A 72089-nucleotide genomic window follows, 5' to 3' on the forward strand; every position below is an offset into this window, starting at 1 on the left:
GGGCATGTTGTGATGTGATATGGTCAAGACGTGATGCTATATTTTATTGTATGAGATGATCATGTTTTGTAACCGAGTTATCGGCAACTGGCAGGAGCCATATGGTTGTCGCTTTATTGTATGAAATGCAAACGCCCTCTAATTGCTTTACTTTATCACTAAGCAGTAGCGATAGTCGTAGAAGCAATAGATGGCGTAACGACAACGATGCTATGATGGAGATCAAGGTGTCGCGCCGGTGATGATGGTGATCACGACGGTGCTTCGGAGATGGAGATCACAAGCACAAGATGTTGATGGCCATATCATATCACTTATATTGATTGCATGTGATGTTTATCCTTTATGCATCTTATCTTGCTTTGATTGACGGTAGCATTTTAAGATGATCTCTCACTAAATTATCAAGAAGTGTTCTCCCTGAGTATGCACCGTTGCGAAAGTTCTTCGTGCTGAGACACCACGTGATGATCGGGTGTGATAGGCTCTACGTTCAAATACAACGGGTGCAAAACAGTTGCACACGCGGAATACTCAGGTTAAACTTTACGAGCCTAGCATATAACAGATATGGCCTCGGAACACGGAGACCGAAAGGTCGAGCGTGAATCATATAGTAGATATGATCAACATATTGATGTTCACCGTTGAAACTACTCCATCTCACGTGACGATCGGACATGGTGTAGTTGATATGGATCACGTAATCACTTAGAAGATTAGAGGGATGTCTATCTAAGTGGGAGTTCTTTAGTAATATGATTAATTGAACTTTAATTTATCATGAACTTAGTCCTGGTAGTATTTTGCAAATTATGTTATAGATCAATAGCTCGCGTTGTTGCTTTCCTATGTTTATTTTGATATGTTCTTAGAGAAAACTGTGTTGAAAGATGTTAGTAGCAACGATGCGGATTGGATCCGTGATCTGAGGTTTATCCTCATTGCTGCACAGAAGAATTATGTTCTTGATGCACTGCTAGGTGACAAACCTATTGCAGGAGCAGATGCAGACGTTATGAACGTTTGGCTAGCTCAATATGATGACTACTTGATAGTTTAGTGCACCATGCTTAACGGCTTTAGAATCGGGACTTCAAAGATGTTTTGAACGTCATGGACCATATAAGATGTTCCAGGAATTGAAGTTAATATTTCAAGCAAATATCCGAGTTGAGAGATATGAAGTCTCCAACAAGTTCTATAGCTAAAAGATGGAGGAGAATCGCTCAACTAGTGAGCATGTGCTCAGATTGTCTGGGTACTTCAATCACTTGAATCAAGTGGGAGTTAATCTTCCAGATAAGATAGTGATTGGCAGAGTTCTCTAGTCACCATCACCAAGTTACTGGAACTTCGTGATGAACTATAATGCAAGGGATGACGAAAACGATTCCCGGGCTCTTCGTGATGCTGAAATCAACGAAGGTGGAAATCAAAAAAGAGCATCAAGTGTTGATGATTGACAAGACCACTAGTTTCAAGAAAAGGGCAAAGGGAAAGAAAGGGAACTTCAAGCAGAATGGCAAGCAAGTTGTCACTCCCGCAAAAAAGCCCAAAGCTGGACCAAAGCCTGAAACTGAGTGATTATACTGCAAAGGAAATGGTCACTGGAAACGAAAATACCCTGAATATTTGGTGGATAAGAAGGATGGCAGAGTGAACAAGGGTATATTTGATATACATGTTATTGATGTGTACCTTACTAGTGTTTATAGTAGCCCCTAAGTATTTGATACTGGTTCGGTTACTAAAAATTAGTAACTCGAAACAGGAGATACAGAATAAACAGAGACTAGTTGAGGGTGATGTGACGATGTATGTTGGAAGTTGTTCCAAGATTGATATGATCATCATCGCACACTCCCTATACTTTCGGGATTAGTGTTAAACCTAAATAAATGTTATTTGGCGTTTGCGTTGAGCATGAATATGATTTGATCATGTTTATTGCAATACGGTTATTAATTTAAAATCAGAGAATAATTGTTGTTCTGTTTACATGAATAAAACCTTCAATGGTCATACACCCAATGAAAATAGTTTGCTGGATCTCGATCGTAGTGATACACATATTCATAATATTGATGCCAAAAGATGCAAAGTTAATAATGATAGTGCAACTTATTTGTGGCACTGCCGTTTGGGTCATATCGGTGTAAAGCGCATGAAGAAACTCCATAAAGATGGATTTTCAGAATCACTTGGTTATGAATCATTTGATGCTTGCGAACCGTACCTTTTGGGCAAGATGACTAAAACTCCGTTCTCCGGAACAATAGAACGAGCTACTGACTTATCGAAAATAATACATACCGATGTATGCGATCCGATGAGTATTAAGGCTCGTGGCAAGTATCATTATTTTCTAACCTTCACAGATGATTTGAGCAGATATGGGTGTATCTACTTGATGAAACATAAGTCTGAAATAGTTGAAAAGTTCAAAGAATTTCAGAGTGAAGTGGAAAAATCATCGTAACAAGAAAAATAAAGTTTCTACGATCTGATCATGGAGACGAATATTTGAGTTATGAGTTTGGTCTTCATTTGAAACAATGTGAAATAGTTTCGCAACTCACGCCATCTGGAACACCACAATGTAATGGTGTGTCCGAACGTCGTAATCATACTTTACTAGATATGGTGTGATCTATGATGTCTCTTATCGATTTACCACTATCGTTTTGGGGTTATGCATTAGAGACAGCTGCATTCACGTTTAAAAGGGCACCATCTAAATCCGTTGAGACGACACCGTGGTTTAGCAGTAAACCTAAGCTGTCGTTTCTTAAAGTTTGGAGTTGCGATGCTTATATGAAAAAGGTTTTCAACCTGATAAGCTCGAACCCAAATCGGAGAAGTGCGTCTTCATAGAATACCCAAAGGAAACTATTGGGTACACCTTCTATCACAGATCCGAAGGCAAATCATTCGTTGCTAAGATGGATCCTTTCTAGAGAAGAAGTTTCTCTCGAAAGAAGTGAGTGGGAGGAAAGTAGAGCTTGATAAGGTAACTTGTACCTTCTCCAGAATTGGAAAGTAGATCATCACAGAAATCAGTTCCAGTGATTCCTACACCAATTAGTGAGGAAGCTAATGATGATGATCATAAAGCTTCAGATCAAGTTACTACCGAACTTTGTAGATCTTCCAGATTAAGATCCGCACCAGAGTGGTACGGTAATCCTATTCTGGAAGTCATGTTACTAGACCATGATGAACCTACGAACTATGAGGAAGCGATGATGAGCCCAGATTCCGCGAAATGGCTTAAGGCCATGAAATCTGAGATGGGATCCATGTAGGAGAACAAAGTGTGGACTTTAGTGGAGTTGCCCGATGATCGGCAAGCCATATTGTATAAATGGATCTTCAAGAGGAAGACAGATGCTGATAGTAGTGTTACTATCTATAAAGCTCGACTTGTCGCAAAAGGGTTTTCGACAAGTTCAAGGTGTTGACTACAATGAGATTTTCTCAACTGTAGCGATGCTTAAGTCTGTCTGAATCATGTTAGCAATTGCCACATTTTATGAAATCTGGCAAATGGATGTCAAAACTGCATTCCTTAACGGTTTTCTTAACGAAGAGTTGTATATGATGCAACCAGAAGGTTTTGTCAATCCTAAAGGTACTAACAAAATGTGCAAGCTCCAGCGATCCATCTATGAACTGGTGCAAGCATCTCAGAGTTGGAATATACGCTTTGATAAGTTGATCAAAGCATATAGTATTATACAGACTTGCGGTGAAGCCTGTATTTACAAGAAAGTGAGTGGGAGCTCTATAGCATTTCTGATACTATATCTAGATGACATATTGTTGATCAGAAATGATATAGAATTTCTGGATAGCATAAAGGGATACTTGAATAAAAGTTTTTAAATGAAAGACCTCGGTGAAGCTGCTTACACATTGAGCATCAAGATCTATATAGATAGATCAAGACACTTGATAAGATTTTTTCAATGAGTACATACCTTGATAAATTTTTGAAATAGTTCAAAATAGAACAGTCAAAGAAGGAGTTCTTGCCTGTGATGCAAAGGTGTGAAGTTGAGTAAGACTCAAGACCCGACCATGGCAGAAAATAGAAAGAGAATGAAAAGTCATTCCCTATGCCTCAGTCATAGGTTCTATAAAGTATGCTATGCTGTGAACCAGACCTATTGTATAGCTTGCTCTGAGTTTGACAAAGGAATACAATTTTGATCTAAAAGTAGATCACTGGATAGCAGTCAAGAATATCCTTAGTGAGGACTAAGGAGATGTTTCTCGATTATGGAGGTGATAAAAGAGCCCGTCGTAAAAAGTTACAACGATGCAAGCTTTTACACCAATCCAGATGACTCTAAGTCTCAATCTGGATACATATTGAAAGTGGGAGCAATTAGCTAGAGTAGCTCCGTGCAGAGCATTGTATACATAGAATATTTGCAAAATACATACGGCTCTGACTAAACTTCTCTCACAAGCAGAACATGATCATACCTTAGTACTCTTTGGGTGTTAATCACATAGCGATGTGAACAAACCTTTTGGGTGTTGATCACATGATGATGTGAACTATGGGTATTAATCACATACAGATGTGAATATTTGTGATAAATCACATGGCGATGTGAACTAGATTATTGACTCTAGTGCAAGTGGGAGACTGAAGGAAATATGCCCTAGAGGCAATAATAAAGTTATTATTTATTTCCTTATATCATGATAAATGTTTATTATTCATGCTAGAATTGTATTAACCGGAAACATAATACATGTGTGAATACATAGACAAACATAGTGTCACTAGTATGCCTCTACTTGACTAGCTCGTTTATCAAAGATGGTTATGTTTCCTAGCCATGGACAAAAGAGTTGTCATTTGATTAACGGGATCACATCATTAGGAGAATGATGTGATTGACATGACCCATTCTGTTAGCCTAGCACTTGATCGTTTAGTATATTGCTATTGCTTTCTTCATGACTTATACATGTTCCTGTAACTATGAGATTATGCAACTCCCGTTTACCGGAGGAACACTTTGGGTGCTACCAAACGTCACAACATAATTGAGTGATTATAAAGGAGTACTACAGGTGTCTCCAAAGGTACATGTTGGGTTGGCGTATTTCAAGATTAGGTTTTGTCACTCCGATTGTCGGAGAGATATCTCTGGGCCCTCTCGGTAATGCACATCACTATAAGCCTTGCAAGCAATGTAGCTAATGAGTTAGTTACGGAATGATGCATTACATAACGAGTAAAGAGACTTGCCGGTAACGAGATTGAACTAGATATTGGATACCGACGATCGAATCTCGGGCAAGTAACATACCGATGACAAAGGGAACAACGTATGTTGTTATGCGGTTTGACCGATAAAGATCTTCATAGAATATGTAGGAGCCAATATGAGCATCCAGGTTCCGCTATTGGTTATTGACCGAGAATAGTTCTTGGTCATGTCTACATAGTTCTCGAACCCGTAGGGTCCGCACGCTTAAGGTTTCGATGACAGTTTTATTATGAGTTTATGAGTTTTGATGTACCGAAGGAGTTCGGAGTCCCGGATGAGATCGGGGACATGACGAGGAGTCTCGAAATGGTCGAGACGTAAAGATCGATATATTGGACGACTACATTCGGAGTTCAGAAAGGTTCCGAGTGATTCAGGTATTTTTTGAAGTACCGGGGAGTTACGGGAATACGGGGAAGAGTATTGGGCCTTAGTGGAAAGGAGCCAGGAGGTGGCGCGCGCCCCTCCCAAGCCGAGTCCGAATTGGACAAAGGGTTTGGGGCGCGGCCCCCCTCTCCCTTCCTTCTCCATTTCCCTCCTTTCCCCCCTTCTCCTAGTTGGACTAGGAAAGAAGGAGTCCTACTCCCGGTGGGAGTAGGACTCCCCTTGGCGCGCCCTCCTCCTAGGGCCGGCCTCCTCCTCCCTTGCTCCTTTATATACGGGGGCAGGGGGCACCCCATGACACACAAGTTGATCTACGGATCGTTCCTTAGCCGTGTGCGGTGCCCCCCTTCACCATATTCCACCTCGGTCATATCGTGGCGGAGTTTAGGCGAAGCCCTGCGCCGGTAGAGCATCATCATCGTCACCACGCCGTCGTGTTGAAGGAACTCATCCCCGACACTTTGCTGGATCGGAGTCCGGGGATCATCATCGAGCTGAACGTGTGCTGAACTCGGAGGCGCCGTACGTTCGGTACTTGGATCGGTCGGATCGTGAAGACGTACGACTACATCAACCGCGTTGTCATAACGCTTCCGCTTACGGTCTACGAGGGTACGTGGACAACACTCTCCCCTCTCGTTGCTATGCCATCACCATGATCTTGCGTGTGCGTAGGAATTTTTTTGAATTTACTATGTTCCCCAACACTTTTGATCTTGATCTGTAATCTAGTTGTTATGTTCACGTGCGCACACAATGATAAAATAGCCTGTTTGTTTTATATCTGTTTGCCCATGATATGAATGATGTCATACTATCTTCATCCTACTTTAAACCATGTCTCTTTATCCTTAGATGTCAACGAATGTGAGGAAATAGACGATACAGTAGGCATGCTACATGGACATATGTTCCGAAAGTGATTTTATTATGTAGTTGGCACTACAATACATGCTAATGTATTATAGTAGTTCACCAAAATAAGTTATGTATAAACGTTTAACCTACTTTTTTTGTTTTTGTCTCATTAGTAACTTATCTGGTACACTAATCTACAAGTTCAAACTTTCAGGAAGCTATGGTACAAATGATTGAACAGCCACAACCACCTGAAGGTGACGAGGCTACCATAGGCACAATGTCACCTCTTGCTGCAGTGCGTCAGTATCTCTCCACTAACAGTGCAAAAAGCACCTTCCTGCGTAATTCTGGGTTGGTTGTCAAGGTAACCTCGTCCAAATCGCCTACTGAACAAAGTCTTCCTGCTAGACAGAGTGATATATCTGTGCTCCAGACACAAGTCCAATCCCTAATGGACGTTGTTTCGGAAACAAGAATAGTGGTTGACAAATGTCGTCAAGATATGAATGGTTTTGAAACCAGACTATCAGACATTCGCTTCGTTGTTCAAGAGCAATGGCAGAAAAAAGTGGAGATCGTGCTGCTCCATCAGGTTCTACAGCCTGAAACATTAGCACTCAGGTCAAATGATCTGTGCTTCTATACATATGATGGTGCTTTTATCTGGAAGGACTATAAACTTTATGCCAACAGGCCTTTTGTTGTATGGTTGGAATTTATTTTGTTGTGATACAACATTTATGATGCTGCCACAGGCTACAGTAATTATGATGCTATTTTTGTATAGTGTAGCTTTATCTTAGTAATGTATTCGGCCGAAAGCTTCATAGGAGCCCAACATGCTAACATTCGCCGGGCCCATTCCAATTGGGCTAAAAATGATTACGGGTCGAAATTGGCATGTAGCCCACTAAAATATCCGGGCCTAAAACAACATAAGCTTTCATATTTTTCTGGTAGGCCTGTGTCCATAGTGGGCCTTTAACAGGCCTAAACATAATTTGGTCCCTCAGTAAAAATATGCCGTTTACAGGTGTAAATATCTTGAGCCCATAAAAAGCATGGGCCTTTAATAGACCGAAAATGAGATTGGGCCCTGATTGTGCCAAATAACCCACTGGTCTTAGCAGGCCGAAATGGTGGCCCATTTATAATGCGGATCTTTGACAGGCCGGAATTCGGACAAGACATAAATGCGCCGACCTAATACACGGGTCTTTAACAGGCCGGAACTTCGGTCGGGCTAGATTATCGTCATTTTTATATGGGTCATTAATGGGCCCGATATGACGTTGGGCCACATATGGCCCATGGTTTTCGTCCGGCGTTAACAGGCCGAAAATGACAACGGGCCGAAAGTGGCCCAAATCTATAGTGGGCCTCTAACAGGCCGAATGTTAGACATGGCCGAATATGACCCAAATCCTTCACGGTTGTTTATGGGCCAAAAGTTTTGATGGCCTGTAAATGGACCCAAATGAAGCAGGACATTTAACAGGCCGGAAATACACCGGGCCGTAATTCGGCCCAATTACTTAGCGGACTGTTAACGGGCCAGAAGTGACCATGGGCCGCGTTGATGACAAGTTTAGGACATGCCGTTGACGGCCCGATTTGACAGAGAATGTTGGGCCTTTAGCTGGGCCGGCCCATTATGGTCTGCAGAATCTTGTGGGCCTTTAGCTGGGCTGGCCCATTGTGGTCCGCAAAATCTTGTGGGCCTTTAGCTGGGCCGGCCCATTATGGTCCGCTAAATTTTGTGGGCCTTTTAGCTGGGCCGGCCCATTATGGTCTGCAAAATCTTGTAGGCCTTTTAGCTGGGCCGGCTCATTATGGTCTGTAAAATCTTGTGGGCCTTTAGATGGGCCGGCCAATTATGCTCCGCTAAATCTTATGGGCTTTCGGTTGGGCCGGCCCATTTAAACTTTATGGACCACTTTTGGGCCGATCTACGTGTCAACGTATCATAGGCCCATCTCGACCGTTGGATGAGTGACACATGTGCCAACGCGGAGCTGATGCGTGGATCCGTCAGCCAATGAGAATTTTACACGTGAAAAATCGGCATTGGTTGTGGCTTTTAGCGGGTTATCGAATCCAAAAAACGGACCCGATAGGTTAATGGCGTCCCGTTACGGTGAATGCCACGTGTCGGTCACCCTTGGCGAAAGCACTTCTATGACGCGCGATTTATCGTCATGGAAGTGGACACTTCCGTGATGATAATTTCGGTAATGTCATGGAACACTTCTACGACAACACATGTATGACTATCTTGATTCTGTCATAAAATCGTTATAGATGTACATGCATGACAGAAAACGCGACCTACTGTGACAAACATGTATCATCACAGAAGTGTATTTTTTTAGTGAAACACCTCGCCGGCACGAGCTCCGACCTCATGTCTGGAGCCGTTGCCCTGGCATCGAAACTACACGCGTGCGAGCCGAGACCGAGCCAAGACAATGGCAGGCATCAAAAAGAAAAAGTATTACGTAAGCCGTTAAGTCTCACTCGACTGAGTCATAGCAACACCCTATTAAAATATAGCTAAAATAATTGAGTTTTATGTAAATCTGTGTGAAATAATCCCAAAATTGATTGAACCGAACATGTACAGAACTGTTAGAAGCAATTCAGCCAAAATAAGACAAGTACCAGGAAGCTCAAGAGACAAAAATCATGCGTTTGTCTGTCGGTGTCAAGTTTTGGACCCCGTCCATATGTTTGATGTCCATAATCTACCCTTCCTTGGAAGGGTCGAGCACTAGCCCCGAGAAAACAATGGTGCAAGTGGTCTCCTCAACGATGAAGAAGGCAAAAGGATGATCTGCGACAAAGTCCACAAGTTTTGGTGGCGGCGGTTCATCACCGAACAAGGAAAACCCCATCTCGTCATCCGACTCGGTGAAGGCCGCAGCTTCGCTCCCCTCCTCGTTCACCTCAATGACCGCCTTGTGTATGACGTCGTTAACGTACAACTGCACGCCCTCCCCATCGTCGTCCTCCATCTTCTCGGTCAAGCCCTTCGTGGAAGGTTCAAATGGAAGGTGCAGGCCCAGGCTCTGAAGGATGCCAACCAGGCTGCTCCGGAAGCTCAGCTTGAACTTGGGCAACCGAAAGTCGCCAACGGGGACAAACGCCCTAGGGAGGTGCTCGTGCAGGAACTCTGGCCGGGAGGTCAGGCTGTCGACCAGGCTCGTTAGGCCATCACGGGCGTCGGGGAGGAACACACACATGGAGAAACTTGGGAGGCTCATTCGCATCTTGTAGTTGTGCAGCCCGTACTCCGGCGAGTTGTCATCAGCATCCTTGTACGGCAGCTTCAGCACCTTTTTACGGCAGCTTCAGCACCTTGAATCCGTCATGACAGGCAATTCGCTCTTCGTACAACCGTTGTCTCCTCATGAAGGAGGCCTCGATGGAGCTTCCATCGAGAAGGTGGAACTTACCGTGATCAACAGTGTACTCCTTGTCGAAAGGCTTGTGCCACTCGCCCTTCAAGTAGATGGCATTGGCCACCACCTTCAAGGTGTTTCTGCTTTGTTCGTGTGGGTCAAGAACCTCGGTGATGAGGTTCCTGGTCACATTGGCCACCCATGCGTTGATTTGCTTTCGCGCTTCCACTGGCTGCAGAAAATATGAAATATTCATGATTAAAATTTGTTCTTTATTCTAAGAAAACTGCATTAAAATATAGAGAACTCAAAATTCATCGATGATCCTGCCTTTTCATAAAGAAAGAAAGAAAATTATCGATGCTAGCAAGGTTCTTTCTTCCTACTTGCACAATTTAAAGCAGAATGAAGTGCAAAATCCATCAAGAAGTTTGCCGTGTGACTTAGCCCCGTATGATGGAAATACATCCACTGTATCATCATAAACTTCTAAAACTATCCAATGGTTTTTGTGGTATTTGGCATCTGATTCACCTCATGCACTAATTGTGCCATATCTCTCTTTTGTTTCTGTAAATTTGGATTATTTAAGATTTCTGCTGCCTTTCGTTTGTGGCTTTACAAACTCATAAAGCTGAGCGTTGCTTGTGCCTTTCCTCTAAATACATTGTAGTGTTTGCTTTCAGCACAAAGAATCATGATCCAGAAACAAAATAGAGATTCAGGATCAGGATTCAGATATCAAATAAATAATTTCTCATATAAGACTTCGCTGCTTGTGCTATTCTCTTACGGCATTGCGAATCTAGAAAACAATATCATCATGATTCAGAAACAAAATTGAGATGGATATACGTACATGATCCTGAAAGTCGACGGTCCACGTTTCGCCCTTGTACGTGCGCACGATGGTGTCGCGGTACGCCTGCTTCAGCGGGAACCTCCTGTCGCTCCACGCGCCGCACGCGAACGCCACGCACGGTCCGCCGATCCCCGACCGGTCGGCGAGCGTGCGCCCCACCACCGTTTCCCTGATGAACGCCTCGAGCTCGCCACGCGACGGCGCGCCGGCCATGGCGAGGATCTCGTGGAGCGTGTCCCCGGCGGCGCCGGCTGACATGAGCGCGAGCGCGACGTGGATGGACACCGGCGAGAAGACGAGGTTGCCGTCGGCCGTGGCCGCCGCGAAGCGGTTTAGCAGGCCCGCGGCAAGCGCCGCCTGCCCGGACTGGCAGGTTGTCGCGGCGCCGCCTCCGTTATCCGCCGACATTGTTAGGTTTATAACTAGCACCTATTCTTCGACTGGTCACAGGAATAGGGGGAGCTGGTCACAAGGTTTATTCAAGAACACACAGGCAAGAAGAAGAAGAGAGGAACTTGTGCAGCTTTATGCAGAGACGAAAGGCAAGCAGTGAAGCTTTGTCCTTCAGGTTTGACTCAAACAAACAAGGTTGCCCGATGGCGCTCCCGTCCCCTCCCTCCCCCTCGGCGTCGCCCTACGGCTCTTCTTCCCCTCCGCCGTCCTCCTCCCTCCGGGCGGCCCCCCCCCCCCTTCTCAGGCGTCTCCTCGCGGCTCCCCCGCGGCGGCGCGGCCCGTCTCCTCCTCCTCCCCGGTTTCTTCTCCTCGCTCTTGCCTCGCTCCGCCTCTGGCCAACCGTTTCTGGGCTCTTGATTCGGATGATTCTGGGTCTGATTCGGAGGTGCTTTCTTCCCCCCTCCTCCGGTCTCTGCGGGCGGTCTCCCCGAGGCTCAGGCGCAGGGCCGCCGCCGGAAGTTCGCTCCTGGCGGGCGGGGGCGGCCCGTTGTTTCCGTGGCGGTGGGGGATGGCTGGCGCCGCGTTTCTCGTGGGCGCCGGCGTGCGGTGGCTTGGTCCCCGGCTCGGGCGTCGCTGGGTTCAGGTGGGGTTTCGGGGGCGACGCCGCCGTTCTCCCCTCCGGTGGCTCCCCGCGCCGGTGCTTCCTCTGGGGGTGCGGCTTCGGCTCCGGCAGCGGCGGCGCCGGCGCCTGCCCTAGATCTGGCGCTGGGGCAGGTGGCGGACCCTGCGCCTGGGCTGCGGGCCCCTGTGCCTTGCGATGGGCCTGGTGGGCCTGGGCCGGTTCCTGCCTTGGCTTGTGTGTCTGTTCCCCCCCTCCCCTCTCTGGTCTCTGGGCCGCGGGTGGCCCAGGCCCATAACCCCCTCCCCGTGGTTGCCTATGTGGATCTGGGCCTGGCTCGGTCCGGATATATATGGATCCGGAAGGGCTCAGTTCCCCCATTTTTAGGGTTCCCTGCCTCCTCCTCCGACTTGCGTCGGCGGCGCTCCCCCATCTGCACCTTCATCCGATCTGCTCCTCCTCCTCCCCTCTCCCGCTCCTTCGTGGCAGTGGTTGTGATGGACCGCTCGCACGGGTCATCCATCGAGGCTGTCTCCGGCCAGAAAAGGGGGTGCGACGGGTCCGGCGACGCGGAGGCCGATCTGGAGTACGAAGCGGCGCTGCGCTCTAAGCTCCAGGCGTCGCTGGCCCCGGTGGTGGGGTCGGCGGCGGCTGTGCCTGGTTCGTCCCCGCGTGCCTCCGAATCTGGGGCGGCGGCCCCTTCGCTTCCTTTGCCTAGCACTCCTCCGGCTACGGCTGACCCGTGGGAGGCGGCGGCTGCGGGGAGTAGGGCTGGCTCTTCGGGGCCGGCTCCGTCGCTTCCCCCGCAGGGTGCTGCTTCCTTGGGTGGTGGGTCGGTGCGGGCTCCGGCGGTGGCTGCTGGTGGTCCGTCCCACTTTGTTCTGCGTGGTGCGTCGGGGGCTCCGGCTCGCCGCCCCGTTGGTGCTGCTATCGGGCGGGGCGTTGGATCTGGGCCCGGCGCGTCTGGTGATGGTATTCTTCCCCCTCCTCCCCGTGGTCCTGGTCGCATCCCTCTCCAATCTCAGGTCGCCAACCCCACTCTCACCTGCTTCGCGTGTCATCGTCTTGGCCACTTTCAGTCCCGATGCCAAAACCCCCCTTTTGCCTCATCTGTAGGGAAGATGGTCATCTCACGGTAGATTGTAAGAATCGCTCTAAGCCTCCTGCCTTCGTTCACTATGGCCTTGGCCTTCCTGGGTGCTCTTTCTTCGCTTTAGATAAGGAGGTCCCTGCTGCTGCCCCTATCCCTGCGCTATCCAATGCGTGCATCATTACTGTTCAGGCCAAACATATCACTTCCCAGGTTCTGCTTGATGAGCTTCGTTTGTGGGACGAGGGGGGATGGGACTGGCAGATTCGCCAGCTCTCACACTTTGAGTTTGCTGCGACATTTCCCTCCAAAGAAAGCCTCCGCATGATTTCCTCCTGCACGAGCTTCACGCTTCCTCTAAATCAACTGGTTGTCTCGGTCAAGGCTGCTTCACATGGTTCCAAGACTATCTCCTCTTTGTCTGATGTTTGGGTTTTAATTGAAGATGTTCCTCCTGTCGTTCGCTCCATGGAGTTTGTGATAGCGTTCGGGGTGCTTATCGGCAAGCCTATCGAGGTTGACCATGAGTCCCTGGCCGTTCTTGGGCCGGTTCGCCTGCGGGTCTGGTGTGTGGATCCCCTGTGTATCCGAGGCTCCATTGATGTCTTCCCTTCTGCTGGTGGTTTTCGTCTTAGGGTTCGGGTGGAGGGCTCCTCAGGCTCGGTGTCGCCTCCTCCTCCTCCCCCGCCACCGGCCTCTGGCAATGACGATAAGAGTGCAGATGGGGACGGGTGTCCCGATGATTCCATGCATGGCAATGACCACCGTTTCACTCAGTCGGAATGGGATGGGCTCTCCCCAGAAGACCAGGATATGTTGAAGGAGAATGCGCCGAACGGGCGGGGGGGGGGGCTAATGACTCGTTGCCGAACTCGGTTGGCGGGGCTGCTTCTGGTGGGGCTAAGGGCACACCTTTTTCGGTGGTGTGCTCTAACCTCCCGGCCCGCCCTGCCTCCCCATCCCTCTCTAGCATCGAAGACCTGCCCCCGGCTGGCCCTGTGGCATCCAAGAAGAAGAAGAAAACGTCGGTCAAGAAATTCTCTGCCAAAAGCAGGGCGTCGGGGGTGTCAAGGCAGTCTGCGGCTGGGCTCTGTCGCAGGCTCGATGCTGATTTGGGGACGGCCTCGGGTCCGTCTTTTGTTGCGGCGTCTCCCTCTCGGCCTCGTCCTGTGCCGGTGCGTTCGCCCGCTTCCACGGCGTGTAAGAGTGGTCGCATCTCCAATAGTGGTGAGCGGGTGGCCGATCGGGCTGCCCGACACGCTGCGGCTCGGGATCTTCCTCCTCCAGGTTCGCACCCAGTCCCTTCCTCTCCTACCCCTGCTGTTCATTCTGCTGTTCGGTTAGTTCTCCCATCTCAATCTGATGATCACTTTCTTAGTATTTAGAAGATGTGGGCATTTGTTTAGACGCTAGTTTGGGTTCTCCCTCTTCCCTGCTTGGTGTGGTTAGGGCGAATGAAATTGCGCAGGCTGACATTGCGAAAGCCAAGGAGGCTGGGATGGGACTGAGTGCCCCACTGGTTGTGGCCGGTGGGGTCGAGGGGGGAGCTGATAGGAGTCAGGATTCCCCGGTTGTGCCTAAGTGTGGGGCTGGAAAACGTGCTAAATCCTGCAAGGCCCTGAGTAGGTCGAGCCTTAGAATTAAAAACCTCTCCTTTAGATGAAGGCTTTATTCTGGAACATTAGAGGTTTCGGCGCTAGGGGGTGCAGGCACTAGCTTAAAGATTTAGTTCATGCTGAAAATATTGATTTCATTGGTCTTGTCGAAACGCTCAAACCTTCCTTCTCCCCTAATGACCTGTTGGCCGTTGCTAGGATAGACAGATTCAATAGGGATTTTGTTGCTTCTGATGGTCACTCAGGTGGTATTCTGCTTGGCACCAAAAAAGATGTTTTCGAATTTGTTGCCTTTGACCATGGCATTTTTTGGGCTAGCACGGTGGTTTCTCATCGATCCCTTAACTCCTTACTTGAAATCATGGTGGTTTATGGCCCGGCTGATCACTCTATGTCTTACAACTTCTTGGACGAACTGCACAATAAAATCGACTCTTGTCAGGTGCCCCTACTAATCGGGGGAGATTTTAATTTGCTTTGTTACCCTTCGGATAAGAGTTCTTCTAATTTCTCTTGGCCTCTGGCCGATGCTTTTAACGCTTTCATCAGGGACATGGTGATCCGTGAAGTCCCTAGGGTTGGGGCCCGTTTCACCTGGACGAATCGCCAATCCTCTCCCATCCACTCTGTCCTCGATAGGGTTTTCTTATGTCCTAGTTGGGATTCGTTGTTCCCCCGGGCCACCCTTAGAGCCTTGGCCATTGTTGGCTCCGATCATGCCCCCCTGATTCTCGACGACGGTACTCGTTCGGTGTTCTTCCCGCGATTCCAATTTGATGCTTCGTGGTTGTATGTGGAGGGTTTCGTTGACATGATGGCGCATAAGATCTCGTCTTTTCTATCTTCTAACCGGCGTTCCTTTGGTTCGATGGATGATTGTCATCAATGCTCCTCCTTTCTCCGTAGATTCCTCAAAGGTTGGTCTAAAAACCACTATGCTGAGTCTAGGCGGGACAAGGCTAGTCTGGCCGCTCAAATTGCGGTACTTGATGCTCGTGCGGATAATCTAGGCCTTTCCGCGGCTGAATGGCAGGCTCGGTACGGTCTCAAAGAGGCTTTGTTGGGTATTCATTGCCAGGAGGAGGTGTATTGGAAACAAAGAGGCGCTATTAACTGGACCTTAAAGGGAGATTCGCCCATGGCCTACTTCTTTGCTATCGCAAACGGCAGACGACGGAGATGCCTGATTGACAGTCTCCTGGTTGAGGGCATCAGGGTCTCCGATCAATCGGTGATCATGCGGCATGTGGTTCACTTCTACTCTACCCTCCTTTCTGCTAAACCAGACTTGGGGTTTAGGTTGGTGCCGTCCTTCTGGTCTTCCCTCGAACAGGTCTCGAGCGATGAAAATGAAAGTCTGTTGATTCCCCCGTCTGAAAAGGAGATTTTCGATGCGATTCGATATGCCAATCCCAATGCGGCCTCTGGGCCTGATGGTTTCTCCATCCCCTTCTTTAGACAATGTTGGCCTCAGTTAAAAGGCCTCATTTTGGCTATTATTCAAGGTTTTTGGCTGGGAACTATTGACATTTCTAGACTGAATTACGCGGTGCTTACTCTCATCCCTAAGATCAAACGTGCCGACTTGATCTCCCAATTTAGGCCCATTGCTCTAGTCAATAACTTCGCGAAGATTCCGGCTAAGGGTCTGGCCACTAGGGTTTCTCTGATCGCTCACCGTGTCATTAGTCCTTCCCAATCCGCTTTTATAAAGGGGAGATTCATACTGGATGGGGTTCTTTGCTTGCATGAGATTGTTCATGACTTGCGGACCAAGGGCACTCGGGCTGTAATTCTTAAACTTGACTTTGAAAAGGCTTACGATTCAGTGAGCTGGAATTTCCTCCGCCAGGTTCTTCTTGCTAAGGGTTTCGAGGGTGCGGTGGTCCATCGTTTTATGCATCTTGTTACAGGTGGGCACACGGCTGTGGTGGTTAATGGTCAGACTAATAACTTCTTTGCTAATGGTAGGGGCCTAAGGCAAGGAGATCCGGCGTCCCCTTTGCTTTTTAACTTCATTGCGGATGCCCTATTGTTGGGGAACATTGCAGAAAATTAAAATTTTTCCTACGGTTTCACCAAGATCCATCTATGAGTTCATCTAAGAAACGAGTCATGGGAGAGAGATTGCATCTACATACCACTTTGTAGATCGCGTGCGGAAGCATTCAAAAGAACGGGGTTGAAGTAGTCGTTCTCGTCGTGATCCTATCACCGGAGATCCTAGCGCCGAATGGACGGCACCTCCGCATTCAACACACGTACGGTCAGCGTGACGTCTCCTCCGTCTTGATCCAGCAAGGGGGAAGGAGAGGTTGATGATGATCCAGCAGCACGACGACGTGGTGGTGGATGCGGTAGAACTCCGGCAGGGCTTCGCCAAGCAGCTGCGGGAGGAGGACGAGGTGTAGCAGGAGGAGGGAGGCGCCAAGACTTTTGGGGTGCGGCTGCCCTCCCCCCCTCCTTTATATAGGCCCCCAGGGGGGGCGCCGGCCCTGGGAGATCAATCTCCCAAGGGGGGCGGCGGCCAAGGGGGGTGGAGTGCCCCCCACGGCAAGTGGTGCGCCCCCCCACCTAGGGTTTCCAACCCTAGGCGCAGGGGGGGCCCAAGGGAGGGTGCACCAGCCCACTAGGGGCTGGTTCCCCTCCCACTTCAGCCCACGAGGCCCTCCGGGATAGGTGGCCCCACCCGGTGGACCCCCGGGACCCTTCCGGTGGTCCCGGTACAATACCGGGTGACCCCGAAACTTTCCCGATGGCCGAAACAGCACTTCCTATATAGTTTTCTTTACCTCCGGACCATTTCGGAACTCCTCGTGCCGTCCGGGATCTCACCCGGGACTCCGAACAACATTCGGTTTGCTGCATACTCATATTCATACAACCCTAGCGTCACCGAACCTTAAGTGTGTAGACCCTACGGGTTCGGGAGACATGCAGACATGACCGAGACGGCTCTCCGGTCAATAACCAACAACGGGATCTGGATACCCATGTTGGCTCCCACATACTCCTCGATGATCTCATCGGATGAACCACGATGTCGAGGGTTCAAGCAACCCCGTATACTATTCCCTTTGTCAGACGGTATGTTACTTGCCCGAGACTCGATCATCGGTATCCCAATACCTCGTTCAGTCTCATTACCGGCAAGTCACTTTACTCGTACTGTAATGCATGATACCGTGACCAGACACTTGGTCACTTTGAGCTCATAATGATGATGCACTACCGAGTGGGCCCAGTGATACCTCTCCGTCATACGGAGTGAGAAATCCCAGTCTCGGTCCGTGTCAACCCAACAGACACTTTCAGAGATACCTGTAGTGCACCTTTATAGTCACCCAGTTACGTTGTGACGTTTGGTACACCCAAAGCACTCCTATGGTATCCGGGAGTTACACGATCTCATGGTCTAAGGAAGAGATACTTGACATTGGAAAAGCTCTAGAAAAACGAACTACACGATCTTGTGCTATGCTTAGGAATGGGTCTTCTCCATCACATCATTCTCCTAATGATGTGATCCCGTTGTCAACGACATCTAATGTCCATAGTCAGGAAACCATGACTATCTGTTGACCAACGAGCTAGTCAACTAGAGGCTTACTAGGGACGTATTGTGGTCTATGTATTCACACGTGTATTACGATTTCCGGATAATACAATTATAGCATGAATAAAAGACAATTATCATGAACAAGGAAATATAATAATAATCCTTTTATTATTGCCTCTAGGGCATATTTCCAACACCTATCTCATATCCTTTCTCGGGTGGCTGATGCGGGGAACATTTTGCCTATTAGCTCTCACCTTATCCCCAATGGCATTACTCACCTTCAATATGCGGACGATACCATTATTATGGTGGAACTAAATGTGGCCTGCCTCATGATAACCCACAAGTATAGGGGATCTATCGTAGTCCTTTCGATAAGTAAGAGTGTCGAACCCAACGAGGAGCAGAAGGAAATGATAAGCGGTTTTCAGCAAGGTATTCTCTGCAAATACTGAAATAAATGGTAATAGATAGTTTTGTGATAGGATAAATGGTAACGAGCAACAAGTAACAAAAGTAAATAAAGTGCAGCAAGGTGGCCCAATCCTTTTTGTAGCAAAGGACAAGCCTGGACGACCTCTTATAATAGGAAAAATGCTCCCGAGGACACATGGGAATATCGTCAAGCTAGTTTTCATCATGCTCATATGATTCGCGTTCGATACTTTGATAATTTGATATGTGGGTGGACCGGTGCTTGGGTACTGCCCTTACTTGGACAAGCATCCCACTTATGATTAACCTCTATTGCAAGCATCCGCAACTACAACAAAAGTATTAAGGTAAACATAACCATAACATGAAACATATGGATCCAAATCAGCCCCTTACGAAGCAACGCATAAACTAGGGTTTAAGCTTCTGTCACTCTAGCAACCCATCATCTACTTATTACTTCCCAATGCCTTCCTCTAGGCCCAAATAATGGTGAAGTGTTATGTAGTCGACGTTCACATAACAGCACTAGAGGTTAGACAACATACATCTTATCAAAATATCGAACGAATACCAAATTCACATGACTACTAATAGCAAGACTTCTCCCTTGTCCTCAGGAACAAACGTAACTACTCACAAAGCATATTCATGTTCATAATCAGAGGGGTAATAATGTGCATAAAGGATCTGAACATATGATCTTCCACCAAATAAACCAACTAGCATCAACTACAAGAAGTAATCAACACTACTAGCAACCTGCTAGCACCAATCCCGGACTTGGAGACAAGAATTGGATACAAGAGATGAACTAGGGTTTGGAGATGAGATGGTGCTGGTGAAGATGTTGATGGAGATTGCCCTCTCCCGATGAGAGGAGCGTTGGTGATGACGATGGTGATGATTTCCCCCTCCCGGAGGGAAGTGTCCCCGGCAGAACAGCTCTGCCGGAGCCCTAGATTGGTTCCGCCAAGGTTCCGCCTCGTATTTTTTTCGCATCGAAAGACTTCATATAGGAGAAGATGGATGTCGGAGAGCCACCCTGGGTGCGCCCCCCACCCTCGTGAGCAGGGTGTGGGCCCCTTGGCCTTCATCTTTGGCGATGATTTTTCTTTATTTATTTTAAGGTATTCCATGGAGGTTCAGGACTCTTGGAGTTGCGCAGAATAGTCCTTCAATATTTACTCCTTTTCCAGCCCAGAATTTCAGCTGCCGACATTCTCCCTCTTCATGTAAACCTTGTAAAATAAGAGAGAATAGCCATAAGTATTGTGACATAACGTGAAATAACAGCCCATAATGCAATAAATATTGATATAAAAGCATGATGCAAAATGGACGTATCACCTCACGAACCTGAAGTTTATACTCTTATGTTTCGAAGCGCTTTCGGGGCATAAAATTAACTTCTCTAAGAGTGAAGTGATTGTAACTGCGGTACCTGATGTGGAAGCACAGAGAGTGGCGCACCTCCTGAACTGCTCTCTAGGATCCTACCCTCTCAAATATCTAGGCTTACCAATCTCCCCTCTCAATCTTTTGGCAAAAGATTTCGCTCCGGCAGTGACCAAGGTTGGTAATAGAGTTTTGCCGTGGAGAGGCCGGTATAATTCCCAGGCGGGCAAGGTTGCCCTCACTAATGCATGCCTCTCCTCCCTCCCAATGTTTCTAATGGGCTTCTATCTCCTGTCTGGTGGGATTCATGCTGGTTTCGATAAGCATAGGGGTGCCTTTTATTGGAATTCCACTGACAATAAGCGCAAATACAGAATGGTCAAGTGGGATTTGATCTGCAGGCCTAAGTGCATGGGGGGTTTAGGTATAATTAATACTATGGTTGATGATGTTATGTACCTAGGGTAGGGTCATGGATCTATCCAGGATACCATGCCCAAGGACACCCTTAGACGAAGCTACCTTCCAGTCGACCAAGAGGGACTTCACTCGACCGGCTAGAAGACACTCGACCATGAAGACTCACTCGACCATGAAGACTCACTCGACCATCAGAAGTTCGGGATCTACTCTGCATCCAAACGGTCTGTAATTAAGTAGTCTTAATGGTCATGATGGCACTTTATGTAGGGCGTTACCAGTAACGCCAGACCTTAATGTACTTTAACCCTCTGCTAACGTGGGCTGGCTGGGGTCTTGGCGTCCTCTACGGTCTTGGCGTCCTCTATATAAGCCACCCCCCTCCACTAGTAGAGGGGTTCGCACCCTTGTAACTCATATACACAGAGATCAGTCGACCGCCTCAGGGCTCCGAGACGTAGGGTTTTTACTTCCTCCGAGAAGGGCCTGAACTCGCTAAACACTCGTGTGTACAACTACTCCATAGCTAGGATCTTGCCTCTCCATACCTACCCCACATTCTACTGTCAGACTTAGAACCACGACAGTTGGCGCCCACCTTGGGGCAGGTGTCTTAGCGACTTTTTTGGAGAAGTTGCAATTTGTCCGATCGCCTTCATCATGGTTTCCGGCGGAGCTTTGGTCGAGGGCCACGAGATCCATCTCGGTGCGCTCACTTTCATCGCCGACAACTCCGCTTGGCTCCAGGAGGCACCACTCGACATCGACGCGCTCCCCGTCCGCGGGGCGACGCACTTTCGGGCATGTGTCCGCGGCGTCTTGCTGCGGCAGCCGTCGACTCCATACCGGTCGACTCCTGCGCCGTCCTCCCTCCCTGTCTCTCACCAGCGCAAGCGCTCTGGTCGGTCGAGGCTCCAACGATGGGTGAGACACGCAGTGGCTCGCCAATCGGCCACCACCCAAGTCGCGGCGATTGAGCCCGATGAATCTCTCTACGACCTATTCGACTGGCTCCATAGAGACCGCATCCGAGTGCGGTAGCAGTGATCCAGCGGCAGAGGTCCTGATGGTCAACGGGCCCCATAGTCCCCCCGGTTTCCCCCGCGGCGACGGGATGGACGACGAGGACGACCCCGCTCAAGCCCATTAAGAGTACCAACCCGAGCCACCCACTTCCCAGCAGAGGGAAGAACTTCGCCGCCGGAACATGGATGCCCTGCATACTCCCATTGCAGGAGAAACACCTGAGGCTCGTGCCCTGGAAGAGGCGCGTTTAGCCAATCTGGCTGAATGCACTCGACCGGAGAACCTTTAGCAAGCACTCGACGAGCGCGTGCGTCAACGGGTTACCAACTCCAACCGATGTCAGCTCTTCCCGCAACCGACTCAGGTATATCGAACCCCAATTCAGAATTTGGCAGCTGCAGCCCGCATAGCAGAGTCAATTCAGCCCTCTCAGTCAGAAGCTGGAAGAGGCTTGATGCAGATCAGAGATTTGCTCCGAGCGGCGGGAGATCAGAATTCAGCTGTGTCGCAGTCGCGCAACAGGATTCACAGTCGATCCGTCGCTGCGAATACTGTTCAGTCGGCTCACAGTCCAAGGTCGCCTCCGAGGCGCGTGGGACGTGAGGGCCGGCGAGACCACTATGATGATCGATTTGATCGTGATGACAGGCGTCGAGCGCCCACTCCTCCTCCGAGAAGTGGGTCTAACGCCCATCGGCAGCAAGATGACAGACGCCAGCTCAGTGTTGGGCGGAGAGCTCCTGTCGACCCCAAAGAGCCAGGCTTTGACGCGAGATCCATCATCGTGCAAGGTTTGGTCGACCGGAACAGAGCTCATAGAGGTGGTCATGACAGAGATGTGCCAACAAGCAGCCGAGTCCACGTTTCAGGTCCAGAATGTTTTAGCAGAGCGATCAGAGCCGCAGTGATACCCCCCAACTTTAGGTTGGCGACTGGGGTGAGTAAGTTCATCGGGGAGTCTAAGCCTGAAACTTGGATCGAAGACTACCGAGTGGCTGTTCAGATTGGTGGCGGTAATGATGAGGTGGCCATGAAATATTTGCCACTTATGCTAGAGGGTTCGGCCAGGGCGTGGTTGAATCAGTTAGCTCCCAGCAGCATTTACACCTGGGAAGATCTTTCTCGAGTGTTCGTCAGAACGTTTGAGGGAACTTGCAAGCGACCTGCCGGATTGACTGAGCTACAAGTTTGTGTACAAAAGTCGAGTGAAACACTGAGGGATTACACCCAGAGGTGGATCACTTTGCATCATACTGTAGAGAATGTGTCAGATCATCAAGCGGTTTGCGCCTTCAAGGATGCCGTCAAGAACAGAGAGTTGAGCCTAAAGTTTGGTCGAACTGGAGATATGACCCTGAGTCGGATGATGGAAATAGCCACCAAGTACGCCAACGGCGAAGAAGAGGACCGACTCCGGAGCGGCAAGTACAAGCCGAGTCAGTCGGATAAAGGAAACTCCAGTCGGAAGCAAAAGCGGAAGGCCGAGCCAGCAGCTCCCGGAGAGGCTCTGGCCGTGACACAGGGCAAATTCAAAGGGAAGCCCAAAGGATCTTGGAACCCCAAGAAGGTAAAAGATAAGGAAGGTAATGATGTGATGGATCAGCCGTGTCATATCCACACGAGGAAAGACGAAGAGGGTAGCTTCATCTGCCCAAAGCATACCACTCGCCAGTGCCGGCTCTTAATCCAGCAGTTCCAAGGGAAACAGCCGAAGGACAAAGAGAAGGAGTTGGACAAGGCTGAGGACAAGGAGGACAGTGATGGAGAGTACCCTCATGTAAACTCCACTCTGATGATTTTTGCTGATGTAGAGAGCAAAAGTCGACTAAAAGTGATCAACCGTGAGGTCAATATGGTCGCCCCGGCGACACCAAACTATCTGAGATGGTCGCAAACTCCCATTACTTTCGACCAGTCTGACCATCCTACTCATATTGCCACCCCTGGGAGGCAAGCACTGGTGGTCGACCCGGTCGTCGAAGGCACTCGACTGATGAAGGTATTGATGGATGGCGGCAGCGGGTTGAATATACTGTATGCAGAGACGCTCAAGGGAATGGGCATTCCGATGTCCAGACTCAGTTCCAGCAACATGAGTTTTCACGGAGTCATCCCAGGAAAGAAGGCTGAGTCACTCGGCCAAATAGCTCTGGATTTGGTGTTCGGCGACTCGAAGCATTTTCGCAAAGAGAAGCTGACATTTGAGGTCGTGGATTTCCGGAGCGCCTACCACGCTATCTTGGGAAGACCAGCCTATGCCCACTTCATGGCTCGACCATGTTACGTGTACCTCAAGTTAAAGATGCCTGGCCCCAAAGGCGTGATCACCATCACTGGCAACCGGAAGAAAGCAGAAGAGTGCTTCCAGAAAGGCTCAAAGATTGCGGATGACCAGATAACAGTGGTAGAGCTAGAGGGATACAAGAAGAATGCAGATCCGAGTGATTTACTGCGGGCCAAGAAGCCCGCCACAGAGTCAGCATTTCAGTCGTCCGGTGAGACGAAGCCAGTTCACATCCACCCGACTGACCCCAATGCAGCTCCGACCTATATTTCCACAACACTCGAATCTAAATAGGAAGAAGCGCTCATCCAGTTCCTCTGTGAGAACTGGGACATCTTCGCATGGAAGCCAGCTGACATGCCGGGTGTTCCCAGGGGACTGGCTGAGCATCGCCTTAGAGTCGATTCAAAAGCAAAACCTGTTAAAGAACATCTTCGGCGGTCCGCCGTTCATAAGAAAAAAGCCATTGGCGAAGAGGTGGCTCGACTCCTTGCAGCAGAGTTCATCCGAGAGATATACCACTCCGAGTGGCTCGCCAATGTCGTTATGGTTTCCAAAAAGGACAATTCCTTCCGTATGTGCATTGATTTCAAACATATCAATCGGGCCTGCCCGAAAGATCATTTGCCTCTCCCTCGCATCGACCAAATTGTCGACTCGACCGCAGGGTGCGAGAGATTGTCTTTTCTAGACGCTTATTCTGGGTATCATCAGATCCGTCTGCATGGGCACGATGAAATCAAAACAGCTTTCATCACTCCATTCGGGTGCTTCTGCTATATCACCATGCCATTCGGCCTCAAGAATGCTGGAGCCACGTTCATGAGAATGATTCAAAAGTGTTTACTCACTCAAATCAGTCGGAATGTGGAAGCATACATGGATGATATTGTGGTCAAGTCGCGAAAGGGTTCCGACCTGTTGACTGACTTAGCTGAAACATTTGCCAACCTCAGGAGGTATGATATCAAGCTCAATCCTTCAAAGTGCACATTCGGAGTACCTGGCGGAAAGTTACTCGGTTTTCTCGTTTCCGAACGAGGAATCGATGCTAACCCAGAAAAGTTGGCACCATACTCCGAATGAAACGCCCTGTGCGTGTGCACGACGTCCAGAAGCTTACTGGATGCTTGGCCGCGTTAAGTCGATTCATCTCTCGCCTCGGTGAAAAGGCGTTGCCCCTTTACCGACTGATGAAGAAGGCAGACAAGTTCGAGTGGACTCCAGAAGCTGATGTAGCGTTTGCCGAGTTAAAAACTCTGCTCTCCACCCAGCCGGTGCTTGCTGCTCCAATCAGCAAAGAGCCTCTGTTGCTTTATATTGCAGCCACAGGACAAGTCGTCAGTATAGTACTTACGGTCGAGCGGGAAGAAGAAGGGAAAGCCTTCAAAGTTCAGCGCCCAGTGTATTATCTCTCTGAAGTTTTAACCCCATCGAAGCAAAGATATCCTCATTATCAGAAGCTCGTATATGGGATCTACATGACCATGAAGAAGGTTGCTCATTATTTCTCTGATCACGACATTACAGTCATCAGCGACGCACCATTGTCAGAAATTCTGCACAACAGAGATGCAACTAGTCGAGTGGCTAAATGGGCGATTGAACTCCTTCCCCTTGATATCAAATTCGAGGCAAAGAAAGCCATTAAGTCCCAGGCTATAGCAGATTTCCTTGCCGAGTGGATTGAGCAACAACAGCCGACTCAAGTCCACTCGGAGCATTGGACCATGTTCTTTGATGGCTCTAAGATGTTAAATGGTTCTGGTGCTGGGGTTGTTCTGGTTTCCCCCCGAGGGGACAAGCTCAGATATGTGCTCCAGATCCACTTTGATTCCTCCAACAATGAAGCAGAGTATGAAGCACTCTTGTATGGATTACGCATGGCCATTTCACTCGGCATCTGTCGCCTTATGGTCTACGGCGATTCAAATTTTGGTGGTCAATCAAGTAATGAAGGAGTGGGACGTTAGAAGCCCAGCCATGACTGGATACTGCAATGCAGTGAGGAATCTCGAAAAGAAGTTTGAAGGGTTAGAGCTCCACCACATACCCCGACTGAAAAATCAAGCAGCTGACGACCTGGCGAAGATAGGATCCAAGAGAGAAGCCATCCGTAGTGGTGTTTTTGGAACATATCCACACTCCGTCAGTCATAGAAGATCCTTTTACCGATGAAGCCCCGCAGCCTAAGAGTGTCACGGACCCGACTGAGGTTGAAGTCCCAGCAGTGGTCGACCTGATCATGGAAGTTCTAGTGATCACTCCAGATTGGACAGTACCATATATCGCGTATATCTTGAGGAAAGAGCTCCCGGAGGACAAAGAAGAGGCTCGACAGATCGCGCCGATCTAAAGCCTTTACTGTGATAAAGGGACAATTGTACAGGGAAAGCGCGACTGGAGTTGGTCAGAAATGCATAACGCCAGAGGAAGGTCGAATTATCCTTGATGACATCCACTCGGGGACCTGTGGCCATCATGCGTCCTCTCGGACCATCGTGGCCAAAGCATACCGAGCCGGGTTTTATTGGCCAAGAGCGAATGAAATGGCGAAGGAGATAGTCGACAAGTGCGAGGGGTGTCAATTTTATTCCAATATGTCACATAAGCCCGCGTCAGCTTTGAAGACTATACCACTCGTCTGGCCCTTTGCAGTGTGGGGTTTGGATATGGTCGGGCCTTTGAGAACAGGCAGAAGCGGTTTTACCCATGTGCTGGTAGCAGTCGACAAGTTCACTAAGTGGATCGAAGCTAAACCCATCAAGAATCTCGATGTCGGTACTGTTGTCAGCTTCATCAGAGAATTGATATTCAGATATGGGGTCCCGCACAGCATCATCACTGACAACGGGTCAAACTTCGACTCCGAAGAGTTCAGAGCCTTCTGCACATCCCAGGGCACACGAGTCGACTACGCTTCAGTCGCTCACCCACAGTCGAATGGACAAGCTGAACGAGCCAACGGTTTGATCCTCAAAGGGTTGAAACCCCGTTTCATGCGTGATCTTAAGCATGCGGCTGGTGCATGGGTCGACGAACTTCCCTCAGTGCTTTGGGGCTTAAGGACCACGCCCAACCGGTCGACTGGGAGAACTCCATTCTTCTTGGTCTACGGGGCTGAAGCAGTCTTACCGAGTGACCTTCTCCACAATGCTCCTCGAGTCGAGTTGTACACTGAAGTAGAAGCAGAACAAGCGCGGCAGGATGCAGTCGACCTATTAGAGGAAGAGAGAGAGATGGCTCTGATCAGATCGACAATTTACCAACAGGACTTGCATCACTTCCACGCCAAAAACGTGAAGAGTCGAGCCTTCCAGGAAGGAGATTTAGTTCTCCGAATGGATCAGCAGAAACCACACAAGCTTGCTCCTTCTTGGGAAGGTCCCTTCATCGTCACCAAGGTTCTCCACAATGGAGCGTACCGCCTTTACAATGTCGAGCATCAGATCGATGAGCCCCGAGCTTGGAACGCGGAACTTCTCTGTCCCTTTTACACCTAAGTGTTCACTCAGACGAGTTGTAATAAAAGTACTTCTGTAGTTTGTTGATCAAAGACAAGAGACTTATAATCTTCCCTGTAATCGTTATTTCTTTTGTCTACTCAAAACAATCCCCCAGTGGGTGGCTTGCTGCGAATCCGATTCGCCCAAGTCTATAAAAAAAATCCTAACCGAGTGGTGAGCCAGCCTCCCACGCAAAGGCTTAGCTGCGAAATCCGTTTCGCCTAAGATAAATAAAATCCTAACCGAGTGGTGAGCCAGCCTCCCCACGCGAAGGCTTAGCTGCGAAATCCGTTTCGCCTAAGATAAATAAAATCCTACCGAGTGGTAAGCCAGCCTTCCACTCGGAGGCTTAGCTGCAGTCCAAGTACTCGCCTAAGATAAATAAAATCCTACCGAGTGGTAAGCCAGCCTTCCACTCGGGGGCTTAGCTGCAGTCTAAGGACTCGCCTAAGATAAATAAAATCCTACCGAGTGGTAAGCCAGCCTTCCACTCGGAGGCTTAGCTGCAGCATTGCGCTCGCCTAAGTACAAATACAACGTGCGCTTCGCAAGGAGGACGAGGTGCTGGTCGACTGCTACCCTCTCCTTCCGAGCTGCGCCACAAGTTTAACATGCGCTCTGCAAGGAAGACGAGGTGCAGGTCAACTGCTACCCTCCCTTTCCGAGCTGCACCACCAATTCAAATCCTACTGAGTGGAGAGCAAACCTCCCACTCAAGGGCTTAGCTACAGCCCAGTGCTCGCCTAAGTATTTGAAATCCTACCGAGTGGAGAGCAGACCTCCCACTCGGGGGCTTAGCTGCAGCCCAGTGCTCGCCTAAGTATCTGAAATCCTACCGAGTGGAGAGCAGACCTCCCACTCGGGGGCTTAGCTGCAGCCCAGTGCTCGACTAAGTATCTGAAATCCTACCGAGTGGAGAGCAAACCTCCCACTCGGGGGCTTAGCTGCAGCCCAGTGCTCGCCTAAGTACCTGAAATCCTACCGAGTGGAGAGCAGACCTCCCACTCGGGGGCTTAACTACAGCCCAGTGCTCGCCTAAGTATCTGAAATCCTACCGAGTGGAGAGCAAACCTCCCACTCGGGGGCTTAGCTGCAGCCCAGTGCTCGCCTAAGTATCTGAAATCCTACCGAGCGGAGAGCAGACCTCCCACTCGGAGGCTTAGCTGCAGCCCAGTGCTCGCCTAAGTATGTGAAAATTCTACCGAGTGGAGAGCAGACCTCCCACTCGGAGGCTTAGCCGCAGCCCAGTGCTCGCCTAAGTGTGTTGGGGAACAAGTCGATTGCAATAAGCGCTTCGCTTTAACCTGCAAAAGACACCTCAAACCAAATGCAAACATATTCAACGACGAATCCAAGTTCGAAAAACTCCTAACGGAACCGAAAGTGCTCAAGCGCTAGGCTTGTTAAGGTTTGTCGGTTACAAAACTCACTCGGTATACCGAGGCAAATTTAAAGTATCAAGCTCAGAAGTTTTTTACCCCTCCTGTGGAGGGCTGGAAGGTGCCACGAACTCGTCCAGATCAATCCCGTCTGCAATCCGAGTGGCAGCAGCAATGAAGGTATCCATGAAGGATCTGAAGTCGTGCTTCTTGGTGTTAGCCACCCTAAGGGCCACCAGCTTGTCCTCTCGTGCATCCTTGAAGTGAACGCGGACCAGAGACAGAGCAACATCCGCACCGGACCTGGCCGAAGACTTCTTCCACTCCTGCACACGACTTGGGACCTCGTTCAGTCGAGTCATCAGAGACTCGAGGTCGTTCTGGAGCGTCTCTCTTGGCCAGAGTGTTGTGTTGATGCGAGAAGTTGCGACCTTCAGCTTTGCAAGATAATCGATGACAGCAGCAACACGAGATTCAAGCCAGAGCACATTCATGGCGACTCATCTTTCACAAGAGAGTTGATGGGGTCCAGGTTTACTTCCAGTCGACCAGTCTCCTCTTCAAAGTTCTGACAGAATTCTGCAAACACAACCATCAAGTCAAGACAAACAGTCGGAGGTTACAATTAAATATTTGGCTGATACAAAGGGTTACCTTCAAGCATGAGGAACAACTTCTTGGCGAGATCACCCAGATAAGCCTCTAGATCATTCTTCTTTCTCTTCAATTCACTGGCCTTGTCATTCAGGGTGGTCTTGTCGCTTTTCAGTCGACTGACCTCCTGGTTGGCAGCATCCAGAGCAGCTTTCAGATTGGTGTTTTCTTCTTCGAGCTTGGTCACTGAAGCCAACTTCTCATCAGCAAGCTTGGTCCTCTCTAAAGCAGTTTTTTGCATCTCAGCCAAGTCAAGCTCTTGTTTCTTCAAGGCCTCCCTCACTTTGTCTGCAAACTTACAGTGAAGATTAAATTGGGAAGCAAATGAGAGGCAAAGGCAATCGTCAAAGGCCTCACCAAGCATACATTTAGCTTGCTCCTTCGCCTTCATCAAGTTCTCTTGGGCCAGTTTTAGATCGAGCTCAAGCTGAATGTGTTTGTTCTCCAGCTTAGTATAACGAGCCGCAAGGTCACAGGATTTCTACGAAGAACCAATCGACAAATGTCAAAGACGATTCACTTCCGAGTGAGTAAGGAAAAATCATAACGTTTCTAAGACTACGGCCGAATGTAAACATTCGACCATAGTCTCGGGGACTACACCCAGTGGGTGCACTCAGCGTGCCCCCACTAGTTTCATCAGTCAGAGTCGACCAGTCGACCAACAAAAAAAAAGGGAGGTGTTCTTCAGACTATAGTCAACTGCCCACAGTCGACCACAGTCTCGGGGACTACACCCAGTGGGTGCACTCAGCGTGCCCCCACTGGTCTATGAATCTATTCGGTCTAGACGAATAAGGAAAAACTTAAGACATAAAGCCTATGGTCGACTGCCAGCAGTCGACCATAGCCTTGGGGACTACACCCAGTGGGTGCACTCAGCGTGCCCCCACTAGTCCGGAATTTCAATCGACACACCCAGTGGGTGTAAGACAAACTCCAAGAATTGCAGAAAGAAGAGTTTGCAGATATCATATCCTAACAGAACAGGCAGTGACCGACTGACCTGAACATTACTTTGAAGAGCCGAATTGGCGTCATAGGCTGCCTGGCTAGCTTCTCGTATTGCCTTCACTTGCTCCATCATGACCCCCGCTTGGCGTATTGTTTCTCTAGCAGCGCTAGCTTGGTCTTCTGGAACGGGGTAGGTGGAGAAAAGCGAGGGTTGAGCAGCACTCGACGACGAAGGGCGAGCACTCGTCAACGGCACCGCGAAAGTTACAGTGGGTCGAGCGACATCGTCTCCCTCCGCGACCAACATCTCGGGTGCCGGCACATCCTGAGTCGCCTTGCCAGCAGATGTTTTCTTGCTCCTCCTCGGCCGTGGTGGTTCTTCATCGTCGTCGTCAGGAAGGCCAATAACCATGTTAGATGAAACTGCAGAAAGAATCAAAATTAGAGACAATGAGTCAGTCGACTGAAAATGGCATCACAAGAGTCATACCAGGCTTCGATGTTGCGGCATCCTCCATCTCGTGGTCTTCGGCCCTCGCTGAAGTGTCGGAAGTAGCAGCGCTGCAGTTCCAAAAGTCAGTCGATTGACCCATGAGTCGACCAAGAACAAGTTCATGAAACAGAGAAAACTCAAAACTACCATTACCCTGAGATTGTGGGGATCACCATCTTCATCTTCGGCAAGACCTTCACGGGTTTCGACGGTGCCACTCGAGATTGCTTCGGAGTCTTCTCAGTCAGCGCCGGAGAAGCCGTCCGAGGGCGCTTGGTCGACTGGGTAGCGGTCGCCACCCCCTTACCGCGCTCAGTCGCGGGATCATGGACAAGCTTCGAGCGTCTCTCCGAGCGGGGAGGCACAACTTCCTCCTCCTCCTCCTCATCTTCCTCCTCACCAGAGTCATCGCCCTCGTCGTCATCGTCAGCATTCGAGTCCCACTCCTCTGGGCTTTCGCCCCCGCTTCCTTCCTCCTCCTCAGTCGGCGTCTGCGCCCCATTGGGCATCGAGTACAGCTCAGTGGTGACCTGTCAGGTAACAAAGCAAAACAAAGATCAATCGACCAATTCGCGGCAAAGCAGAATGGATAAAGCAAGATCACAATCGGAGATAAGTGGTCATACCTTGTCCGGCGTATAAGTACAGTCGAGTGGCGGGATCCTCCTAGCCCCTCGAGGGTTGTCCTTGTTCCCTGTGATGGCGGCCACCCACCTCTCCAGCGTGGCGTCGTCGACTGCTTCTGGATGGACCCGAGTGGTGTCTTCGGTACCACAGTACAACCACATGGGGTGGCCTCGGTACTGAAGCGGTTGGATGCGCCGCCTAAGGAAGACTTCCAGAAGATCCATGCCCGTCACTCCGTCCCGAACGAGTTGGACCACGCGCTCCATCAACATTTTTACCTCGGCTTTCTCCTCGGGAAGCACCTTCAGAGAAGATGGTTTGTCCACTCGGTCCATGGAGAATGGAGGGAGACCGGTCGACTGTCCCGGCGTCGACTCGTTTTGGCAGTAGAACCAAGTCGACTGCCACCCTCTGACCGACTCAGGAAGGGTCATGGTCGGGAAAGTGCTCTTGTTCCTCAACTGAATCCCAAGACCCCCACACATCTGAATGACCTTGGTTCTCTCATCGTCCGGACTCGCCTTTTTCACTGTCTGCGAGCGACATGTGAATATGTACTTGAAGAGACCCGAGTGCGGTCGACAACCCAGGAAGTTCTCGCACATGGACACAAAGGCAGCAAGATAGGTGATGGAATTGGGATTGAAATGATGGAGTTGCGCCCCAAAGAAATTCAGAAACCCTCGGAAGAAAACACTCGGAGGCAGAGAGAAACCACGATCTATGTGAGTGGCTAAGAGAACGCACTCACCCTCCTGCGGTTGCGGTTGACACTCGGACCCCGGGAGCCTCGCTGACCCGTGGGGGATCAGTCCCTCATTGGCCAGGTCGTTGAGGTCCTTCTCAGTGATGGTCGAGCGGATCCAGTCCCCTTGGACCCAACCCTTCGGCAGGCGGGACCTCGACGAAGATCCGCCCCGACTAGACGGTCTCCCCTTTGCTTGCCCCGTCGCCGTCGCCTTCTTCGCGCGCTCTAGAGCCGCCGTCTTCTCCTTCACCATTATCGCCGGCGAAGCGCTCGAGAGGTGGATAAGGCGGAGGTGGGAGCGGGCGCTGAGGGCGGAGGCAGAGAGGGAAGAGAGGGGAATGGGGAAGCACTGTTCAAAAACTCCTCCCCAGCGCTTTATATAAGGGCACTTCCGAGTGGTTGACGAGTGGGCCCGAGCAGACCTGTCACATCCCGAAACAGTCGCGCACGCACGATATGTGGCGATAAAGGCGGCGCGGAAATCGAGGCGTCCATGCCTTATCCCGCCCGATTGCCGCGGATCGCCCCGCTTCGCACGCTTCCCAAATTTCAGATCCCGCAAAATCCGTTAACAGCAGATCAATCTGTCAGACGATATCCTTCCCACGATCCGTCGCTCGGAAGTTCGACAAAGTTCAAAGGTTCACTCGACAGAAGATAAGAATGGATCAAGGCGACTGAAGTAAAAGTTGACGCCAACCTCGAAAAGAAGATCGCCGATCCAAGAAACGACACAACCAAAACATAGAAAATGAGTCGGAGAAAATCATCAACTCCTTCCTCACTCAAACCTCGATCCATTCGGGGGCTAATGATGATGTTATGTACCTAGGGTAGGGTCATGGATCTATCCAGGATACCATGCCCAAGGACACCCTTAGACGAAGCTACGTTCCAGTCGACCAAGAGGGACTTCACTCGACCGGCTAGAAGACACTTGACCATGAAGACTCACTCGACCATGAAGACTCACTCGACCATCAGAAGTTCGGGATCTACTCTGCATCCAAACAGTCTGTAATTAAGTAGTCTTAATGGTCGTGATGGCACTTTATGTAGGGCGTTACCAGTAACGCCAGACCTTAATGTACTTTAACCCTCTGCTAACGTGGGCTGGCTGGGGTCTTGGCGTCCTCTATATAAGCCACCCCCCTCCACTAGTAGAGGGGTTCGCACCCTTGTAACTCATATACACAGAGACCAGTCGACCGCCTCAGGGCTCCGAGACGTAGGGCTGTTACTTCCTCCGAGAAGGGCCTGAACTCGCTAAACACTCGTGTGTACAACTACTCCATAGCTAGGATCTTGCCTCTCCATACCTACCCCCATTCTACTGTCAGACTTAGAACCACAACAATGGTTATGAACAAATGCCTCATGATTAAATAGTGGTGGAAGATTATGTCCCTCGAGGAGCGCCCCCTATGGCTTTCCCTTCTCAAAGCTAAGTATTTCCCCTCCTCGAGTCCTATGTTCGCCCCGTCTTCGGGTGGCTCTCAGTTCTGGCGCCAGCTTGTTAAAGTTCGGCCTATTTTCCAATCCCTAGTCAAGTTTTTAGTTCGGAATGGTAAGTCTACTCGTTTTTGGTTAGATTGGTGGGTAGGGGATTCCACTCTAGCGGTGGCCTACCCAACCCTGTTTTCTTACTGCTCTGATCCCGAGATCTCTATCTTCGAGCTCTCGGCCCAGGGCTGGGTTCTTGACTTCCGGCACACTCTCTCTCTTGTGGAGTTGGAAGACTGGCAATGTCTTACTGCCTGCTTCCCCTTGCTCTCGGAGGAAGATGACTCGGTTAGCTGGCCTCACTCTGCTTCTGGGCGCTTTTCAGTGAAATCTACCTATTCCAAACTTATCTCAGGTGCCCATACTGCTAAATTCAAGGACATTTGGCTCGCCCGTATTCCCCCTAAGATAAAAATTTCCTCTGGCAAGCTTTTCGTCGTAAACTTCCTGCGGCTGATCAGATCAAAAAGAGGAACGGGCCGGGATCTGACAGATGCGCTCTTTGTGGAGCTATTGAAAACATCGAGCATATATTTTTTCACTGCTCTTTGGCTAAATTTGTTTGGAGCTGTATTAGACTCTGGCTTCATGTTAATTGGAATCCCTCCTCCTTTGAGGACTTGCTGCATTATGTTAACACCTTAGCAGGGCGATCTAAAAGGGTGTTCTGGGTGGGCTGGGCTGCGATCTGTTGGGCGCTCTGGACTACGAGAAACAAGTTCACTATTGAGCATACTTTCCCAGCTAACCCTGTCAGTTGCTTATTTAAAGCCAATATCTTTTTGCAGCAGTGGAGATCATTGACTAAGGGAGAGGACCTAGAGGCCTTCGACGACATGCTATCTATGATGAAATCTACGACGTCGTCCCTGCTGCGGCTTTCTAGGAGGATGGCTTAGTTTCGGCTATTGTGGGAATCTCGGCTGGCCTGCGTGCCTTATCTGGCTGGTTGCCATGTATTTGCACCCTTTATCTTGCTGTGTTCGGATGGTTGTTTGGGTGACTATGTTGTGACTCTGCCTGATGGCTTTATCTATAAAGTCGGGCGTACGCCTTTTCTCTAAAAAAAGCAAGGAGAAGAACAGACTCAACGGTTTCACCACAACGCTACGATTTTACTACTGTAGCTTATAAAACGGTCGCACATAAACAAGTATCATTTACGATGTGATTACAGATATTTGCAAATGGCCGCGAATATACATGAAATACACAAACGACTTTCCCAATCTTGACGCTGATATATGGCTGCGATCACGCCAAGACGCTGCCATAGTCTTTGCCGCCGTTCTTCGACGACTCCCCTCTGCTAAAGACCTCAGTCGTCGGTGGTGAGGGGGTCGCCGGATCCACGCGCATGGATCGTTTTAGGCACCAGTAGCTTAGGTCTTAGGTTATTCACCGTCTTGGCTTTGGTGGGGATGATGGCGGCACTGAATAAAGAATCTTCAGAACCTTCCCTGACGAGGCAATAAACCCTATGGTTAAGGATGAATTTAGAAACCAGTCTGTTCAAATAAGGATGGTGTGGTTGCGGCGACATCCTCGTGGTGAACTTGTGTCCTAGGGTTCTGCCGTTGTGATGGTGTTTGCTCCAGCGTTGGAGCGGAGTTTGTGAGGTAGTCCAGAAGCGGATGCAGATTATGGTCTGCATACGCGGCATCTGGAAGATGGTGGGTCGTGTGCTGAGATTGTGGTTCGTGGATGGCAGGTATGGTTTTCTCATTCAACGTCTTAGTCGTGAGAGGCCGTCAAATTTGGAGTACGATGACGTGTCTGGGGTGTTACCAGAATCTGATTTGTTCAATGGCAATAGTTTCGCCTTTGGTAAGCCACGTTGGAGAACAGCAAAGCTGCATATCAGCGATGGCGCCACGTCGAACTATAGGGCGAGAAGGTGATCCATTATTATTTTTTCTTTGGCGGCTGTTGTGTTTGTGCTAGAGGCAGCTGACGGACGTTAGTATCAAGCTTAGAGGATTCTTCGGTCTTGATTGTATTTTCTTCTTGGTTGATATTTCTTTATGCAAAAGCTAGCGTTCTGTTGTCTTTTCAGTCTTTTGAGGCTGGTGTTTACGTGGCTTGTATTATGATATTTATGATATAAATGGGACATGCAATACCATGCAAAATAGAATCTAACACTGATCGACGGCCCAAATTCTGCATGCCCCCACGTGTGCCTGCTACTAATCCTCTCCCATAAAGAAGCCCTCGCTCCTGCGAGTGAATGTCAAGGGGTGTTTCTGTTACACCACATGAATTATCATTAGATTAACGTTTCACCTCCACCTCTGCCACCAGCCACCTCGCAGCCCAGCACCATTGTGCCGGGAGCACCATTCCTTTGCGAAGCCGAGCCGTCCATGCACGAGGAGCATTAGGAAGTTGAATGACCCCGCCATCGCCGACGATGCACTGGTTATCCCTGACAATCCTCTCTGAGGGAAGCGAGGGGATTGAAGAAGGTGGTTGACAATGGCTAGATTAAGCTCCAGGGCTGCCGCGATGAGCGACATAGGAGACACTTCACGTTTTGCTTCACATTCGAAGCACTTGTTATTGTGACCTTATACCAACTAATATATTTGAATTAATTATTGTTGTCCAAGTCTCGGCAACACAGAGGATTAATGGTCTTCTGTGGTGCATGTGTGGTGGTGGGGTGAGAGGGGGATTACATTTGATAGGCAAACTTGAACCATATTTTGCAAAAATTTCCTAAACTTTTGAAATAGATCAGGGCAAATACCAAGATTGTGTAAAATTTCCGAGAAATTATATACTTGTTCGACATAATGATAGTAGATCCACAAGTAACAAAGTATATAAGATACTCCCTCCGTTTCAAAATTCTTGTCTTAGATTTGTCTAGATTCGGATGTATCTAATACTAAAACGACTTGATACATCCATATTTAGACAAATCTAAGACAAGATTTTTGGGACGGAGGGAGTATTACGAATTATTCATGATACCAGTAAGTTTACATCATGAGATAAAACCAGAAAATGCCCCACGCGAGTTGCCGCCGAATCTTTGCTAAAAGATATGAATAAACGTTACCACAAAAACATCTAAAACTAAAGGGAAGAAAATGTAAGCTTAAAAAGTAATAAAAAAATGCCAAGGATATAAAAGAGAGAAAGATTACATTTAAATGAAAGTCATTTATAATAGAAATATGAAAGGTGTACTACATATGTATGTTGCAATCGCCCACCACATATATCAATAATACAAAAATATAATGCAAAGAATAACTTATGACTAACATGCATGAATTGATGATGTGGCGCACTACATGCACAGTATGGCAAAAACAGTGTAATTTATGACTTGCATGCATGCCTTGTTTATACGCCATGGTTGCATGTCTAGTAAAAACAGATTTTTTTTTGAGAGGGGGGGGGGGGGGGGGGGGGGAGCTCCTCCACCTGAATATATTACTGCAAAGGTTGCAGAAGCAGCGAGTACGGAATCACATAGACACGGTGGTGCAACGTGCACAGAGGTAGAAACGCCATGAAAAGACGTCCTCCTTGTCACAAGCCTCCACTAGACGGTGTGACCAAAGATCCAGATAATCAGTCGTAGCTATTTATATATAGAAATAAAAGATGCATAAGCCTTCAAAACATGGAACTGCTAATTAACAGGGTGGAAGAAAAATCGGAGAACAGTCATCATGCTGTTAGCTGTCGCTGGTGGTTCAACAGTGGTTCCCGAGTCCCGACAACTAGCATCCTCTAGCCATGGTATCAACATGAGGCTATCGCGGCTCACTAATTTCCATCCTATTTTAGGGTTGTCCAATCCGCACCTGGCACCTGGCTGTCTCCGCCACTGCTAGGGTCCACGACATGCCCTGCGAAGATGGTTGCACCTGAAGCCTCTTCGACTATGAAATACGCGAAAGGATGGTCGGCGAGGAAGTCGACCTTCGGCGGCAACATCGGACATCCAAGAAGCCCGCGCTTCCTGGTGGCAGCAGCAGCTTCGGTCCCTTGCTCGTTTACCTCAATGATAGCCTTATGGAAAATGTCATTCACGAGCAGAGGCAAGCCGGAGCCGTCGTCTTCCACATGTCCAACAGGTCGGCACCCATGTCGAATGGCAACAGGAGCCCCAGGTGTTTGAGAGTTTGGGTGACATCGATCTGGGAAGAAAGCTTGAACTTGGGAACCCCGAATTCGCCGACCCTGACCTGTCTCGTCGGCAGGTGCTCGTGCAGGAAGGTCGGGCAGGAGGTTATCTCCTCAACGAGGCCTTGGAGGCCATCATACGCATCAGGGAGGAAGATGCACATCGAGTACTGAGGCGTGGGTGTTTCTACGTTGGCAGGCACATGGTATCCTGGCATCTTGTACGGCATCCTGAGGACCTTGAACCCGGCGTACACACCGATGAAGTGACGGGTGGAGTTGCACATGAAGGGCACGTGGACGGTGGTGCCATCGAGCCTATGGAACGGCCTTTTCATGGTCTTCCTCTTGTTGAACGGGTGAACCCATTTGCCTTTGAAGTATATGGCGTTGCCGAGCACGACCTTCGTCTCCGGGCCAAAGGATCCCGGCGTAACGAAGTCCCTGATACGGTTTTTAGTGACCCGCGCGACCCAGGCGTTGATCTCCTTAGCCGCTTTCCCCGCGTTTCCCCGGAAGTCGACGGCGTCTGACTCCGCCTTGTACTTGCTGACGACGGTCTCACGGTACGCCGTCTTGAGCGGCCGCGCCATGTCGTTCCACACGCCGCACGCGAAGGCCACTCTCGGCCCGCCATAGTCCGACAGGTCCTCTAGCGCATCCTCCGCCACGTGTGAGATGTGATCCTCGAGCTCGTCGCGGGAACGGGCGCCAACGAGGCGGAGGATCTCATCTAGGGTTTCCCCTCGGGCGCCCGGCGCCAGCAGCGCGACCGCGGCATAGATGGAAAGGGGCGAGAAGACCAGGTTGCTGCGCGGGCTCGCGCCGGCGAGGCGCTTGGTGAGTCGCGCGGCAAGTTCCGCCAGGCCGGAGCCGGGCTGCCGCGGCTTCTTGCTTGACGACCCGGCTTGGAATCCCCCCGTCATCGCAACCCCCCCGCAGAAACAGACCGATCCTCTTTCCCCTGGAAAACTAGAAGGTTTCTCGACGCAAGCTAAGCCCTTTTTTGTTTGAACTGATAAAGCCTTATATACTTGATTGGCGTATATACGAGTATGTCCATTCCGTGGAATGGCTTTGGATTGCATGGACGGTTTCAGTACGCCGATTTGGGGCCACGAGATCTCCATTTAGTTTTCTTCCTTTCTCCTCAATTTTTTAAATTTTTGCCTGTGTACTCTTTTATCTTCTATCTTTTCTTTTTCGCAGAAATCGTAGTACAAAATAAATATTCCTACATGCTTTATGTTACAAAATGCCACACATGATATCCAGGACAAACCAAGGGTCGAGGCATGTGCAGCGCCGATGTTTCATATATTTTTCGAAAATGGGCGCTTTATTACTTAAAAGGTTTAAGCATTACACCCGGGCTCTGCATAACTATGATGCACACAGTCAAACAAGTTCTCTCACACAAACGAAAATTAAGAAGGCGAAATACAAAGAAACAGAGTATGTATTGAAGGAAATATGCCCTAGAGGCAATAATAAAGTTATTATTTATTTCCTTATAATCATGATAAATGTTTATTATTCATGCTAGAATTGTATTAACCGGAAACATAATACATGTGTGAATACATAGACAAATAAAGTGTCACTAGTATGCCTCTACTTGACTAGCTCGTTAATCAAAGATGGTTATGTTTCCTGACCATGAACAATGAGTTGTTATTTGATTAACGAGGTCACATCATTAGTTGAATGATCTGATTGACATGACCCATTCCATTAGCTTAGCACCCGATCGTTTAGTATGTTGCTATTGCTTTCTTCATGACTTATACATGTTCCTATGACTATGAGATTATGCAACTCCCGTTTACCGGAGGAACACTTTGGGTACTACCAAACGTCACAACGTAACTGGGTGATTATAAAGGAGTACTACAGGTGTCTCCAATGGTCGATGTTGGGTTGGCGTATTTCGAGATTAGGATTTGTCACTCCGATTGTCGGAGAGGTATCTCTGGGCCCTCTCGGTAATACACATCATATAAGCCTTGCAAGCATTACAACTAATATGTTAGTTGTGAGATGATGTATTACGGAACGAGTAAAGAGACTTGCCGGTAACGAGATTGAACTAGGTATTGGATACCGACGATCGAATCTCGGGCAAGTAACATACCGATGACAAAGGGAACAACGTATGTTGTTATGCGGTCTGACCGATAAAGATCTTCGTAGAATATGTAGGAGCCAATATGGGCATCCAGGTCCCGCTATTGGTTATTGACCGGAAACGTGTCTCGGTCAAGTCTACATTGTTCTCGAACCCGTAGGGTCCGCACGCTTAAGGTTACGATGACAGTTATATTATGAGTTTATGCATTTTGATGTACCGAAGGTTGTTCGGAGTCCCGGATGTGATCACGGACATGACGAGGAGTCTCGAAATGGTCGAGACATAAAGATTGATATATTGGAAGTCTATGTTTGGACATCGGAAGTGTTCCGGGTGAAATCGGGATTTTACCGGGTTACCGGGAGGTTACCGGAACCCCCCGGGAGCCATATGGGCCATCATGGGCCTTAGTGGAAAGGAGAAAGGGGCAGCCCAAGGGGGCTGCGCGCCTCCCCCCTTCCCCTAGTCCTATTAGGACTAGGAGAGGTGGCCGGCCACCCCTCTCCCTCTTTCCCCCTTGGGAATCCTAGTTGGAATAGGATTGGGGGGGGAGTCCTACTCCCGGTAGGAGTAGGACTCCTCCTGCGCCTCTCCCTCTTGGCCGGCGCACCCTCCCCCCTTGGCTCCTTTATATACGGAGGCAGGGGCACCTCTAAACACACAAGTTGACACAAGTTGATCCACGTGATCGATTCCTTAGCCGTGTGCGGTGCCCCCTGCCACCATATTCCTCGATAATACTGTAGCGGAGTTTAGGCGAAGCCCTGCTGCTGTAGTTCATCAAGATCGTCACCACGCCGTCGTGCTGACGGAACTCTTCCCCGACACTTTGCTGGATCGGAGTCCGGGGATCGTCATCGAGCTGAACGTGTGCTCGAACTCGGAGGTGCCGTAGTTTCGGTGCTTGATCGGTTGGATCGTGAAGACGTACGACTACTTCCTCTACGTCGTGTCATCGCTTCCGCAGTCGGTCTGCGTAGGGTACGTAGACAATACTCTTCCCCTCGTTGCTATGCATCACATGATCTTGCGTGTGCGTAGGAAAATTTTTGAAATTACTACGAAACCCAACAGTGGCATCCGAGCCTAGGTTATTGATGTTGATGTTATATGCACGAGTAGAACACAAGTGAGTTGTGGACGATACAAGTCATACTGCCTACCAGCATGTCATACTTTGGTTCGGCGGTATTGTTGGACGAGACGACCCGGACCAACCTTACGCGTACGCTTACGCGAGACCGGTTCCCTCGACGTGCTTTGCACAGAGATGGCTTGCGGGCGACTGTCTCTCCAACTTTAGTTGAACCAAGTATGGCTACGCCCGGTCCTTGCGAAGGTTAAAACGGAGTCTATTTGACAAACTATCGTTGTGGTTTTGATGCGTAGGTGAGATTGGTTCTTACTTAAGCCCGTAGCAGCCACGTAAAACATGCAACAACAAAGTAGAGGACGTCTAACTTGTTTTTGCAGGGCATGTTGTGATGTGATATGGTCAAGGCATGATGCTGAATTTTATTGTATGAGATGATCATGTTTTGTAACCAAGTTATCGGCAACTGGCAGGAGCCATATGGTTGTCGCTTTATTGTATGCAATGCAATCGCGATGTAATGCTTAACTTTATTACTAAACGGTAGTGATAGTCGTGAAAGCATAAGATTGGCGAGACGACAACGATGCTACGATGGAGATCAAGGTGTCGCGCCGGTGACGATGGTGATCATGACGGTGCTTCGGAGATGGAGATCACAAGCACGAGATGATGATGGCCATATCATATCACTTATATTGATTGCATGTGATGTTTATCTTTTTATGCATCTTATCTTGCTTTGATTGACGGTAGCATTATAAGATGATCTCTCACTAAATTATCAAGAAGTGTTCTCCCTGAGTATGCACCGTTGCCAAAGTTCGTCGTGCCCAGACACCACGTGATGATCGGGTGTGATAAGCTCTACGTCCATCTACAACGGGTGCAAGCCAGTTTTGCACACGCAGAATACTCAGGTTAAACTTGATGAGCCTAGCATATGCAGATATGGCCTCGGAACACGGAGACCGAAAGGTCGAGCGTGAATCATATAGTAGATATGATCAACATAACGATGTTCACCATTGAAAACTACTCCATCTCACGTGATGATCGGTTATGGTTTAGTTGATTTGGATCACGTGATCACTTAGATGACTAGAGAGATGTCTGTCTAAGTGGGAGTTCTTAAGTAATATGATTAAATTGAACTTAAATTTATCATGAACTTAGTCCTGGTAGTATTTTGCAAATCATGTTGTAGATCAATAGCTCGCGTTATTGCTTCCCTGTGTTTATTTTGATATGTTCCTAGAGAAAATTGTGTTGAAAAATGTTAGTAGCAATGTTGCGGATTTGATCCGTGATCTGAGGTTAAATCCTCATTGCTGCACAGAAGAATTATGTCCTTAATGCACCGCTAGGTGACGGACCTATTGCAGGAGCAAATGCAGACGTTATGAACGTTTGGCTAGCTCAATATGATGACTACTTGATAGTTTAAGTGCACCATGTTTAACGGCTTAGAATCGGGACTTCAAAGACGTTTTGAATGTCATGGACCATATGAGATGTTCCAGGAGTTGAAGCTAATATTTCAAGCAAATACCCGAGTTGAGAGATATGAAGTCTCCAACAAGTTCTATAGCTAAAAGATGGAGGAGAATCGCTCAACTAGTGAGCATGTGCTCAGATTGTCTGAGTACTACAATCGCTTGAATCAAGTGGGAGTTAATCTTCCAGATAAGATAGTGATTGACAGAATTCTCTAGTCACCATCACCAAGTTAGTAGAACTTCGTGATGAACTATGACATGCAAGGGATAACGGAAACGATTCCCAAGCTCTTCGTAATGCGGAAATTGACGAAGGTAGAAATCGAGAAAAACATCAAGTGTTGATGGTAGACAAGACCACTAGTTTCAAGAAAAGGGGCAGAAGGAAGAAGGGGAACTTCAAGAAGAACAACAAGCAAGTTGCTGCTCAAGTGAAGAAGCCCAAGTCTGATCCTAAGCCTGAGACTAAGTGTTTCTACTGCAAAGGGACTGGTCACTGGAAGCGGATCTACCCCAAGTGATTGGCAGATAATAAGGATGGCAAAGTGAACATAAGTATATTTGATATACATGTTATTGATGTGTACTTTACTAGTGTTTATAGCAACCCCTCAGTATTTGATACTAGTTCAGTTGCTAAGATTAGTAAACTCGAAACGGGAGTTGCAGAATAAACAAAGACTAGTTGAAGGGGAAGTGACGATGAGTGTTGGAAGTAGTTCCAAGATTGATATGATCATCGCACACTCCCTATACTTTCGGGATTAGTGTTGAAACTAAATAAGTGTTATTTGGTGTTGGTGTTGAACATGAATATGATTTGATCATGTTTATTGCAATACGGTAATTCATTTAAGTAAGAGAATAAAATGTTGTTCTGTTTACATGAATAAAACCTTATATGGTTACACACCCAATGAAAATGGTTCATTGGATCTCGATCGTAGTGATACACATATTCATAATATTGAAACCAAAAGATGCAAAGTTAATAATGATAGTGCAACCTATTTGTGGCACAGCCGTTTGGGTCATATCGGTGTAAAGCGCATGAAGATACTCCATAAAGATGGATTTTCGGAATCACTTGGTTATGAATCATTTGATGCTTGCGAACTGTGCCTTTTGGGCAAGATGACTAAAACTCCGTTCTCCGGAACAATGGAACGAGCTACTGACTTATTGGAAATAATACATACCGATGTATGCGATCCAATGAGTGCTGATGCTCGTGGCAAGCATCGTTGTTTTCTGACCTTCACAAGATGATTTGAGCAGATATGGGTATATCTACTTGATGAAACATAAGTCTGAAATAGTTGAAAGGTTCAAAGAATTTCAGAGTGAAGTGGAAAAATCATCGTAACAAGAAAATAAAGTTTCTGCGATCTGATCGCGGAGACAAATATTTGAGTTACGAGTTTGGTCTTCAATTAAAACAATGTGGAATAGTTTCACAGCTCACGCCACCTGGAACACCACATCGTTATGGTGTGTCCGAACATCGTAACCGCACTTTATTTGATATGGTGCGATCTATGATATCTCTTTACCACTATCGTTTTGGGGTTATGCATTAGAGACAGCTGCATTCACGTTTTAAAATAGGGCACCGTCTAAATCCGTTGAGACGACACTGTATGAACTATGGTTTAGCAGTAAACCTAACCTGTTGTTTCTTAAAGTTTGGGGCTGCGATGCTTATGTGAAAAAGTTTCATCCTGATAAGCTCGAACCCAAATCGGAGAAGTGCGTCTTCATACCCAAAGGAAATTGTTGGGTACACCTTCTATCACAGATCCGAAGGCAAGACATTCGTTGCTAAAATGGATCCTTTCCATAGAAGGAGTTTCTCTCGAAAGAAGTGAGTGGGAGGAGAGTAGAACTTGATGAGGTAATTATACCTTCTCCCTTATTGGAAAGTAGTTCATCACAGAAATCAGTTCCAGTGATTCCTACACCAATAAGTGAGGAAGTTAATGATGATGATCATCAAACTTCAGATCAAGTTACTACCAAACCTCGTAGGTCTTCCAGAGTAAGATCTGCACCAGAGTGGTACGGTAATCATGTTCTGGAAGTCATGTTACTAGACCATGATGAACCTACGAACTATGAGGAAGCAATGATGAGCCCAGATTCCGCGAAATGGTTTGAGGCCATGAAATCTGAGATATGATCCATGTATGAGAACAAAGTTTGGACTTTGGTTGACTTGCCCGATGATCAGCAAGCAATTGAGAATAAATGGATCTTCAAGAGGAAGACGGACGCTGATAGTAGTGTTACTATCTACAAAGCTAGAATTGTCGCAAAAAGGTTTTCGACAAGTTCAAGGTGTTGACTACGATGAGATTTTCTCACTCGTATCTATGCTTTAGTCTGTCCGAATCATGTTAGCAATTGCCACATTTTATGAAATCTGGCAAATGGATAAACAAAACTGCATTCCTTAATGGATTTATTAAAGAAGAGTTGTATATGATGCAACCAGAAGGTTTTGTCAATCCTAAAGGTACTAACAAAATGTGCAAGCTCCAGCGATCCATCTATGGACTGGTGCAAGCCTCTCGGAGTTGGAATATACGCTTTGATGAGTTGATCAAAGCATATGGTTTTATACAGACTTTTTGAGAAGCTTGTATTTACAATAAAGTGAGTGGGAGCACTACAGCCTTTCTGATTAGTATATGTGAGTGACATATTGTTGATCAGAAATGATGTAGAATTTTTCTGCAAAGCATAAAGGAGTGTTTTACAGGAGTTCTTTAAAAGGAAAAGACCTCAGTAAAAGCTACTTACATATTGAGCATCAAGATCTATTGAGATAGATCAAGACGCTTGATAAGATTTTCAATGAGTACATACCTTGGCAAGATTTTGAAATAGTTCAAAATGGAACAGTCAAAGAAAGAGTTCTTGCCTGTGTTGCAAAGGTATGAAATTGAGTAAGACTCAAATCCCGACCACAGCAGAAAATAGAAAGAGAATGAAAAGTCATTCCCTATGCCTCAGTCATAGGTTCTATAAAGTATGCTATGCTATGTACCAGACCTATTGTATACCTTGCTCTGTATTTGGCAAGGGAGTACAATAGTGATCTAGGAGTAGATCACTGGACATTGGTCAAGAATATCCTTAGTAAGGACTAAGGAGATGTTTCTCGATTATGGAGGTGATAAAAGAGTTTGTTGTAAAAAATTACATCAGTGCAAACTTTTACACTGATCCAGATGACTCTAAGTCTCAATCTGGATACATATTGAAAGTGGGAGCAATTAGCTAGAGTAGCTCCGCACAGAGCATTGTAGACATAGAATATTTGCAAAATACATACGGCTCTGAATGTGACAGACCCGTTGACTAAGCTTCTCTCACGAGCAAAACATGATCACACCTTAGTACTCTTTGGATGTTAATCACATAGCGATGTGAACTAGATGACTCAATCTAGTAAAACCCTTTGGGTGTTGATCACATATCGATGTGAACTATGGGTGTTAATCACATGGTGATGTGAACTATTGCTGTTAAATCACATGGCGATGTGAACTAGATTATTGACTCTAGTGCAAGTGGGAGACTGAAGGAAATATGCCCTAGAGGCAATAATAAAGTTATTATTTATTTCCTTATAATCATGATAAATGTTTATTATTCATGCTAGAATTGTATTAACCGGAAACATAATACATGTGTGAATACATAGACAAATAAAGTGTCACTAGTATGCCTCTACTTGACTAGCTCGTTAATCAAAGATGGTTATGTTTCCTGACCATGAACAATGAGTTGTTATTTGATTAACGAGGTCACATCATTAGTTGAATGATCTGATTGACATGACCCATTCCATTAGCTTAGCACCCGATCGTTTAGTATGTTGCTATTGCTTTCTTCATGACTTATACATGTTCCTATGACTATGAGATTATGCAACTCCCGTTTACCGGAGGAACACTTTGGGTACTACCAAACGTCACAACGTAACTGGGTGATTATAAAGGAGTACTACAGGTGTCTCCAATGGTCGATGTTGGGTTGGCGTATTTCGAGATTAGGATTTGTCACTCCGATTGTCGGAGAGGTATCTCTGGGCCCTCTCGGTAATACACATCACATAAGCCTTGCAAGCATTACAACTAATATGTTAGTTGTGAGATGATGTATTACGGAACGAGTAAAGAGACTTGCCGGTAACGAGATTGAACTAGGTATTGGATACCGACGATCGAATCTCGGGCAAGTAACATACCGATGACAAAGGGAACAACGTATGTTGTTATGCGGTCTGACCGATAAAGATCTTCGTAGAATATGTAGGAGCCAATATGGGCATCCAGGTCCCGCTATTGGTTATTGACCGGAGACGTGTCTCGGTCATGTCTACATTGTTCTCGAACCCGTAGGGTCCGCACGCTTAAGGTTACGATGACAGTTATATTATGAGTTTATGCATTTTGATGTACCGAAGGTTGTTCGGAGTCCCGGATGTGATCACGGACATGACGAGGAGTCTCGAAATGGTCGAGACATAAAGATTGATATATTGGAAGTCTATGTTTGGACATCGGAAGTGTTCCGGGTGAAATCGGGATTTTACCGGGTTACCGGGAGGTTACCGGAACCCCCCGGGAGCCATATGGGCCATCATGGGCCTTAGTGGAAAGGAGAAAGGGGCAGCCCAAGGGGGCTGCGCGCCTCCCCCCTTCCCCTAGTCCTATTAGGACTAGGAGAGGTGGCCGGCCACCCCTCTCCCTCTTTCCCCCTTGGGAATCCTAGTTGGAATAGGATTGGGGGGGGGGGGGAGTCCTACTCCCGGTAGGAGTAGGACTCCTCCTGCGCCTCTCCCTCTTGGCCGGCGCACCCTCCCCCCTTGGCTCCTTTATATACGGAGGCAGGGGCACCTCTAAACACACAAGTTGACACAAGTTGATCCACGTGATCGATTCCTTAGCCGTGTGCGGTGCCCCCTGCCACCATATTCCTCGATAATACTGTAGCGGAGTTTAGGCGAAGCCCTGCTGCTGTAGTTCATCAAGATCGTCACCACGCCGTTGTGCTGACGGAACTCTTCCCCGACACTTTGCTGGATCGGAGTCCGGGGATCGTCATCGAGCTGAACGTGTGCTCGAACTCGGAGGTGCCGTAGTTTCGGTGCTTGATCGGTTGGATCGTGAAGACGTACGACTACTTTCTCTACGTCGTGTCATCGCTTCCGCAGTCGGTCTGCGTAGGGTACGTAGGCAATACTCTTCCCCTCGTTGCTATGCATCACATGATCTTGCGTGTGCGTAGGAAATTTTTTGAAATTACTACGAAACCCAACATGTATAACGCCTAAAGCGGAGGTGGGCCAATCCTAAGATCATGCTGCCATCCATGTTGGGTAAAAGTATCCCTCACCGTATCCTTCAATCGTGTACACATCTCCGCAAACAGGCCTCGATTCTCCACACGTTGTAGAGAGGACCATAAACGAAGAGTCCCAGTACACCTGTAGATAACCTGCATCAGAGAAGTACTTTTATCGTTAAACACCTGATCATTTCTACATAGCCAAAGCGACCAAATAACGGCAAGCGCTCCCACCCTAAGAATAGTTCTGAACCTGTAATCTATCCCATGTAACCAGTTGCCAAATACATTAGCAAACATTTTAGATTACGGCTTAGGCTATTAAACATTTTAGATTACCAAACTATGTATTTGAAGTCATATAAATTTATCACCAGCAGATCTAAGCCTAGTCACTACCCTGGTCAGGTCAAGCAAAACGGATGGGATGGCGAATAATAACATCCACTATGTTAGCAGCACTAGTCGATTGTTCGTATGTTGCAACCGGACATACATATTCTGGTACAAAAATGGTTTCCCACATGTACATTGCACCTACCATATTCTAGATTTTGGTAAGATTTAATTTGATTTGAGTATGAGTAGAAAAGGCAAGGAATATTTTGATTAGTTGAGATTTGAGAAGATTTGATTTGGGTATGGGAAGACAAGGAAAGTTTTAATTTAGTTGATATTTTAGTAAGGTTTTATTTCATTTCATTGGATTAATGCAAGACATGATTTGCAGAACATGGTTTCCAAGCAAAGTACCAATTTGGTTTGGATTATTCCAAACGAAGGAGGGGGTGGGGAACCAATTTTTTTTTTTGAAACGGAGGCAAAAGATTTGCCTCATCCATTAATTAAGTAGAAGAGAATTGCCCAGTTAATTAACGGAAAACCGGGCGAAAACCGTCACAATCCGCTAAGCGGCACACATAGAATACCCCCATACACCCCTGTCTGAAGTGGGCCTCGTCGAGCTAGCACACACGTGTCATCGTCATCACTTCTCCTCCAGCGGCGTCATCGCCATCTCTAATTCCCGAGCAAACGACTCCGACTTTACCGTAGACGAGCATCAACACAACACACACCATAGAGGTCATGTGGAGACAAATGAAGCTCCGCACCAAAACTCAACCACCCGCGTCGAGGACAGCGCAGCTCCGACTCTGACAGAGAGCTACGAAGAAGAAATATGCAAGGTTGGCGCCATGAAAGACCGCTGAACAGACCACCTGCTACTCGTCATCGTTGCCACAAGGGCCCCGCCTCCTCAGCTCCGACTTCACAGCAACAAATGGGCTAAGGCAATCCCACGAACACGCCGAAGAAGAGCCGACTAACACAACCATTGTCGTACCTCCGACCTCGCTCACCACCGCCATCGTTACCACAGAAGCCTCGCCACAAACTCACCACTCTGGCACACCCGCCACTAGTCCCTCCAACTGATCCCCACCTCCAAAGACAAAGACCTCAAGAGGGGCACGACGCATGACGCCGCCATCGTCTGATCCATGAATGCACGGATCTGAGGTTTCCCTCGGAGAAAGGGTCGGTAGGGAGATGAGCACTTCACCACGACAACGCCTTCAAGAAGGTCACGACGCCCACGAGCGCCGCCGTCTGCCGGCTCCGGCCAAAACCAGAGTCAAAGCTTTCGCTCGGTGTAGTAGCACAATGCCCTGACCAAACCAGCTGAACCTCCAGCAATGCATCACCACCCACAGATCAGCTTGCCGATGAAGAACGGCTAGGAGCCGCCGCAGCAAGCGTCCAGCCATCAAATCCAGCCGCCAAGCCAGATCTGACCACAGCTGGCCGGATCCTGGCCGGATCCAAGGCCTCCCATCGCAGACTGAGCCACCGCGGCCTGCCAGCACCATGCGGATGTAGGCTATAGTGGAGCGCCGCCCGAAGATCCAGCCGCGCCGCAGCCCGCAACTGCGCCAACGCGCGCCCACCGATGCACCTCCAAGCGCCAGACGTGAAAACGCGGCCCTCGCGTCCACGCCCAGCCACCCCTCTGCTGCCGTGCAGCTCCACATGGCGAACGCCTCATCGCGTCGCCCAACGGCCAGATCCGAGCCGCCCCGGGCCGCCTCGCACCTCGCCCGCGGCGCACCACCCCTGGGCCTCCACGCCGCACGCCGCCCAGAGGCTTCACACCGCACGCCCATGCCTTGCCCATACCCACCGCCGGCAGCAGCCGCCGACGCCAATCCACATCCGCTTCGGGGAAGAAAAGCCCAGCCGCTGAAGCTCACAGCCGAGCTCACGGAATCCGACGCGACCACGCCGCTGAAACAGCCCCGCCGCCGCCGTGCCGCCCGGGCTTTGCCCGGGGACGCCCTCCGGCGGCGGCGAGGGGAGGTGGGAAGGTAGGGAAGGTCTCCGGCGATTGGATCTGGGCGCCCCGGTGCGGCCGCAGGAGCCGCACGGGAGCGATGTCCGTGTGTGCCTCAGTTGCGGGGAACCAAATTTTGCGGACCATGGTAAATACCAAAATTTCAGTGAGGTCCCAAGAAACTATATACTTGTTCACAATAATGATAGTAGATCCACAATTAACAAAGCGTAGAAGATATTAAAAATTATTCATTATATAAGAAAGCTCTCAAAATGAGCTAGAATGCATGTCTTCAGAATATGCAACTGCTAATAAAGCGGGTAGAAGATAAACTTTTCGTAAGAACAACCATCTTATTGTTACTCCCGTCGACGCTGGTGCCATCAGCAGGAGGCTGCCCCCGCTCATTAGTTTTCACCCCTTTCTCGGTCGTCCAATCCGCACCTGGCTGTCTCCGCCACTGCTAGGGTCGACGACATGCCCTGCGAAGATGATTGCACCTGACGCCTCTTCGAATATGAAATACGCGAAGGGATGATCGGCGACGAAATCCGTTGTTGGCGTCGGCCGCGGCATCGCTAATCCATATATTTTCGTCGTGGTGTCAGCTGCAGCTTCAGTCCCTTGCTCGTTTACCTCAATGACAGCCTTATGAAAAACGTCATTCACAACCAGAGGTAAGCCGGAGCCGTCGTCCTCCACCATGTCCGACAAGTCAGCACCCATGCCGAACGGCAACAGTAGCCCTAGGTGTTTGAGAGTTTGGATGACACTGCTCTGGAAAGAAAGCTTGAACTTGGGAACCCCGAACTCGCCGACCCTGACCTGGCTCGTCGGCAGGTGCTCGTGCAGGAAGGTCGGACGGGAGGTTATCTCCTCGACAAGGCCCTGGAGGCCGTCGTACGCATCAGGGAGGAAGATGCACATCGAGTACCGCGGGGTGGTTTTTTTGAAGTTAACCGTCCATCCCAATGGCTTGGCTCGTGGCATCTCGTACCGCAGCTTGAGGACCTTGAACCCGTCGTACACGGCGATGAAGTGACGGCCGGAGTTGCGCATGAAGGGGGCGTCGACGGTGGTGCCGTCGAGCCTGTGGAACGGCCTGTCCTTGGTCATCCTCTGGTAGAACGGCAGGTCCCATTTTCCTTTGAAGTATATGGCGTTGCCGAGCACGACGTCTGTCGCCGGGCCAAAGGATTTCGGTGAAACGATGGCGGTGATAAGGTTTCCGGTGACCCGCGCGGCCCAGGCGTTGATCCGCCGAGCCGCTTTCCCCGCGTTTCCCCGGAAGTCGACGGCGCGTGACTTCGCCTTGTACGTGCCGACGATGGTTTCGCGGTACGCCGTCTTGAGCGGCCGCGCCTTGTCGTTCCACACGCCGCACGCAAACGCCACGCTCGGCCCGCCAGACTGCGACTGGTCCTTGAGCGCGTCCGCCGCCACGCGCGAGATGAGATCCTCGAGCTCGTCGCGGGAATGGACGCCAAGGAGGCGGAGGATCTCGTCCAAGGTCTCCCCTCGGGCGCCGGGCGCCAGCAGCGCGACCGCGGCGTAGATGGACAGCGGCGAGAAGACCATGTTGCCGCGAGGGCTCGCGTCGGCGAGGTGCTTGGTGATTCGCGTGACAAATTCCGCCAGGCCGGAGCCGGACTGCCGCCGCTTCTTGCTTGGCCGGGCTTCGAGTCCTCCCGTCATCGCAACCTCCACACAAAACACAGATCGATTCTCTTCCTCCAAAAAAGAACAAGTAGGTTTCTCGACGAAACTAACGCCTCGTATAAATAGACGCACATTGGACAATGGAGCAAATAGTCGTTTTGGTGGACGACACCCTCACGTCTCTATATCCCCACCGTTATCCTCCCTCTGGATCCACAAACTGCATTTATTACACGTAGTATTTCCTAATAAAAGTCATTATCCCTCGGCGTATATGCATGTTGTATATCCTGGCAAGGCCCTTTCGCAACTGGCCACTAGTGGGACCGTTTTCCTGTTGGGGGCATGTTCGATTTCGTTGGTTCGTGACATGCACCACGACTTTTTTTTTAGGTAAATGTCGCCGCTTTATTACCTTAAAACGAAGTTTGGGATCTCGTCCGCAATTACATCCAGAATACAATCTGGAGGTGCACCAACCCAAATCCTACAAAGTTCTTCACCTACACCTACTTTTGCTAATTTATGCGCGGCAACATTTGCTGAACGCCTAATCCAAGAAACTCTGAAATCTTCAAACGAAAGGAGCATCGTCTTGATCTCCTCAAGCCACGGTCCCATTACTGACAAGTTCTTCTCTGGTTGTTTGAGCACATGTACAAGCGACTGGCAGTCCAGTTCAAGATGTACTTTTTGCACATTGATATCCGCTGCTACCCGAAGGGCCCGTTTGCATGCCATGATCTCGGCCACTTCAGGATCGACCACCTGCGGGAACAGGTGACACGCACACGCCAGGAAGCCATCATTCGCATCTCGCAGCACTACTCCTCCTCCCGCTCTTCCACCGTGTCTTGAAATCGCTCCATCGGAATTCGCTTTCATCCACCCCTCATCTGGCGCAGACCACCGTTGAACGGCCGCTGGTTTGGTGATTCTGGGAGACTTTGCATGAACCTCTCTCCATTCCTTCACGTGAGAGCAAACTCTCTCTATGATTTCATGTGGGGCTTCAATCCTCCTTCCATCTCTTGTCTCATTACGAGCTAGCCACATAGCATATACAGAATGGATCATCATCTCCCTTTCATCCTCGTTGGCCGTGGCGAACCATTCGAGCAGCCAGTTGGCCAACTCACTCTGGGAGGCTGTGAAGATCGGTGGGGCTGCCACCGAGACTCCCTTTTCCGAGCGAAGCTGGCTCCAAAACTGAACCGAGTGCTGGCATGACCAAAATCGATGCAAGATCGTTTCCTCTCGCCCGCATACCACACAAAACACCCCTGGTTTGATACGCCTGCGATGGAGTTCAACCCCGACAGCCAGGCCGTTCCTAATGACCCTCCACATGTGAATTTTTGCTTTGTTCGGTGCACTAGTATCCCACAGCCCCAGATAACCTTTGTGTCTGCTTACAGAGCTTGACGATTCCGGCTATCCGGATCTCACCTTGTTCATAGTCATTCTGAGGTGGTAGGCCGAGCGCACCGAGAACACCCCATTCTTAGTATAGTTCCAAGCTAAAGTGTCTTCTGTTCCCGGTCCACCAACTGCAATTTGTTTTATGTCAGCCGCATCATCAGGGGAGAACATCTCATCAACCCGAGCTGAACTCCACGAGGTGCCATCCGGTGACAGCAGATCCGCCACCCTTGTCACTCCCTGGACATATACGGCTCCCAATGGATTCATACTCCCGCTCCTAGGGATCCAATTGTCATGATGAACATTAATCTTGGACCCATATCCGACTCTCCAAATCAGCCCCTCTCGCAGCAGGTCACGCCCATGTAGTATACTTCTAAAAGTGAACGACCCCCCCGAGGGGCACGTAGCCGACATGATGGAGTTATCCGGAAAGTATCTCGCCTTGAGGACACGTGCACACAGCTCAGCCTGGACATGGTCCGGTCCGGTTCGGTCCCGGTCCGAGCCGGCGTTTGGACCGGCCGCCAGCGGTCCGGTCCGGACCGGACCGAGCTGTCCAGCGAGCTCCTTTTCCAGGACCGGACCGAAAGGGTGCTGGCTCGGTCAAGCTTTTGAGGACCGTGTGGACCGATGCCACTAGTTCTGCTAGCTGCTGTTTAGGTCCTAGTTAGTTATTTGGGTCCTAGGTAGCTGCAGCTTAGGTCCTGGTTAGCTGCAGGTTAGTCATCTGTTGAATCCTGGATGAAACTGACGAACTGAATTTTCTGAATCTGACGAAACTGAATTTTCTGAATCTCCCAGTTCGTGTTCTGTATCCGACGAAACTGAATTTTCTGAATCTGACGAAACTGAATTTGCTGAATCTCCCAGTTCGTGTTCTGTATCTGACGAAACTGAATTTTCTGAATCTGACGAAACTGAATTTTCTGAATCTCCCGGTGCATGCCCACTTCCGGAGAAATCACTCGCCATGCAACGTGTGCATGCCCACCTCTTGACTTAGTTTCAGGTTAGATCAGGCGGTTGTGGGAGATCGTGGCATGGCATGATTTGAGCTCATGCAGCGGCAACATAGCTACGTACGGGTGGACGTGGGATGCCACTTTTCGTTCCTCTCAGTTGTAAGGGAAACATCTTGACCTGCAGCTCCTTTCATGGCACGATTTCGGCTCATGCAGCCGCAAGTTGGGGTCAAGGTCATGTTCGAGAACTCCAGATCGGCAGCAGTCTAAGCACGATAGCGATGGCGACTGGCGGCCAGAAGATGCGGCGCACGGGGAGGAGAGGAAGGAAGGAATGGGGAAGCTCGGGGACATGGTAGTTCGCCAAGGGGCTACCGGTGTCCGCGACGACGAGGAACGGCGGCGGCGGTGACAGCGATCCCTCGGTCCGACCGAGCGGCTCGGTTAAAGACCGGACCGGACCGACATTTTTTCGGGCCCAATATCGCAGCCCGGACCGACCAGTTTTCCTACCGGTCCTGGACCGTGCGGTCCGGTCCTCAACGGGCCACGAGCGGGCCCAAAAGCCCGCTCGTTCCGTCCAGGCCTACACACAGCGAGGCTGGATATAGCAAGATCCTCCATGCCTGCTTTGCTAGGAGAGCTTGATTAAACGCTTCCGGGTCTCTAAAGCCAAGACCACCATCACATTTTGCTGCACACATCTTCTCCCATGAAATCCAATGCACTTTCTTATCACCATTCGTTGCACCCCACCAGAATTTTGACGAGATCGAAGTCAGGTTCCGGCACATTTTCTTTGTGAGATGAAAACAACTCATGGTGTAAGTAGGTGTAGCTTGGAGGACAGATTTTACTAGTACCTCTCGTGCAGCCTTAGACAGTCCTTGACCTTTCAACCCATTAACTTTTCCTTTTGAACACTCAGTAACGTACTTGAAAGTCCCTTCTTTGGACCTACCAACCAGTGTTGGGAGGCCCAAATATCTCTCACTGAGCGCTTCATTATGCACGCCCAGAGCATTTTTTAGTTGTACCTTTGCATCCTCTTGACTCCCTTTGCCGAAGAAAATTGCTGACTTCTGCAAATTAATGCGTTGGCCAGACGCTTCCTGATAATTCCTTAGAATCTCATTCAAGGCCAGCATATTTTCAGTGGATCCCTCAAGGAAGACAATACTATCGTCAGCAAACAGAAGATGTGTAACATGGGGGCCAGTTCTCCCAAAAGAAACACCCTTGATCAGCTTTTCCTCTTGCGCCTTTCTTAACAGAGCAGAAAAACCTTCAACACAAAACAGAAAAAGGTACGGCGATAACGGGCCCCCCTGCCTAAGTCCACGAGAGGGGATGAATCCTCTCGAGAGGCCTCCGTTGAGCTTTACAGAGAACCTTGCTGTAGTCACACACCGCATGATCATGGAAATCCATTCTGGAGCAAATCCCACTCGCACTAACATCTGTTGCAGGAAGGTCCACTCGACCCTATCGTATGCCTTCATCATATCAAGCTTGACCACGCACAAGTGCTTTTTCCTCTTCCTGTTACGAATAGCATGCACACACTCATATGCCACCAGGACATTGTCAGTGATCAATCGGCCGGGTACAAATGCACTTTGTTCCTCGAAAATAAGGACAGGAAGAAGACACTTTAACCTATTTTCCAAGACCTTCGTTGCAATTTTATAAAGAACATTACACAGGCTGATGGGTCTGAATTGAGTAAGCAACTCCGGTGAGTTAACTTTAGGAATCATGACAATTACCGTTTCATTGAACGCCTCAGGAGCTGCCTCCCCATATAAGAAATCCTTAATCGCCCGGCACACATCATCCTTTACCAGAGACCAGTGTCGTTGGTAAAAAAGTGCAGGTAATCCGTCAGGCCCTGGCGCCTTAGTAGGCCCCATTTGAAACAAAGCTTTTTCGATTTCATCATCTGTAATCGCTGCAATTAGTCTTTCGTTCATTTGCACAGTAACGGAGGGTGCTATGTTGTCCAGCACCTCATTTGCTCCAGCCGACCCCTCTGAAGTGAAAAGTTGTTCATAAAAAGCCGCCGCCATCTCCCTCATTTCTTCATTCACCGTGCACGTTGTGCCATCCTCACGCTTGAGCGCACGGACTGTATTCTTTCTCTTTCTATGCGAGGCCTTGTTCTGGAAATACTTGGTATTTTGATCCCCCGCCTTCAACCAGTCCACACGTGAACGTTGCTTGTAAAAGACTTCTTCTCTTGTGTATATTTCTCTTAGCTGCTGTTCAATCTCTCGGGCCTCCAGTGAGGATCCCGTACCCAGAGCCCTTGTTTTCGCTTCCACCAGCTGGTTCTTTAGCTTTGAGATTTGGCGCCGGATTGACCCGAAAACTGCTCTTGCCCATCGCTGCATGCTGGATGAAACACAGCCCAGCCTTTGCATGCATGCACGTATTCCTGTTTCACCTACGCCCGAGGCTTGCCATGCATCAGCTACCATCTGGTCATATTGATCGTGTGTGGTCCATGCTTCCTCGAAACGAAACGGAAAGTCTCCGCACTGCTTCTGGCGTGGAGCTGTCTCCAACGCCCTAATCACAAGGGCCTGATGGTCAGATTCTTCTGTCAGCACATGCTCCACTGTAGTCTCCGGGAAGAGATCGAGAAATGCTTCATCGCATGTGGCTCTGTCCAACCGAACTTGTATGTTATCTCCTGCATCCCTCTTGTTGTCCCACGTGTACGGGTAGCCTGAGAACCCTAGATCAACCAGGCCGCAGTCAGCCAAGCATTCTCTAAAATCTTCCATCTGTGCAAAACTTCTTCTGTTACCTCCTATCTGATCGGTGTGGAACAGAGCTTCATTGAAGTCGCCCGCACACAGCCACGGCAAACTATCTTGTGCTCGCAGGTAACGTATCGCATCCCATGATTTCTTGCGTAACTCGTTATTGGGCTCCCCATAGAATCCAGTGAATCTACAGGTTTTCCCTTCCCAGACTATTTCAGCATCCACAAAATATTGGCACCAAGGCCTAACCGTTACTTGCACAGTATCCCTCCACCAAAGAGCCAAACCACCACTCTTCCCATTACAATTTACCGCCATCCCCGATCTGAACACCAAACTCCATTTGATTTTCTCCATCGCCCTGTCTTTCTTTTTTGTTTCACTTAGGAATACCACCGCTGGGTTGTATGACCGTATCAGGTCCCGTAGTTCGCCCACCGTCGAGTCCAACCCCAATCCTCGACAGTTCCAGGCCAAGATGTTCATTGTGTCCGGCGACCCCGCGTCGCGGGGTCCGCCGCTTTGTCATCATGCTCGGAGATACGGTCAAACACCGAAGACACTTTCTGCCTTGTGTCGCGAATGAATGTATCATTAGTGGTAAACCTGTCAGAGTCACCTTTAGCTACCCATTGCTGCTTCGACCTCCTCTTCCTTTCCCATGTATAATCATGTCTTGGGCTTGTTGGAGAGCGCCGTTCCTCATAGCCCGGTCTCGGCTTCCTTACGTAGTGGCCTTTCCTACGTTCCTTGTCTCTGTAGTGGTTTGACATTCCGTCCCCAGTCTGATCCCATGCACTGTATTGCTGGTAGTTGGCTCTTAGCTCAGCCTGCCTGTTTAGTTGTCTCCGTCTCAGTTCATTGCGCATGTCCTTCTCTCTCTTTTGTTCTAGTCCCTCTCTCAGATCCTTACCCCTAGACTCAGCCAGCCCGTGCTGCTGTTTGTTAGGGCTTGATACCTCTCCCTTTTCCCTCTTATCCCCACCGCCAGTGCGGGAGGCCTCTGAGTTTTCAAACTCATGATGCAAATTGCGGTTGGTTGGGGCATCCCGAACCGACCCTGTCTTCATCCTTGCACCCCCAGCATCGGTTGATCTAAAACTCCCTTGACGGTTTGCACTTCCAGATGGTCCCCTGCCAGATCCCTCTTTCATCGGAATGGCCCGGCCGGATGAGGCTCGAAGCCATTCTCCCCACTGATCATCCGACTTCACAGGAGGAACACACCCTTCTACGCCATGTACCAGCCGCCCGCACTCAAAGCAAAAGTGCGGAATCTTTTCATAGGTGAAATCGAACCAGGTTTGTTCAAGGTCCTCTTCAGATTTTTTGAGATAAAAACCTCTCACCAAAGGTTCAAATATTGAAAGTTTAGTCCTGAAACGGAGTTCTGCACCCTTTGCAAAACCATCTTTCTCCACATCCACGCGGACTACTTCTCCCAGCCAATTACCAAGAGCTTCACCAAAAGCCTTCGATCGTTTATCCAGTGGGAGATCAGCAACTCTTACCCAAACCTCTATTGAGTCAAAAATCATCTCTGATGGCCTAGTTGCACCATCATAATCCTTAAGCACCATCACATTGAAATCAAATTGCCAAGGGCCGTTGTTAAGCGCATGTTTCCAGTCGCCTTCGCTGCCGAAGTTCACCAGAAACATGTTTCTCCCGATGATCTTGAACTTAGCCTCCCTGTGAAGGCCCCAAGCCCTCGGCATCGACTTCTCTAACGCACGTTGGTTCATCATCCTCGGCGTGAAAGCTTTTCCGATTGCAGACCACCTTGCAGCCCTCGGTTGGTCCTGCTCAGAATCCTTAAACACAAAACCCGTGGCCTCTTTCTCTGTCAATACCAGCCCGTCCAGACGCGCCAAGAGCCCAGCCGCTTCCGCTGACATCTTCCCATCTGCAGGTGACTGCGACGACGATACCCTGCTCGTTCCGCCCAGTGGCGTCTTCATCGAGGAAGCCTCTTGCGCTTTCTGAGTCGACGGTCCCGGTGTAGCCGCCGCCTTCTCCTTCCTCGGCGTAGCCGCCACCTTCTCAGCCCTCGCCGCCACCTGCGACGACGCTGGTCCGTTCCTCATCCTGTCCGCCATGGCAGAACCACGGGAGAGCAGATGCACGCCGATCCGCACGTTGGGGGACGCCGCCGTCCCTTCACGTGCCACCGGATTCTCACCACCACCGAGTGAAAAACCCTAACCCTAGCTCTCGAGACAATCGCCAAACAATCGCCTCAATCGCCTCTCCTTGTTTTCCGCTCCAGGTGGACCCGCTCGCTATCATCCATCAATGTTACATGCACCACGACTTGGTAGATGTTGAGCTGGTACACCACCAGAAATATTGTTCACGCACGCCGAGTTGGTTGCACCACGACTTGTTTAACAGAAGCGAACACTATTATTTATAATTAAACAGTACTGTTCAAATTATGACAATTAATTATACTTAGGATACCATGAAAAATCATCGTAAGCAGCTAGAATCAAAGTCTAACCCTCTATTAAGCACCTGAGCCACACGCAGGATATGGGAGGCACATATTCAGTTGTACCCAGTTAGAATATAATTAGTTCAAATCATGCTAATTACTACCAGTTAATTTTGGTTTAGCCACCGATCGATGGTTAAAACTTAAAAGTCAAGATAACAATGGAAAACCCGCAAAAAAAAGATAACAATGGAAAAACAACGTAAGCAGACAGATTCAAATTTTAACCCGGCGTGAGTACATATTCAGTACCTAGCTAGAATATACTAATTAGTTCTAATTAACTCTATTTATTCATGGTTAAAAAAAGTATCACTTAATTATCAGCATCACCTGTACAAGACCCAACACATATCCTCCATCGGATTCCTGCATCACCGTAGAAATCCCGTGACTGATTTTTGAATGTTTCACCGGCACGACGTGGTGGACTCGGCTCCCCTGACGTACTGCAGGGCGCAGTTGGGTCACTGACAGGTGGGCCAACTTGCTTTCGGGCCCACCTGTCAGTGGCCCAACTGCGCCCTGCAGTACGTCAGAGGAGTCTCGTCCCGACGTGGTAGGTTAGCTGATCATTCATTGCCCACCTCCCCAACTACCACGTATTATACAACACGTCCTGTTTGTATAACAACGCCAGGACTGTTTGTAATGCCAGTGTGGGTAGCAGCTCGGGAATTGCAAGACCGATATGGCCGGACGAGATACCGGCCTCACAGATGCTCGTCCGCTGAAAATCCGCTCTGGACAATGGAGCAGGTAAGTTGGAATGACGACGGTTTCGATCGACGATGCTGGACGACTGTCGGCTGATCGGGAGCCTCGATCGTTCACCTCCGGGTCGTTGGATCTCAGTCGCGCCTCGGGGTGGGCAGAAAAAACTGGGTGCCCCTATGTCTCGCTACAAGAAGTTGAGAAGCGCTCCTTCGGGGAGTGCGAATTTTCAGAGGCCGAGCACCAGGCAGGCCGGTATCCTCGGCGTTGGAATGGGATTGGGATCTGGAATCCGTCGGGCTGTTGGCAGGCTAGTGTCGTCCTAGTGTTTCATATACGGTCTGGGATACACCTACGCATACATGTTCGGCACATCGTGCGCTACTCTCTCATCCATTATTGCCATCGTCACCCTCGCTCTCTGTCGTCCTCGTTCCTATCGCCCCCGCCCCCACCCACCCATGTACCCAGCCTCACCTCCAAGGTTCCAATGAAGGGAACGCCGGCGGGGAAGAAGCAGGACAGATCCGGCACAGGTATGTGTGCGGCCGGATCTACAGGGGGGGGCGCCGGCAGCATGAAGATGCAGGTGGGGCGGAGGGGGAAGGTGCCGGATTCGTCAGCGGGTACAACGTCATCTATGGCTCGAGCTCTAACCTTGCGATTCTTAGTGTTTTTTAAGCATGGGTGCTGTGATTTCGTTTCTTGGTTTTTTAAACATGGTGCTGTGATTTCGTTTCTTGTTTCTTTAATACTGGATCTGGTAAGGTCTTTGGCTCTGGATACACTAGTATGTGGTTAGCTTTTCATGGCCATGATTTTTTTTCTTTATTTCTGTGATGTCCAATTTTCTTCAGAAATTCAATGTCAGTTGTGATCATCAATGAGTACTTTTGCTGGTCTTTGCTTTTTGTTGAGGTGCCCCCTTTTGATCTTCACTGCAGTTACAGAAAAATGTTCATAAACCAGTGAGATTTTGTGATGTCTTGAGGAATCCATTTAACTTTGATAGTCGATGCTTCATCCTGCTGGAACTTAATAATGGTTTTGATGATTTGTTCTTGATGTGCTAATCTAAGGCTAATAATTATTTCATTTGAGTAGGGTAAAGTTTGAATCCGTACCACTGATTGCAAAGATCTGAGTGGGAAAGAATGTTGTACTATTTTGATTCATGTAACTCTGTTGACATTTTTCTGAAGAACACCTCATGAAGGGTGTTCGTGCCTTTCTGTGCAATTAAACAAAAAGAAAAGTTTAGCCAGTTTCCGTGATTAATCTGTTCATTTCGGTGGATAACTAAGCTGGCTGAAGAAATAAATTTCCCCATTGCCAAGTCCTTGTAAATTAAATTAGCTATAATTAGCAGAACTGTCAGAAGGTGTGCCTTCATTGGTTTGGATTTGGACAATTAGCTGATTACCTTTTGATTGCTGTGTTATATCTAGCATGATGCTATAATAAATGTGTTTTAGTTTTTGCCTCTGCTGTATAGTTATGGCATATCCTAGTCAGATACAGTATAATTTATGTTAATGTGTTTTGCTTCATTTTCTGGAAACACTAGGGTTGTTTCTCATGCAAATGTGTTTATGTGATTATTCTCAGACTGCTAATAGGCACTCCAAAAGGAGATGGAGCTTAATCCCAATCGCGAGAGTGCTCTACAACATACGTCGACAGGAGAGATGGCTCATTGATTAACCCATCTGGCTACTTAACCGCATCCGTACATGAAGATGCAATCTGTTCTTTGTGTTCTTGAGCAGCTTTGGGAGGAGGAGGAATTAGCAAGGATGAGCGGCAGTGGCAATATGCTTGCGTGAGTGAGATGCCATGTGGTTTCATAAGTGAGCACTAGGCATGTCTGATGTAAAAAGGGTGTTGATTAAAGAGACCATAGTGCTTTAACATAATCTTGACACAAATTACCTATCCTGGAATTTGTCCGTGGTGGTGCTGAGGAATAAAATGTCACCACTTGTTCATTAACACTCACAAAACATGCTAATTGTTGGATGTTACACTGTCTGAGCTTGATGGTTGGATCCCAAGTAAAAAAATTGGGTGCTAGTGGATAGAGTTCATCCACGTGTGCGTCAAAACTAATGGTCAAGTGTAGCACCTTCCAGGATTCCTTCAACTGTTCCCACGAGCGAGTACAATGGAACATTGTCAGGGCTGGTCCAAGTGCTAGATTCCCTACCTAAAGCAGCCCCCTTTCTGCCTCAATACACGCGGCAGTGCAGCGGTACGAGGGGACAACGCGCTAGAATACCGGGGAAGCTCGAATCCCCATAGAACGCCAACGACCAGGATAAAGGCCTACCTGATGCTCGGCCGTCATTGGCATTTTTCATCTTTCGGGAGCCTTCCTAACGATTACATGGAGGCTCACACACTCTCATCCGCCGCAGCGTGTCGCGTTCTGGATGCTTCCTTTGAATTTTATTTTTTATTTTTTCGCACGCGTTCTCAGCTTTTTGATGGTTTATCTCGATTTCACAGGTCTTTCTTAGCTTTTTGGAAAACAAATTGCGTGAAAAAACGTGTTTCTTTTCCATGAGAGGCACGCCCCGTGCCTCTCGAAAAAAATATGTTTTCTCTTTTTCTTTCCTGAGAGGCATGGATTTTTCTTCCGCGAGAGCCATGGCCGTGTCTTCCGGAAACAAAAAAAATCTTCGTGAGAGGCATGATTTTGCTTCCATGAGAGACATGGTTTTGCTTATGCGAGAGACACGGCCGTGCCTTTCGGAAACAAAAAAACCCGTTTTCTCTTTTTTTTTCATGAGAGGCACGGTTTTGCTTTGGTAAAAGGCATGGTTTTGTTTCCGCAAGAGACACGACCGTGCCTGTCGGAAACAAATTGTGTATCGCGCGATAGGCACGGTTGTGCCTCTCGAAAACAAAAAAGGTGTTTTCTCTCTCTTTTTTTTCTTCTGTGAGAGACACAATTTTGCTTCCGCGAGAGGCACGACCGTGTCTCTTGGAAACGGCTTCCGAAAAAGGAAAAAACCATGCTCTCGGTTCAGTTTCTCGTCCGGTTTTTTTCATGAAAAAGTCATCAAAACCTATCAACATGGTATCTAGTTTTGAAGATCTCGACGTGAGAAATCCAATGGTGAAAACGGTTCGAGATTTGAACGCACAGTTTAAGAGATAAAACATTTTGAATAAACAAATCTATGAAGAAAGAAAAATTTAAGGTTGCGATAGGTGGCGCACATGCAGCGCACCACTTGTTACAACATGAGAAGAGAGGAGTGATTGGAAGGAGTACTCCTTAATTAGTGATTTTAAAGAGAAATCTCGTGTCTGGGAGCTCCAGATGGGCAGGCCCAGCCATGTGGGATGACACAACCTCCTTTTTCTGATTTTTTTTCTGCTTTTCATTTTTTTTCTTAATTTTTATTTTTGTTATACTTTAAAATATTATAAAAAAATATTTCAAAACATTTGTAAAATGTTGATGAAACATTTAGAAAATATTAAATGTTTATCACATATACAAAAAATGTATAAAAATGATCATATTCGAAAATGTTAATCAAGCACATGAAAAATGTTAATAAAAAATTTGAAACATGTTAAATATGTATAGGAAAAAATGTTGACCATGTATTAAAAAACTACATTTTTATGATGAATACCAAAAAAAAAATCAAGCATTTCAAAAAAATTTGAACACGTATTTGAAACTTTTTGACCAAACATTTGGAAAATGTGAAATGGATATAGAAAAAATGTTGACCATGCATTAAAATGATAAAAAATGATCATGTATATAAAAATATTAATCAAGCATTTGGGAAAAATGTTGAACAAATATTTGAAAAATGCTAAATGTGTAGAAAAAATATAGATCATGTATTAAAAATGTTAATCTGATATTTGAAGAAAATTGATGAAAAACAAGGAAGAACGAAATAAAATTGAAGAGAAATGAAGAAAAAGAAAGAAAAGAAAAACACAGTGAAACTGAGAAAGATATGAAAAAAAAACAAAAAAGAAAAGAAAAGAACCAATAAAAACAGAGAAAAATGAACAAAAAACGGTGAAAAACAAAAGAGAAAATAGAAACAGAAAACCCCCGGAAAATCCAGTGAAAAACCAGATCTTTTCGCCTTGAGTAGGACACATCCAACTACCTTAGCACGAACCTGATCGTGAGCCGAGTGGCTAGGAGCGTTAGGGATTGACCCCTGCCCCCTCCCTTTCATACTTGTTTTTGTATGTCCGTGTGTGCTTAACGGGTGCTCCGATACTATAGCCCCTCAATGCGAAACATAGCTCTCGAGGAAAAAAACTTCAGTTGTTTGTTCGGTTGGCAAAGATCAAAACACTGAAACTACTATGAATTCGGTCATTGGATCAAGTTTCCGTGTTCCGCGAATTAACCGAAAGTATGAAGTTTGTCATAACTAAGCGTCTAAACCCAATAGCACATCTATACGAAGCCTTTTTCAGTTTTTTTTCAACGAAAAAATAACATGTTGTTTCGTCGCTATAGCGTATCCAAAAGAGGCACGTCATGTTTATGAAAATTTGCTCGTGCTATCGCGTTATAGCATTCGCTTCCCTGACGGCTCCCTCCTTTTCATATCTCAGCCTCACAGCAGCACACTCAACCCCATTTTGTAGCACCACCTTGTCGGTCACAACAATCAGAGCTTATGCCCGTTACTGCTTGTAGCAGTGGTTGTCCTCGCTCGAAGCATCACAGTGCGTGCTTGTGGCAGGGTAGTCGCCTGCAACAGAGAAGCTAGTCATCGACATAGCGCATTGAAGCACCGATGATTGCCGTCTCCAGCACCAACAGTTTCCACTTATAGCACGCAACATCTGGTGGATGTCGTCTCCAGCATCACCAGTTGTTGCTTGCAGCACCGACGGTAGTTGTCGTGGCACCAGGCGGTCGCTGTTGTAGTAATAGTGATCGTCATCTCCTGCACAACCTTCAGTGGCGGCACCATGTCGCAACACCGGCCAACCGCGGTCTTTTCACAACACCGCCATTGCCGATCAGAGCACCGCTGCAGCCGACATGTGCTTCGATGAATGCTCAAGGAAGAAACGAGTGGGTGTGTAAGAGAGAAAGAGCAGAGGGGACTGCTCGGAGAGAGAGAGAGAGAGCACTTTCAGGAGAAGAAAATGAGTGGATGAGAGGGCTGGATATAAGTGAAGGAAATATGCCCTAGAGGCAATGTATTATTTTATATTTCCTTATATCATGATAAATGTTTATTATTCATGCTAGAATTGTATTAACCGGAAACTTGATACATGTGTGAATACATAAACAAAAATCGTGTCTCTAGTGTGCCTCTACTAGACTAGCTCGTTGATCAAAGATGGTTAAGTTTCCTAGCCATGGACATGAGTTGTCATTTGATGAACGGGATCACATCATTAGTGGAATGAAGTGATGAACAAGACACATCCGTTAGCTTAGCATAATGATCGTTTAATTTTATTGCTACTGCTTTCTTATATATATATATATATATATATATATATATATATATATATATATATATATATATATATATATATATATATATATATATCCGACTATGAGATTATGCAACTCCTGGACACCGGAGGAATGCCTTATGTGCTATCAAACGTCACTGTGACGCCCGGATAATCAAGCTACAGTAATCCCCTGTTAATGATGCCATGTCATCATATTACTGTTGCTAATCTTCACTTGATCCAAATCACAATTCAAATTCAAATCCAATCTAAAGTCAAACATTCATATTTATCGGACATGAAATCTAAAATGTTCATCATGTGGCAAATAATCCATAACAAATATGTGTGGTGAACCAACATTTTTGCAAGGTGTTTAAATGGCCTAAACTAATTAAAGCAGTGGCTAAAACAATAGATTAAATGCCTTTTCAATTTATAAAAGTGGCAAACTTTTTCAAAAGCCTCACAATCTTTTTTGTGGCAGTGCCAACTATTGCAATGTAATTATGTGGCCAACTCCCACACCTACCGCCACTCCCACTCCCCCCACTCGCCTGCCCTCCTCCCAGATCCATCCTCCCGCTCACTCCCTCTTCCTCTCGTTTCCCATCGACGCCCGAGCGCGGTCGTCGCCGTCCTCCGTCGTTGTCGCGGCCATCGGTAGCCCCGCGCCCGCTGGCCCTGTCCGCGAGCTCCGCCGGGGTCGACTCCTTTGACTGGTGGCCTCTGCTGGAGCCGGGAGGCACCACAGCGCCGGATCCACCTCGTCCCCTTCCGCCTCGGCCGCCGGTGATTCCCATCGACCGCGGCCTCCTTCTGCGCTCCCGTTCACTAACGGGGCCTCCTTGCGCCCGCACGGTGAGCACCGCACGTCATCCTCTGCCTCCCACTCGTTCTGCTGCACATAACGTCGCCGCCATGGACGACCGAGCTCAGCTCCGCCGTGCCGCTCATCATCGTCGCTACCGTCGATGCCAAGGCCGTCCGAGCACACCATCATGCTCGGGGCACTCCAGCGGTGCGGCCTAGCGCTTTATATCGCTTGTGTGCTCGCTAGTTCTTCATTTTCACCGAGATACCATAGACCACCGCCGCCGGCGACCTTGCAGCTCCTTGTTCCGGCCATCTCTGGTCGGTCCAGTGGCACCACTCGACGCGCGGCAACGGCAGCGTTTGAACGCAGGTGAAAACGCGCGATTTGGCGCTCTGTAGCGAAGATCCGAGCCTCTCCGGCGAACTCGCCGCCGCGGAGAGCTCGTCGGCGCAACTCCGGCGCCGGCGCCGACGTGGCCGACCTGGGGCCACTCCCAGGGTCGCTGCCAGTGATTGGGCAGCCCAGTACCACTGACATGCAGCCCCCATCACGTAATTAAGCTAATTAAAATGTTTTTATAATTAAAAGTAATTAGTAATCTATTCTGCCACTGACATGTGGGGCCCGAGTGTTAATTAACCTCATTTTAGTTAGTTTAAACTTCTGTTAGTCCACTGTCTATGGCAGGCGGGACCCATTGGTCAGATTTGACCTGGTCAGCCGCCTTGCTGACTGCTGATGTCACTATGATGTCATGCTGATGCAATAAACCTTTTCTGTTAATTTAAAATAAATTCAGAAAATGTGTTAACCTTTGAAAATTCATAGAAAATTAACCGTAGCTCGGATGAAAAAGTTTTATACATGAAAGTTGCTCAGAACGGCGAGACGAATCCGAACACGCGGCCCATTCGTCCGCCACACGTCCCTAGCATATCAAATGTTGAACTTTTCCCCTCCGGTTCATCTGTCTGACACACGTACAGAACCGGGAAAACTTTCCCGGATGTCCCCCCCACGCCAGTATCGCCTAACGCTGTGTTAGACACCTCTAGCCCCGCTTATAATCATGTTATGCATATGTTTGCATGTATTTACTGTTTCTTCCCCCTCTTCTCTCCGGTAGACCCCGAGACCGCTGCTGATGCCCATGTGATGGACTACTTCACCGACGACCCTCTTCCCTTTCATCGGAGCTTCCAGGCAAGCCCCCCTTTGATCATCCCGATATCGCCCATTCCATTCTCTCATGCTTGCATTAGAATTTGCTACTGTAATTGATTGCTCCTATTCTGATGCATAGCCTGCTTTTGTACCTTTTGTACCTGCTTAGTATAGGTTGGTTAGTGATCCATCAGTGACGCCCACTTGTCCTTGTTGTCCCTGATTCATCATCGATGCCTCGATCAACGTGATCGACGACCAGAGACCGACACCTCACATCACATCACGCCCTTTTCGTTGCTCGACTCTACAGAGTTAACATCGAGTGCCGAGGGTGGTACCTCATACATCACTCATGATGAGATCTCTGTAGTGTAGCTATTTGGTCGTGGTCATCGAGGGTGATTCCTCCTTAACCACTTTCGATACGACTCTGTCGTGCAACCCCTCAAGTGTGAACCTCAAGGGTGGTTCCTCTTACGTTCACCTTGATGATTACATCGAGTGAAATCCACCGAGGGTGATTCCTCGGGTTTCCCCCTTGATGTTTGGACACACAGTTACCTTGAGTTTACTTGAGACCTTGGGGAAAGTCGGGCGGGCCCGGAGAGCACCCACAAGATAATTACGTGGCACGGTCGGGCATTCTGGTCCCTTGTCGTAAGTCCACGAGACAAAGCGACGGGGTCACTTTCAATCGTGAGTCTCTTCTCGTCTCCGCAAGCTAATAATACACTATGGTTTGGGTATTTGTTCTGAGTTAGCCTTTGGCCTTTACACACCAATCACCATGTGAGAATAGTTATGGGCCTCAGCGTCGTGGTATCAGCCGAAGCTTTGTTAGACGTCCAGTTCAGCAGTGCGGCACGGCTGGGCCGGCACCATCCTGTAGTGGTGGAGCCTGGTCCCGCCCTATACGCAACGATCTGGAGTGCAACGGCGATGGGCCCAGACCCCGGAGTGCTTAGGATGTAGACCGGCGGGGACCTCTCTACTGAGCCTAGGTAGGGATGCGACGTGTTGATCTTCCGAGGCCGGGCATTGACCCAGAAAAGTGTGTCCGGCCAGAGTAATCAAGCGTGTTGGAAAATGTGGTGAACCCCTACAGGGAAGTTTATCTATTAATAGTCGTGTCCACGGTAACGGACGTTCAGACTTATATCCTGATCTTATACAACTACAAATGGATACTTTAATATGTGGCTCCGGGATTGCTTTCTCGTAGGGAGTCGAGGAAGGATCTCTGAGCGTTGTTTCTACAACATGCTTGTTAAATATAAAAATGCTATTCTTTACTCTTCTACATGCTGCAAGATGCTTGGAGCTGCTCGAAGATGCTAGTCTTCGATAGGCTAGGCCTCCCCCCTCTATTCTGGCATTCTGCAGTTTAGTCCACAGATACAAACCTTCCATTTGATACCAATGCATACTTAGTATAGATCTGATGCTTGTGAGTAATTTGGATGAGCACTCACGGTTGCTTTGCTACCCCTTTTGCCCCTTCTTTCTTCTTTCCGGTAGTTGCAACCAGATGGTGGATCCCTGGAGGCAGATGCCACCGCCGACGGATACTGCTACATGGAGGCCACCACAGACCAGGAGTAGTTACGAGGTTCCAGGCAGGAGGCCTTGCCTCTTCAATCGTGTTGCTTTTGTGCTAGCCTTCTTAAGGCAAAACTTGTTTAACTTATGTCTGTACTAAGATATTGTTGCTTCCGCTGACTCTTGTGTATCAAGCTATGTATTCGAGCCCTCGAGGCCCCTGGCTTGTAATGTAATGCTTGTATTATTTTTATTTGTGTCTAGAGTTGTGTTGTGATATCTTCCCATGAGTCCCTGATCTTGATCATACACATTTGCGTGTATGATTAGTGTATGATTGAATTGGGGGTGTCACCAGTTGGTATCAGAGCCGACTGCCTGTAGGATCCCCCTTTCCAGCTCCTTGGCCGAAGTTGAGTCTAGTCTTTGAAAAACTGATTTACTAACATGGCTGTGTGGCTTACGGGCCCACGTCGCCATTGGATGGTATTAGGATCTTTTATTCCTTGTCTATACTCTGGGAATCTAATCTCTCTTCTATTCGGGTTAAATGGGTTTGCTAACTATAACTCTAGGTTCTCGTAAATACTTCTCCTGGAGAGCCCCTCACTCCAGATGATTGCTTGGTGCACCAGAAGAATCTGATGATACTCTCCAATGTTTTCCTGAGACCCTTGTGTCCTTCGCCGTTGCGATCCCTACCTATGTGTTGGGAACGTTGCATAAAATAAAAAATTTCCTACGTTCACCAAGATCAATCTATGAGTTCATCTAGCAATGAGAGAGGGGAGTGCATCTACATACCCTTGTACATCGCGAGCGGAAGCGTTCAAGAGAACGGGGTTGAGGGAGTCGTACTCGTCGTGATCCAAATCACCGGAGATCCTAGCGCCGAACGGACGGCACCTCCGCGTTCAACACACGTACGGTCAGTGTGACGTCTCCTCCTTCTTGATCCAGCAAGGGGGAAGGAGAGATTGATGAAGATCCAGCAGCACGACGGCGTGGTGGTGGATGCAGCAGGGTTCCGGCAGGGCTTCTCCAAGCGACTACGGGATGAGGAGGTGTAGCAAGGGGGTTAGGGAGGCGCCAGGTGTTGGGTGCGGATGCCCTCCCACCCCCCCTCTTTATATAGGGACCCCAGGGGGGCGCCGGCCCTAGGAGATGGGATCTACTAGGGGGGGCGGCGGCCAAGGGGGGTGGAGTGCCCCCCAAGGCAAGTGGAGGCGCCCCCTCCCCTAGGGTTCCCAACCCTAGGCACAGAGGGGGGGCCCAGGGGGGCGCACTAGCCCACCATGGGCTGGTTCCCCTCCCACTTCAGCCCATGGGGCCCTCCGGGATAGGTGGCCCCACCCCTTGGACCCCCGGGATCCTTCCGGTGGTCCCAGTACAATACCGCTGACCCCCGAAACTTTCCCGATGGCCGAAACTCGACTTCCCATATATAATTCTTTACCTCCGGACCATTCTGGAACTCCTCGTGACATCCGGGATCTCATCCGGGACTCCTAACAACTTTCAGTTTGCTGCATACTCATATTCATACAACCCTAGCGTCACCGAACCTTAAGTGTGTAGACCCTACGGGGGTTCGGGAGACATGTAGACATGACCGAGATGGCTCTCTGGTCAATAACCAACATCGGGATCTGGATACCCATGTTGGCTCCCACATGCTCCTCGATGATCTCATCGGATGAACCACGATGTCGAGGATTTAAGCAACCCCGTATACAATTCCCTTTGTCAATCGGTACGTTACTTGCCCGAGATTCGATCGCCGGTATCCCAATACCTCGTTCAATCTCATTACCGGTAAGTCACTTTACTCGTACCGTAATGCATGATCCCGTGACCAGACACTTGGTCACTTTGAGCTCATTATGATGATTCATTACCGAGTGGGCCCAGAGATACCTCTCCATCATACGGAGTGACAAATCCCAGTCTCGATCCGTGTCAACCCAACAGACACTTTCGGAGATACCTGTAGTGCACCTTTATAGCCACCCAGTTACATTGTGACGTTTGGTACACCCAAAGCACTCCTACGGTATCCGGGAGTTACACGATCTCATGGTCTAAGGAAAAGATACTTGACATTGGAAAAGCTCTAGCAAACGAACTACACGATCTTTGTGCTATGCTTAGGATTGGGTCTTGTCCATCACATCATTCTCCTAATGATGTGATCCCGTTATCAATCACATCCAATGTCCATAGTCAGGAAACCATGACTATCTATTGATCAACGAGCTAGTCAACTAGAGGCTCACTAGGGACATATTGTGGTCTATGTATTCACACGTGTATTACGATTTCCGGATAATACAATTATAGCATGAATAAAAGACAATTATCATGAACAAGGAAATATAATAATAATCCTTTTATTATTGCCTCTAGGGCATATTTCCAACAGTCTCCCACTTGCACTAGAGTCAATAATCTAGTTACATTGTGATGAATCGAACACCCATAGAGTTCTGGTGTTGATCATGTTTTGCTCGTGGAAGAGGTTTAGTCAACGGATCTGCGACATTCAGATCCGTATGTACTTTGCAAATATCTATGTCTCCATCTTGAACATTTTCACGGATGGAGTTGAAACGACGCTTGATGTGCCTGGTCTTCTTGTGAAACCTGGGCTCCGTGGCAAGGGCAATAGCTCCAGTGTTGTCACAGAAGAGAGTGATTGGCCCCGATGCATTGGGTATGACTCCTAGGTCGGTGATGAACTCCTTCATCCATATTGCTTCATGTGCTGCCTCCGAGGCTGCCATGTACTCCGCTTCACATGTAGATCCCGCCACGACGCTCTGCTTGCAACTGCACCAGCTTACTGCTCCACGATTCAACATATACACGTATCCGGTTTGTGACTTAGAGTCATCCAGATCTGTGTCGAAGCTAGCATCGACGTAACCCTTTACGACGAGCTCTTCGTCACCTCCATAAATGAGAAACATGTCCTTTGTCCTTTTCA

General features: G+C 48.5%; 1 protein-coding gene and 1 pseudogene across 1 annotated transcript; both read right to left on the bottom strand.

Annotated features, from left to right (window-relative positions):
• Window positions 1–37166: 37166 nt before the first annotated feature.
• LOC123094549 (putative serpin-Z8) lies at window positions 37167–38588 on the bottom strand (annotated as a pseudogene).
• Window positions 38589–50370: 11782 nt separating this feature from the next.
• LOC123094548 (putative serpin-Z8) lies at window positions 50371–51810 on the bottom strand. Its single transcript, XM_044516526.1, has one exon. It carries the CDS (start codon window positions 51767–51769, stop codon window positions 50489–50491), a length of 1281 nt encoding a protein of 426 aa, XP_044372461.1. The 5' UTR covers window positions 51770–51810; the 3' UTR covers window positions 50371–50488.
• Window positions 51811–72089: the final 20279 nt, after the last annotated feature.

Source organism: Triticum aestivum, chromosome 4B (assembly GCF_018294505.1).
Source record: "Triticum aestivum cultivar Chinese Spring chromosome 4B, IWGSC CS RefSeq v2.1, whole genome shotgun sequence".
NCBI classification, from domain to species: domain Eukaryota; kingdom Viridiplantae; phylum Streptophyta; class Magnoliopsida; order Poales; family Poaceae; genus Triticum; species Triticum aestivum.

Excerpts from the sequence above, each read along its gene's own strand:
- LOC123094548 (XM_044516526.1), bottom strand. The coding sequence starts at position 51,769 with ATGACGGGAGGACTCGAAGCCCGGCCAAGCAAGAAGCGGCGGCAGTCC.